This window comes from Calidris pugnax, unplaced genomic scaffold, assembly GCF_001431845.1.
Source record: "Calidris pugnax isolate Ruff unplaced genomic scaffold, ASM143184v1 scaffold63, whole genome shotgun sequence".
Lineage (NCBI taxonomy): Eukaryota > Metazoa > Chordata > Aves > Charadriiformes > Scolopacidae > Calidris > Calidris pugnax.
Genome location: NW_015090852.1, coordinates 5618759 through 5689531, shown reverse-complemented (window position 1 = coordinate 5689531; position 70773 = coordinate 5618759). Strand labels below are relative to the sequence as shown.

Below are 70773 nucleotides of genomic sequence, written 5' to 3'. Positions count from 1 at the left end.
AAAAAAGCACAGGACTGGCTGCTGAACAAGTGATCCCCAGCACAACTCCGCAAAACTTACCCTCTCCACACAGAGGGGCAGAGAGGTTTCTGGGGAACTGGAATTCCCCCCTAGATCCCCGTGGGGAGACGCAGAGCACGCTCCAGAGGCACGCTCTGCCCAGGGGGTGTGTGTTTCACCAGCCACCCGGGCTCTGGAGCCAGGTCTGGGGGGGTGAAGCAAGAGAATATTGCCCAACAGTTCTTACTGTACGCTCTGAGGAATGGAAAAAATAAAACCCACCAAAACACAACACAAAAACCACAGCACTCCCACATCAAGTAAAATCTCCAAATTATTTAATTCTTTAGGAAGAGAAAATGAATTTTCCAGGAGTCCATGTAACATTCCACGTATGAGAGAATCAGTCGAGCGCTGTGGGAAACTGACGGGAGATTGGCGAGGAGGACTGTAAATACACTCAAGTGACTCGCGTGTGGGGTGCTGGAAAGCATCTATCACACTAATTGTTGCTTAGTTTTCTGCGCTCAACAAGTAGAACATCTGCATTCAGATAACATAGGCCTGGGATGGACTCAGGGGCACTTTATCAAACACGCCTGGGATTCTTGCCCTGCTGCTGAAGAGATCAAAGCACAGCAGAAAACTCTGCCTGCCAGAATCCTTGAAATACAGGCCCAAGCAGCAAGTGGGAGCTCCCTCGCTCCCTCACTCCCTTGCTAACGAGGACTCTCTTGCCAATAAGGCCTCTCCCCCCGCGGTGCCTGCGTCCTCTGCTCGCCTGCCTCTGCCCGGGTGCTGCTTCAAAGGTTTCGGGATCCACGATGTATTTACAGTAAATTGTTCTTTGCCCTTAATCCGTGGTTTTGTGGTTGTTCCTTTGTCCTGCCTGCATGGGCTCACACAAGAGCACCTTCCCAGACCGGGCTCGTTCTCCTTCAGCCCCCCCCGCGCTCTCTGGGGATGCTCCTGTCCCACAGGCAGGTGTCTGACCGACGGAGTATCTGCAGCGCAGAAAAGAAACGTAAAGAAAACCAGGGAACAGAAACGCCGACGGAAAAGATTTTAAATCAGTTTGACACCACAGCAAAGGCACGGCTGAAACCCCAGCGCCTGGGAGGCAGCCCCAAGAGGGGGAGCTCCCCCCCACCCCCCGAAGTCGCTCCGGGCCCGCCAGGAGGGCCATCCCCGCTCCTAGCCCGCATCCCGGCGACGGGAGCGCTCCGGAGCGTCTTTACTGCCCCTCCGGCGCAATTTCAGAACAGTTTTTCCTCCGAAACTGTAGTTCGCCAACACCGCTGCCCCAACTGCTGACACCGACCCGCCCCCGGGGCCTGTCCCCGCCCCTGGGAGCCGCCCCCGAACTCTTCCCGGCTCTTTTTCCCCGCGGCAGCCCGCTGTGGGCTGCCTTCGTTTCCCACACCGCCGTTAGCGGAGCCCTCACCGGAGGGATGGAGCGGCGCGGTGCTTCATGGCACCGGCAGTGCGGCGGGCAGCTCCCGGTGCCGCCGAGGGGCGGGACGGGGGCCTGCGAGCGGGGTCGGACCGCCGTGAGGACTGCGGCGAAGTCCCGCCCCTTCCTCTTTGGCGGCCATGGCCCTGCAGAGGGCGCTGAGCCGGGCGGCGGCAGGGTTGGGGCTGCGCGGTCGGTGGGTGCGGGGCCCGGGTCGAGCCCAAGGGGATAGGGCCTGCTTTCTGTCTTCGTGCCGTTTGAACGCGCGTCCTCAGGGCAGCGGCCCTCCCGGGGGCAGCGCGGCCGGTGCTGGGGGTGGGGGAGAGGGGGGAGGCCCCGGCCCGGCTGGCAGCGGGAGGTGCAGGCCTCGGAGCGGAACGACACGGCTAAGCCCTGGGGCACCCCCTGCATTGATAAACAGGAGCGCGGCCCTTGCCGCCCGTTAGTATGTGTGTTGAATACAGCCCGGTGTCAGATTTGACACTTGGATGTGTGTTATCCCTGGGGAGGAGGGGGAGGAGGGGAGAACTCCCCGTATTTCTAGTGTAAAGTCAGCCTTTCTGGTCATTCTTATAGTTTGTGACATCCATCTCTTTATTTTCACCTTCTTGTATGACCTTAGGTATTGCAGCTGAAGTCAACTTACGCATAATGGAGAAGCCACGTGAAATATTTAAATAAAGCAGTACGAACGCAACCTTTAATTTGTGAACTGTGAAATGTGTTATTTGTTTGAAAGCTCAAATATCTGACTTCAATTTCTTTTTTTAGTTTTAGAATGGGGAATAGCGTGCCTACTTCTGTAGGATTGTCTAACGATGCTGCTGTGAATCAAATACAGGTAACGTTACTTATGCAATTCTTATATATTTTCAACATTTCTAAACGCCGTGGTTACTTAAAACCTGTTCTGACTTATAGAATGAAATTCTGTAAATAGTTCTGCTTGTTGAACCTGATTCTTACGTTTATTTAGGAATACTGGTAAGATTGTTTAACCTCAGCCCTGGAACCTGATTGTCCTAGGCTACATCCATTTTACATTTTTTTCAGATCTCTACTCAAATTCAGTAATGCTGTCAATATTGGGGATTAAACCTTGGAAAATGACTGATATCAAGTAAATTAATATTTAAAGACCAAGTTGTTTTTTAAAGTGAATTTACTGATCGTAAACGACAGCCTGAAATCACCTTGAATTTACAGTAAGGTAATAGAGGTGTTCCTATCTTCTCAGAATCCTTTCTGTCACTCTGCTTGCCACCAGCACATCCTCTTTGCCTCACAGACAGGGAAAGCTGTACTAAATAATTTGAGGAGATGCAGCTTGTTTGGCAGACCATGGGAGTCTGTGGCTAAAGGGCAAAAGAGGGTTCAGGGTTGGCACCACTGCCTGCCAGTCAGACCACATGCTCCACAATCATTCTGCTCAGTTTTGGAGTCAAGCTCAGGTCATACACAGCTTCGGTTCTTCTGGTAGAGACCATTAATGCCAGTTCTCCTCAATTTCTTTACTCCCATGAGATAATGATCTTAGCATTCCTGAGAGTTAGGTACTGTGAAGTTCTAACTGATTGCAGGTACGCTACTCAGTACTTCTCACTCAAAAGCTTAAGTGGAGCAGGAGAACTTTATCTTCTGTGCAGTTCTGCAAACTGCTGAAGTTGTGCCTCGCTGCCTGCTGCAGTTGGGTGCAGATGCTCTTTGGGATCTGGCCAAGTGCAACTGCACTTTTTGAGGTCCAGGGTCTGACTTGGTGGTCAGGTAGGAAGCAATTTTTTGTCTCATGTGAAAGTATGGGATGCATCCCTAAAGGAGGTGCTAGGCCACCATAGAGGTCTTCAGCACAAACGTGGGGTGGATATGTTTTGCACCCATTGTACAGCTGATGATGTCTTCTTGACAGATGCCTTGATAGAAGCCACTGTGTGATCTCTTGTTTTTAAAGAAGAGTAGTTCATTCCTCACCTTCAGATTGTTGTGACTTAGAAACTAAACTAGCTTTTCCCTTTACCTTAAAAACCTGAGAATAAAGTACAGTGTAAAGTACAGGCTCTTCAGAAGCAGCCAACCAGTGCAGCAGCATGGCTGGGAACTCCTCAGTTGTCCCTGTTAAAATACTTCAGAAAGCATTTTGCAGAGATTAATTTCCCAGTATTAGTTACCATAATAGCAGATTTTTAGCTTCTGTATTTGTTTTCCTGACTGTTTGATACTTTTAAAATACACTGACTTAAAGCATGCTGACTTGAATGTTCTTTTGAACATACAGGAGATAATTTCAGCGAACTGTGTGGTGATTTTCTCAAAAACAACATGCTACTACTGCAAGATGGCAAAAAAACTTTTTGATGATATGAATGTAAATTACACGGCTGTAGAACTGGACATGAATACAAATGGAAGTCAATTTCAAGACATTCTTCACCAGATGACAGGTGCCAGAACAGTAAGTATCTTTTCTTACAGGTAACAAGCGAAGTAAGAACTTACACTACACACGTTCCCCACAGGTTATGAACATACCAAGTTCTTCATTTTTTTTTTGAGATAAGTAAGCTTGGGATACAAGCTCCTAAATTAAAGACATGGTACTGCAGAGGGTTCTGTACTGTCTGTGTTTAACACTTACCTTGCAGTTTCGTAATTTTATTTCTCTCCTGTGACTCAATTATTGTAATAAATTAAAATCTCCCATACAGTGACTTTATCCCACTTTTGAAGGGTATGCAAACAAATTTTTCCCTCTCTGTAAATATTACGGAAATGTCTGATTTGTACAGTAATTTTAAATATGCATGTGTAAGAACATAACTATTGTGTGTGTACTGGAGTCCATGTGGGCTTCCTTAGATTTTTATCTTTTTTTCAAGCAATAACTAATGCAATTTTCTTTTTCTGGATAGCTCCCAAGAGTGTTTGTCAATGGGACTTTCGTTGGAGGTGCTACAGACACTAAGAAGCTTCATGAGGAAGGGAAACTGCTTCCGTTAGTTCATCAGTGTCAAGTGAAATGAAAATCCTGAACAGCCATAGTCTTTCTTTGTATAATCAGAATTTCAGACAAGTTAGAAGATCACAAAGATACGCTGCATCAGCTGGACTCAACATCTTCAAGCTGTGTATCGCTGATCATTCTCTGACACTGATTTTGTGGACTTGGCAAATGACTTGGTGTCCTTGTCTCAGCTCTGCCACCACCAAAATGGTGATAAAAAACATTATGTAACTTTTAAGCTTTAAGTGTGAGACAGTGATCTCATTTGATTGCTATTACATCCTGATACTGTGCTTTGGAGAAGTACAGGCTGTACAAGAAGAATCTTCTTGTTCTTTTGCTGCAAGTTAGTTTGCTTTCTAGCTTTGTTCCGACAATTACAATAAATGGTCAGTTTAATGTAATGGTTCCTTTAAATTTAATTTTTCTGTGAATGTCAAATTGTAATTATGAAGAAAGTATGAAACAAAATAAGTTTGTAGTGGTACTGCTGTCTGCATGTCTGTCCCTTACATTTCAGTGTCTGATCATCTAGCTGCCAAGCTGTGTGTCCAGTTGCTACAGAAAAAGGAATAAAGATTCTTGCAGCTTTAGAGTGGTAGGTAATTGCTTTCACCTTCACTCTGCACTAGGAAGTATCAGTCTATGCACTGTCTTTCAGGAATATCCTTCTAGGGGAACCAGACCACTCACTGTCACTAAACTCTGCAGCTACAAACCATGTCAGGACCAATCCAACGCTATTATAAAACTTAAGACCAAGTAAAATGGGTCTAATATGCATAGAGTTTATTTAGTACATAAATTCTACAGTCAGAATGCAGTTTACTAGCCATTTTAACTCGCAGTTAAATGTCTAAAAGAAATGTCTAGAATTCAATAGTTTCAGTACAATGTACATCCAAAGCCAGACCAGGCAATGCCAAGACTTGGTTACTTCAAGAAAGTTCACACGCAAGTAGAAAATAATATCCCATTCTTCAGTAAAAGGGACCATTACACAACTAAAGGTGCACAGTTTAGAATAAAAACATGTAATTAATGAATTTTTACTCACTTCTTGTGAATGAGGCTCCTGTTATTTCCACTGCTTTCAGCACTGTCTGTGCTTCAACTACTTTTTTCCCCTCATGGGAAAAAAGTATTGCATTTATCTTCAACTCCACGTGCCAGGACTGGGAGAGTGTCATGTGAATTTGAGAGCTTCATTTTTGTGATGCGGGTTTTAAATAAGTTTAAATTGCATCATTTTTAGAAAGTCTTTAGTATACAGTTTGCTGCACTGTGCATCTTTAATGTGTAATGAGCTAATTAAACACACTGACCTCGTTATATTTATATTATTGCCGTTTACAGTATTTTTCTAGTTTCGTCACTGCCTTATTAAAATTTTGTTTACAAGGGCACACATCAAGGTAAACACAAATGTGCAAAATTCATACTTAATAAAACAACTTATTTTGCACATACAGTGGTAATCAAGTATTCTTTTATCTCTGTAGAATTCTTCAGCCAGTTGTTTTCTCAGAAGATTAGTTTTACACCTGAAAGCTGGTAAATCCATCATGAAAAAATAACAATAATAGTATGCAAAAGAATTTTTCAAAGACCTTTTCATTTTGTTCCCTGTTAAAAAAAAAAAAAGTTCCAAAAACAGTAGTCTAAAATAACCCTTTGAGTTCTAAGTTTCAGAAATCCCAGGGCATTGTCACTTCAGGCAATATTGTATTTCAGCTGTTGAGAAGACATGCTGAGTGCCTGCAGATCCAAGCCAGCGCCCGATTATTAAAGAAGATATGCGTTAAGGCACTCAAAGGGTTAATTACATTTCTTTTTAACCATATTAAGGCTCCCCATCCAAATAGTTTCTCCTTAATTTTGTATCATTTCATAGAAAGTAGCAGCAAGACAGTGCCTTCTTTATTGGATGGCACAAAGCCATGTTATGTTTAAGTTATTTAAACATGATATGGCGGTTAAAGTGTGGTTCTACTCTAGAAAAAAAGAAACAAGAAAAGGAACTCAAAAATAGCCGTTAAAAATTTCCGTATTTTTTCTTAGCATTGTCTCCTGGACAAAGCTTTTTATCTTAAAATAATGTTTGCCCTGGGATCTGAACGTTAAATTATCCACTGAAAGATTCTGTACTTACACCTAAGACACAGCTGCTCACCCAGCCTCAACACCGTGCTCCTAGGAAGCACGAGAGGCTGGAAACAAATCCCAAGTTGTTTAAGCAGCCAGAGCTGTCCATGTGTCCACCTCTTCTTTTTACAGAATTATTTTTTAAAGAGTAGAACTGCACTTTTATAGGAGAATATAATAGAAAAGACATTTTATTTGTAACTAGTTTGTGCTTAACTCTAAGAAGCTGGTAACATTAGGAAAACAGCTATTTATATTCATTATTTGTTAATGAAGCATTTGTAAAAGTTTTCAACATACCACATATATATACGCAAATATATATATATTTAAACTTAAATTCAGAATGCAGGAATACCTAAAGAAACCACACTTTACAGTATCAAAATTATAAACCCAAATGTAAGCACACATACTTAAAGACACCACACCTCCTGCTGAAATTAGCTAATCTTAAATCTTAGCTCTCAGAGCAACACACATGTAACACGCTGCCCTAGTGTTTTGCTTGTCCCCCCATAACTCTTCCTCAGCAACGTTGTACACTGTCCTGTATCATGGCAAGATGAAACCTCCACCATTCCAGCAATGAAGTCATTAAAACAGCTTACTTACAGCGTATTTGTCCACTGTGAATCAATTCAAATAGCAAAGTAAACCCTATAAACTGATGAAACGCTTAAAAAAAAAGGATGAAAAGCGCACGCAAGACAAATGATTCTTTGCTTAGGTTCACTTCTACATCCTATTCTTCGAAGATTTCCTCTAACCAATACTGCAAAGAAGCTGCCCGTTTATCCAGAATATTAATTTGTTGCCCTAATTCTGTGTGTAACAGCAGCTTGATAATATTTAACAGAATGGAAAGCTCCGACTCACTGAACTAATTCTAGAAAAAAGCTTTGAATTTGAAAAGCCAATTTTAAGCTGTAACTTCACAAAAATAAAGCCATTCACAGGCAGATGTTGGATTTTTGTAAATAAACAAAGTATACTTTTGTCACTAATCTTTACACAAAGTTTTACAAAAAATCCAATAGATACAGCAAATTAAATGTTTTACAAGAGATTTATATAGTCAAAGGAATGAAAAAGTTTATCCAGGTTTTTAAAATTAAGATAAATACTATGACATCAGTTCTGGTATAAGTTACGTAGCGAAGCTGGCCTGCTCAACGACAGCAAGAAGGCAGAAGAAAAGAGGCAAGAAAAAAAGGAATGGACGAGAGCTCGTGTGTGAAAAGGGAGTCAAGAATAGGCCTGAGGCGCCAAGGAGGTGGCAAAGGAGGAAAAAGACAACATTAACAGAGAAAAGGAAGGGCAAAGCAAAAAGGTAATACAAGAAAGAAAACAAACAGAACCAATATTAACGCTCCTGGTATGGTGGCTAGGAGTTATTAAGCAGCACAGCATTTTGCAACGGAGAAAAATATTTTCCTAGTGTTCTCACAGACAAAGCCATTATTGAAGTACATTTCCAAAACTGCTGGTGTATTTTTTAAGCCAAGAATTTATACTTCGTTGAATAGCCTTTTAAAGCCAAACCCATTTATAGGCTCCAACTAAACAATGAAAAAGAACAACACAACCCCCTTAATGATTTATGTCTAACAAACAGGTTTAACAATGGTTTTAAGCAGCAAGACATTTCAGGGCCAGTGATTAGCGGCCCTCACGTCACGGGCACTGAGACCGGCCCTGCTGACTTTTGATCTACACCTACTTCTAAGCTTCTCTTTTTTTATACACAGAGGATTGTAGGTAAAGACCCCGTATTTTGCCTGTAATCTAGTTCTACAAGCATCCCAAACTCTCCTCCTCTGTGCTACAGGTCTAAAATTCCCAAAATGAAATTCTATTTCTTGGCAAAATTATTCCTGTATTTATGACACAATGCTGGCTTTATGCATTGCATGGTTTTTAAGAAATCTTGACTGCCTTCTGCCCTCTTCACATTCTTGATTGTGCCCCTTTTCCATGAAGAAACCTAACCTTTGATGTTCATTTGTTACAGCTCTTCATTACAGAAGAATGTTTTATCACTGTTGTGTTTCCGACCATTACATCCTTTTCTTCTTTCTTAAAGCTAAAGTGCCTGAACATTATAGTCTTAGACATAATACTCTAATATTTAAGAATTGTTAAGGGGGTGATGGTGAAATGGCAGTCAAACTGAAAGTCTATAAATTTTGTTAGATACCAGGAAACCTGCATTCACCCAATCTACAGTTGTACTCTGCATTTAGACTTTTTAAATCATTATTCATGTTTTGAATAAAACCGACTTTGAATAAAATTATCTTAAAAGTTGCCCCTGTTTAATTTTTACAGGTAAACTGCAGTGCACAATTATAGTCCCTTTTTTTTTTTTTTTGTTAGTCAAAGTGTTCCTCCAATGCAAACAACACTACTAACTTCAAAGAGTCAGTATCTCCTCCTTGGTGAAAGAGTAGGTTATTTATTGTATACTGAACTAATGCTTAAGCTTAGCAACATTACAGTAATTATTGCCTCTTTCCATGTCCAGATATCATTTTGGAAATTATCAGTTTAATAACTAAAGACTAAAATCAGGACAAATTTATGTTATGGCAAATGAGTCATGCTGTCCCCTAAAATTCAGTATACGGGCAGATAAAAAAGATCCAGTCTATGGAAAAAGGATATGCAGCATCATTCTTCTATGCCCCTTGCTGCAAGGTAGTAACAAAACCAGACAGAAAAAGGTAGACAAAGGTCAACACACTATAAAGTTTCAGCTGTCAGCTTTACTTCAGTTTCCCTTCTCTCTGAAAATCCGCACGCAAGACAAATGATTCTTTGCTTAGGTTCACTTCTACATCCTATTCTTCGAAGATTTCCTCTAACCAATACTGCAAAGAAGCTGCCCGTTTATCCAGAATATTAATTTGTTGCCCTAATTCTGTGTGTAACAGCAGCTTGATAATATTTAACAGAATGGAAAGCTCCGACTCACTGAACTAATTCTAGAAAAAAGCTTTGAATTTGAAAAGCCAATTTTAAGCTGTAACTTCACAAAAATAAAGCCATTCACAGGCAGATGTTGGATTTTTGTAAATAAACAAAGTATACTTTTGTCACTAATCTTTACACAAAGTTTTACAAAAAATCCAATAGATACAGCAAATTAAATGTTTTACAAGAGATTTATATAGTCAAAGGAATGAAAAAGTTTATCCAGGTTTTTAAAATTAAGATAAATACTATGACATCAGTTCTGGTATAAGTTACGTAGCGAAGCTGGCCTGCTCAACGACAGCAAGAAGGCAGAAGAAAAGAGGCAAGAAAAAAAGGAATGGACGAGAGCTCGTGTGTGAAAAGGGAGTCAAGAATAGGCCTGAGGCGCCAAGGAGGTGGCAAAGGAGGAAAAAGACAACATTAACAGAGAAAAGGAAGGGCAAAGCAAAAAGGTAATACAAGAAAGAAAACAAACAGAACCAATATTAATGCTCCTGGTATGGTGGCTATGAGTTATTAAGCAGCACAGCATTTTGCAACGGAGAAAAATATTTTCCTAGTGTTCTCACAGACAAAGCCATTATTGAAGTACATTTCCAAAACTGCTGGTGTATTTTTTAAGCCAAGAATTTATACTTCGTTGAATAGCCTTTTAAAGCCAAACCCATTTATAGGCTCCAACTAAACAATGAAAAAGAACAACACAACCCCCTTAATGATTTATGTCTAACAAACAGGTTTAACAATGGTTTTAAGCAGCAAGACATTTCAGGGCCAGTGATTAGCGGCCCTCACGTCACGGGCACTGAGACCGGCCCTGCTGACTTTTGATCTACACCTACTTCTAAGCTTCTCTTTTTTTATACACAGAGGATTGTAGGTAAAGACCCCGTATTTTGCCTGTAATCTAGTTCTACAAGCATCCCAAACTCTCCTCCTCTGTGCTACAGGTCTAAAATTCCCAAAATGAAATTCTATTTCTTGGCAAAATTATTCCTGTATTTATGACACAATGCTGGCTTTATGCATTGCATGGTTTTTAAGAAATCTTGACTGCCTTCTGCCCTCTTCACATTCTTGATTGTGCCCCTTCCGTGAAGAAACCTAACCTTTGATGTTCATTTGTTACAGCTCCTCTTTACAGAAGAATGTTTTACCACTGTTGTGTTTCTGACCATTACATCCTTTTCTTCTTTCTTAAAGCTAAAGTGCCTGAACATTATAGTCTTAGACATAATACTCTAATACTTAAGAATTGTTAAGGGGGTGATGGTGAAATGGCAGTCAAACTGAAAGTCTATAAATTTTGTTAGATACCAGGAAACCTGCATTCACCCAATCTACAGTTGTACTCTGCATTTAGACTTTTTAAATCATTATTCATGTTTTGAATAAAACCGACTTTGAATAAAATTATCTTAAAAGTTGCCCCTGTTTAATTTTTACAGGTAAACTGCAGTGCACAATTATAGTCCCTTTTTTTTTTTTTTTGTTAGTCAAAGTGTTCCTCCAATGCAAACAACACTACTAACTTCAAAGAGTCAGTATCTCCTCCTTGGTGAAAGAGTAGGTTATTTATTGTATACTGAACTAATGCTTAAGCTTAGCAACATTACAGTAATTATTGCCCCTTTTCATGTATGGCCAGATATCGTTTTGGAAATTATCAGTTTAATAACTAAAGACTAAAATCAGGACAAATTTATGTTATGGCAAATGAGTCATGCTGTCCCCTAAAATTCAGTATACGGGCAGATAAAAAAGATCCAGTCTATGGAAAAAGGATATGCAGCATCATTCTTCTATGCCCCTTGCTGCAAGGTAGTAACAAAACCAGACAGAAAAAGGTAGACAAAGGTCAACACACTATAAAGTTTCAGCTGTCAGCTTTACTTCAGTTTCCCTTCTCTCTGAAAATCTTAAAGGAGGAACAGATGACAACATGATGTCATTGGTGCATCAGATAACCCAACCATTTAGAATATTCTATTTCTAACAAGATTTTTTAGGTCAGAGATATGGTACATATTTAGGAGCATATTATGTACTCCAGCATGGATGACTACCTTTAAGATGGTGCATTGCGATCCAGTGGCAATAGATACAGGGAGCTACATTCCCTCTAAGTTCTACTGAAAAGTTCATCTTCATTTACGCTCTAGTTTAAGGAACTGTATTTTAAACTGGACTCTTTCAAAGATGCAACACTACTATGACTGTTCATTCAATCTGTTAGTAACTAGTCTAATTTTCACTTGCAGTAAATTTATGCAATTAACTGCACAACATAACTTGAAATATCTGCTTAAATTTTCATTTTATATTTAGTCCAAAATATTTCCTATTACTTCACAAATACTACTCCAAATAAGAAAAAGTACTTGCAAAAGATACTTATCTATCAGTTATTTTCACCATCTCTAGCTTAGAAGGAAACACCTAATTAGATGTTTGACTATTGTGTAATTTAAAACACGTTACTACCAAAACCAACCCCAAAACATCAGTGCATTTACTTGAAAAAATTATTAACATGTATTGAGAAAATGCTTCTCATATTAATGGTGTTTTTTTAGAAAGGAAACTACAAGGGGTAAGAAATGGCTAATTTTCTTTTTCAAACTCAAAGTGCTATGTCTCAGCTTTTGTAGGAACACTTGTTTTTTCTAGATGTCACCTGACAAGCTGGTGGCAGTCCTGTATTCTTCAAGCATTCTATCAGAGCCGTATCATAAGAGCAGTGATAAATCAGAAGTAACTACATTCATGTCCACTGAAAGGTAACATTCCTACCAGCAGTCCTTTAAGCATGGTTTTATGTCATGGATTTATTCATTAAGGTAGAGTATAAGTATGTAGCAGAATACCCTCAGTAACACGTAACCTCACATTTTAGCACCAAAAGAGATCTCCATCCTACAGAATGTGAGATTAGAATTTATAATCAATATGTACGAGGCATAATGAAAAGTGTTACAAGTATCAAAAGTATAATATTAACTTGAATTTTACATTTAAAAGCTTGGTGTTTAGGCAGAAAAATATGGTCTTACATGTCATTTATCGCAACTGGGTTATTTTTATAAATCATAATTATTTTCAAATTAACATCAAATTCACTGTTTCAAACAGCCAGAATTAGCATAAAAGAGGCTGACATAGATATGTCTTATGGGAAGTTTTAAAAGCATCACTAAAAAACCTTATCTCATCTTCTAAGATGATCTACTAAAGAGATCTTTTAACTTCCCCCCTATACACACATATATAAAAACACACAGAGAATTAAATACATATACACATGAATTGCTATCAATTCCTGTTCCAAAGTGATAAGATATTCACTAGCTTTCTTCTTATTTACTCACATTCTTGCTATCAGACTAAAAAAAAAAAAAAAAAAAAAAATCAAGGCTTTTTTTAATACATATAGTTCTATCGGTGTGTGAAACACAGACTCATATTAAATAGAGTTTATTATAAAAAATACAGTAAATATAACTCAAGGCAACAGGAAAATCTCACTGTGCGTTGTGTCTAATTGTTATTTATTGGCATGGGGTCCACAGCAGGCTGTACAGTTTTAAGAATTGCCTTCACAAAAATATCTTCTTTTAATTTGTGCAAATCACATTTTCAACTCTACATTGTGAAAAATGCAGAGCTTAAGATGATACCAGAAGACTTGACAGTATATTATGCCAGGGAGAAAAAAAAAAAAAAAAAAAAAAAAAAATCCAGTTTCAATCACTTCCTAAACAAGATTTTGAGAACATGCAGGAGGCAACTGTACATGTCATAAAAGTTTTTAAGAATTGGTCACTATAAACTGGAGGTAGTTTTGAAAAATGTTAGCTTGAATTAATCTACGAAATCAGAAGTAACGTTAACCTACAAAAAGATTTTAAAAAATGAAATACTCTCCTGTTAGGAAGATTGTTTCTGTATCATTGTATACATTCCTTTGAAGAAATTGCAGTGTTTTGTTTCTAGTTGTTGCCATCAGCTTGCAAAAGCAGGCCAAGACACATGCACTTGTTGATCTTCCTTACTGAAAGTGTGCTGATGCTTCCTGGAGTTAGAACATGGACTGAATGTGGCTTCCCAGCTATTTCCAGGGTCTTTTTCTACTAAAAATAATTCTTAGAACTTCCTGTAAGTGTATTAATTCTAAAATAGAGCTTCTGAAACTGCATTGCACAGAAACTGCCTCTCAATTTATCTAAAGAGAATTACACTTTACTCCTGAAAACCCAAACGATAATCCAGATACAAAAAGATTAGCATGAGCTTTTCCACTTTCAATTTTATCAGTATAAAATTTTACTGGGTAACTTTTATACTGCATCACAGTCACATGGTCTCATACGTGCCAGAAAATACTTCTTTTGTAGATCTGAAGTGCAACAATGGAAACTGTTGAACGTTAGTAACTTGTTTAAAATGCAAAGATTAAAAAAAGCCCAAAGAAAAAGCCCTCTCAACGAAGTTGCTGTTAAACTAACGTTATTAAAAATACTAAACCCACTTTTGTTTCCTGCCCCATCCTAAGAGTAATTAATCCATTTATTCTTGCAAGCAAGCATTCCACAGCAATGGGGTGGGGGGAAAATTAAAAATCTCTCAGTATTTATGATCTATTATACATGAAATTAAATTATGTGTTGTGTAACCCTGTAGCTATTTTTAGCAAACTTCCCATGTTATTTTAAATTGTGTGCAACAGGAAAAAAGAGAAAAGAGATTTCTCATCTGCTTTTCTTGTTTTCCCTTCACAAAAAGGTAACATTCTGATATGTATATAATGTGCCATATTCTAATAAAGTATATTTGGCTGGGAATCCCCAGGGTGAAGTCTGTTGCCAGCAATGGACCCACTGGGAAGAGCAGATGCCCACAAAATTAAATCAAATCCAAAGTGAAGTTTCGAATAACATCCAAAGCTCCTGTATCAAAGCCACATATATCCAACATGCCTCTGTCATCTGGATCTGCAATCGTAAAACCATTTGACGTCATTCCACAAACAATCAGTTTCGCAGGAATACCCATTTTCTAGAGGAAGGAAATAAAAAAATAATCAGAACACACATATATACAGTAATTTAAACATACCAGAGGGCCAAATCTCGCTATCTTGCTTACATAAATACTGTCTGAATAGCCATAGTGATAGAATCTAGATATGCCATAACAAGAATAGCAGACTGCCTGTCAACATTTTACTTAACCTGCAGTAGATATATTTAAATAAATGGAAATAATTACAATGAGGTATATTAGCACGACTTTCCTGCAATACTAAAAATCATAGATTATTTCAAATGCAAATATAACAACTGCTATTCTGCGGTTCACTCTGAGAAAATTTTCAATAATTACCAAATCATCTAATAGGAGTCAAAGAGTGTGATTTTGTCTAAGGCAAGAATTTCCAAATATTGGTTGAACAAACAGAGGAACTGTGGCTTGGACAATTCTGCTAAATGAGCTGAATTTGTAGGTTAGTAACCTATAAGGTAAAGCAAAGCAAGTGGCATGAAGAGAATAGGAACTCTTTGTTCAAAGAACAAATGTAGGAATGGGATCTAATCTCAAGTAAGAAAACTAAAACACGGTGGCCAAGTTAAAGATTTTTGATATTAATTTCAACTGGGTGGATATGATAAGAAGATTAATGTCCGTACATGCATGCTTGCCATTTTTTGTAGTTTAGTGCCTTGAAAGCACAGAAAATTGTCGGCTGATTAAATAAAAGTTTCTGATAGCTATGGGCTTGGAGAAGGTATTTTTCTAAGTTCTATTTTAAAATTATGAAGCTGCACAGCTTAGAGTAGCCCCTTTAAAACATAATGAGCTTTCTTCACCTTCACCTCATCCTCTTGACGCCTCCCTACAGGCTTATTTTCATTACTTCATTTAAACATTGTGGTATCTACTGCAGCCATCAAAGTTAAATTTAATTCTGTAAGCCAGATTTCATTCTGTAAGAACTATAAAAAGACTTATTCAATCAATTATATATCAGTTTTTAACAATACATAACTATTTACTGAAAAAAACCAAAACTCGTTCAGTCTCTAAAACACCTTTAGAACTGGTACTTCTTTTATCCTGTATTCATCAGTTACAAACAGTCAGAAGCATGTTTACCTCTCTGTACTCTCTAAGAGCTGCTGCAGGATGAGTATTTCCAGCAAAGGTCTCATTGTCGGTAAACACAATGAAGACATCAGCAGCTGTCTGAGTTTTCTGAGCCCATATCATTGGAAGGGAACAATCAGTGGTACCCATTGGAATCTTAAGAAACAAAATAATAAATGGAACACATTAATACAAAAAATCAGTAAACCATGGAAAAATTACTTTTTATGTAAGCTTCAAGTTTTATCACACACAGAGGCTTCTTTGTTAAACAACAGTTCACTTATTCATTTTATTGCTCAGGTTTTGCTTGGGTTTTTTCACATTCTTTTTGCACTAACTTGATGTGACCTAACACTGCCATTCTAAATTGCAATGGTAATACCTGGCATCTGAAATAATGACATTTGCTGGACTTTCTCTAAATAAAAGCGAGAAAAATATCCAGTGTTTTATTACACAGATAGAGGCTAAACCCAAAACTAGACTTGATTACAAAGAACATAAATTGTAACCATTGTAACTGCTGAGACTTCTAAACTCTGACTTTAGCAACAGCTACTTCCTATTTTTTTTTAAATTTTTGTATTTGTTTGTTTTTACATACTTCATACATTTTCACTAATACTTGAGGTAACGTCATATCGGTCGTCACTGGGCAAGGGACCATTTCATGCGAAAAGGCAACAATATGGGAATCCTTCTCAGTACGTGCGACAACCTGAGAAAGACAAAAATAATTTAGTTATATTATTCATAGTTTTTAATGTCTGAATCAAGGCATTCCCTACCAAACACACAACATGACATATGCTTTTGTATTTGGCTCCTCATACGCAGTAATGCTTCACTCCACACTTTAAATATTCTGTAATATTGCTGCAAATAAGCATTACAAAAAACAGAGCTAAATAACTGCTCTAACTATTGCAACTAAAGATACTTCCATATTTCTTCTCTCCCCTCTGACATAAAACACTAAATATTTTCCAACTCACACAAAAGTTTGACTCCTCTATAAGATAAATACACAAGAAGTTTTAGAATATCAAATTGAGGTGGAAGTGATTGTGATACCAGGGCCATATTGATAACTCAATACACATAAGAATTATCCCAAAATTGCTTAATCTAATCTGTATTACTCTATGAATGCTTCTGAAAAAAAAAATAATTCATAAATCAAATGTATTTGTTTTATACTGGAAACGAACTTCTTCAAATTATTTTTTTGGATTTGGGTGCCAGTAGCTTTAAGCATCCAGTCAACTACTAAGACACAAGATCACATCTTCTGTACCCAAAAAATATTGTATGTAAATTTCCTTCTGATATCTAATCAACTATAAAGCACCTCTGTATCAAAAGAGCAGCTCAAGCTGCGAATAGTTATAAATAATGTGTGGGAAGTGTCCCTGCCCATGACAGGGGAGTTGGAACTAGATTATCTTTAAGGTCCCTTCAACCTAAACCATTCTATGATTACACAAAAGAAGTTGAACGCCTCACCATACACATTGCTGCTGCAACTGTAGAAGCATTGAGCACGCTCCCCAAAACTTTTTGTGTCATTGATGCACTGACATCAACTGCAACTAAGAAGCGTTTTCCTGTTGGTTCAACTGTCTAAAAGGAAAAAAGAAAAAAATAATAAGTTTTCATTAATATATTAATTTCTTCTTCCTCCTTCTGCTTTCAATCCTAGATGTGGGGATTTTTTTTATTCTTTCCGGGATTACATTAGGACAATAATGTTGCAACAAGCTTCATATATCATGAAGTTTTAATTCTTTGTTTAACAAAATCCCAATTCCTAATATTTTTGTTATAAAGTTTCAAAATTGTTATCCACCCAACAAACTTTTCTTGACCATTTTATAAGCTTTCAGAAAAGAGAGAATTCTTAAAGAGCTATATTACCTTGAAAGTTTTGTAAAACGAGGCATCTAAAGCTTCTAAAATGTCTTCATCAGGACGCCACCAAAGCTTCCCTCTGCTTCCATGTCCAGCTTTGTAGGTTTCTAATGCAACCAAAATATGGAATGGATGTATTCTGCCCTACAGGCAAAAGAAGTCAATAGTAAGTTTTTGAAAATCTGAACTCCTTAAAAAAAAAAAAAAGTAATAAACTAAAACTAAAAATCAAATCCTACAACAAAAATCTCTGGGTTAGTATATTGTTACTTTAAATTTGAAGAGTTTGTGCAGTCTTTACACAGCTGTTGAACAAACTAATCCTTGTCAGTTACTGGTAATGGACCTCATTCCTTTCCCAGAATCCTCCAATGAATCCCAAATGTTATGCCATCACCAGAACTTTAATGAAATTTCACAGCTCTATCTATGATTGTCCAATGCTGTTTTCTATCACAGTCTTAGAGTAAGAGGAAGTCCCTGTCCTGCTGAAGGGAAAGGAATTGAGCTAGGGAAAGAACAAACTTAGAATCATAGAATGGTTCCAGTTAGAAGGGACCTTAAAGATCATGAAGTTCCAACCCCCCTGCCATGGGCAGGAACAACTTAAAAGTTTTGTATCAGATACAGTAAAATTGGACAAACAAACTACTTTCAGAATACAGCATTTATTTTCCTCCTACTATAAGAAAACAGTCCAAACATTTTCTTCTTTTTTTGCTTTCCCTACATAAACCAAACCAGTGTCTGCCACACACTAAGTATTCTAAACCACATCTTTGCTTTACTTTACTGATTTATCAACATTTTGTTATCTTTCTCCTCAAGGGAAAACATTTTTTAATTTTTTGCCTCACTACCAGCAGCAAACCTTAGCAAATCTGATTGCCTGTCTGTTTTCTTTCTTCCATCAAGGTGTTGTGCCACCATCTTTGCTCTCCCTTCTCCAGTGCCTAAGCAGCAATGTATGGTTAAAACACAAAGCAGACAAAGGGAAGAGCAGTGGGATGGGAAAAAAAAAAAGGATGGGTTGCTCTTCCCAATTCAACTATGGTCTTGAAGAAATTAAGCACCCTGATTTTTACCTCCCCAAACTCACAAAACTATCAGAAAAAGCCACTTGTCTTCTCCATCTCCCGTTAAATTCCTGAAAAAATTTGTTCTCCCTTTGGAAGAAATTTTTGTTCTCCTTCTTTTCCCCTCTTATTTTCTCATCTCTTTGACGGATAGTAAAGCAATCTGAAAGGAGAAAGCCTCCTTTTCTGTCTTCTTTTTCCTCTCAGCTGCTATGCTAGCTTCTTCACTCACTTCCTAAGATCCTACAGAGTGACTTCCAGTCACTTTTCAAGCTTGTATTGCTGATTTTACATTACAAGACTCAGAAGCAACAGATGAACCCAACAGACAAAGGTTGCCCCAGCCCTAATTTAAGAAAAGATCCTAGCTGTCAATCTACTTAATTTGTACAAAAGTTTCAGAAAAAGAGAGGGGGAGGGGGGAAATCAAATGAGAAATGATATATACAAGCTTTAAAATAAAGGTGCAGGTATTCAACTCGTTTTTTTAAAAGAATAAACTATACATTTCCTCCAAAGAACATCCCTTTTATTTTGTAAGGAGGTTGCCTGAAGAAATACAGTTTAGGAAGAGATTAGAAACCACAAATGCTGTCACTGATTATGACAACATTCTTACCTTTTTTAGCAGTTTCTCATTTCTTAGTCTTTCACATACTATTGCCACTTCTGAACCTCGTGGTTCAAGCACTGAATTTGCTGTCAGTTTTCCTAAATTTCTCAACAATACAGAAATAGACATGTCCTTCAGCAATGCCTTCCAAACCTATGATCAAAGAAAGAGAAGGGAAAAAAAAGATAAGATTCCCAAACTACAAGAACTGACATCTGTACGTTAAATAAGTGTATTTTAAAATAAAGGTAGTGGTTATATGAAAATCTTCATGCTTTTAAATTAGGTACTTGCATAAATAACTTGAAAAACAGCATAAGGGCTATTTATGGAAATCTAAACTTAAGACTCTGAAAAGTGTTACCCTAAGGAGAATACAAAGCTAATGAAGTTCACTCACCTCTTTAGATTTCAGATGGTTTGTCAGGAGATGCTCTCTAACTAGACCATATTCCTCTATCAGATGAATAACTTCCAACTCATCTTTTGTGCGTTTCACTTTCTCCACAGCCTCCAGGTACTTCAAGAGTTTTTCAGTCTCAGCAGAAACTGCTTTGTCTTTATAAGCCTCTTGGACATCTTTCCACCCTTTGGTGATATATTTAGTGACTATAGCAATTCCTATTGCAAAGAGAAATATTTTCCAAGCAGGATTACTGTCTTTTCACTGGCATGCATCATTCTAGCAAGCAAAGGAGTTAACAGGTATCATTCTCAGACCAGCCAAGCAGCTATGAGAAAGGTCAGCCACACACAACTTAGAGCACTAGCTTAATTACTGTATTGTTCTCCTTAGAAGCAAGGAGCCTATTGTATTTGAAACCAACAGATCTTTCCAAGTAACGAGAAAGTGTTACATCATCATTTGTTAACAAATAGGAAAAAAATGAGGGAATTGTATTATTTTCTCTTCTCTTGACATAAGGAAGAAAAAGAAGGAATAAACCCTGTTCACCTTGAAGATAAACAGGTCAGTTTCTGATACGACCACTCATATTTTTAAGGTGCAATTTGCAGGATAGCATCACTAAGAAATCATCAGTCTACAATGGTATTTGGGTTTCCAAAATAGTTCCACAGTAAATATAAAAAGCTTAAAACCACAGTATTTTTCAGGTAAATAAAACTTTATTACCTTCACTGGCAGGTTTTAGGTGGGACAACCTCAGAAGATCTTTATGAGACCAACCACTTCTTTGTTTATATTTTGTAACTGCTAAAGCAACAGCCATGCCATTCTTTCCATTGTACCAATCTGCAACAGCTTTCCTCAGCGCGCGGCCCCACATGCCGCATTTCATGCCCTCCTTCAGATCTTTTTTAAACTGGATGAAAGTAAAGAGATGGGTCGGTATGCAACACACCTCAGGGACAGCTTTAAATGCCGCTTGTTTTGTTTTTGCATCAGAACACTGCGAGCAAATCGCAAGAGCAAAAAGCAGGGGCTCCTGTTTTGCAGCTCTGCCTTCTTGACTAAACGTCTTTATTTCTTGAACAACTTCACAACCTCTACCCTCTTCAATCAGTCTTATTAAAGCTTCTGCATTCTCAAAGCCCAGCTTCTGCTCCTTGATGTAGTAAGTACCACCTTCTGAACCAAAACACAAGAAACGTTGCAGTCGATTCATGTCGGTGACGTGCCACACGTAACCACTTTCAGAGTTCGGCACCTGCTTTTCATTCGGAAGCAGCACTTGGTTTTCCTCGTCCTCCATTGTTTACGCTTCCAAGAGGTCTGCTGAAGGAATAACAAAGTATATTAAGAACTATTGTTAAAACCTGATGACTCCTTTATCACTTCTTAGCAAAGTAGGTATGTCTTATCTATACACTTGTAATTTTTCCTTCATAAATTTGGTAAGACTATACTCTAAGTACGCAATAATACGCATCAGTTAGGGGAAAAGAGACAAAAAAAAAACCCTCTTGAGTTACAACAGTGACAAAGTTATTTTCTTAAAATCAACTTAGCAACTACTTAACCCAAATAAGTGGCACACAGAAAACACAGCTGGTGTTATGCCCTTTTCCCACCAATATATTGTACTACTTTCTTGGGTAGACTTTTGAATCACATACTAAATTGCTCAAAACTCGGATCTTGCCCTACTCTATTTTGCCGAAGAATTGGTAACACTGACTAAGTGAAGAAACATGATACTACAATAAAGAACTAAAATACAGAAAAACTGTTTTCTGTACATCATGAAGACTTTGTGAGAGTTTAAATAGTGAGGCTTAGACAATAACTTTTTAACAACCGACAGTAGCTCAAGAAAAAATTATCTTTATTACAGGCTCAAATGGTCTCCTGTTTCAAGTGAGATCCACAAAAACACAAAGACATAACAACAAATTCTGTACTGCTTGACATTTGAGGTTAAGAAGATTTTTTGCCCAAAAATTCACCATCTTTCAGGTCTTTATATGTATACACTCTTGAGTTGCAAGAGAATTCAGCTGTAATATTTGCAGGCAACAACACTGCTCCTACTTAGAGGACATCTAGCATGGTAAAATTCAAGCCATCACATTTAAACAGAAATAAATGCAGGTGAAATGAAATCAGCAGGGTAAGGAGAAGAAAATTCATCATCATCGCTATCTCTAAAACATTAATATGACAGTAATAAATTCAGTTTTCTCAGTTCTCACCAAACAATAAAGAGAGACTACATAGCACCAAGAGGTCCTATTTCAAAAAAAAAGCACCAATAACCCACTGCATCAAACCACATATATATCTTAAAATATGCACACACTAAAGTCTGAGCACACACAAATGTCATTTCAAAGAAATCCACTTAACAATTTTTAAGTACTGCCGATATCTACTTTTGACAGGCTTGGTGGGATACTGAAGATAAAAGCCATTTTGCTTCATTTACCAGGATAAGCTAGCACAAATAAATGTGACTAATATAGACAGAATTTTTTCCCCAGTTTAGGTAAGTAACACACTGATTTACAAACAATTTCCCTACTTTGACACAGAATTGTCCTTTCTCTGCAAGCAACTAGAAATGCACCCTTGCCTATCTGCAGTGATGTGCTGTCTGCATCCAGAATTAAATGATAAATAATCGTCAGTGCTCCTGTCATATTCTATATGCTGCTAAAATCATAAAAATAGAAGCCACATGATGATACCTGGTTTAAAAATGCAGGCAGGTTTCAGTTTAAAATTAACTAAGAAATATCTTTCATGGTATTATTCAGAACACCAGTGCTCAGCTATTTTTCTCAGCGCTTAAATATTCTAAGCATGTTTCCTGCCAAACCAATTTAAATACACATCACGGTTGAGGTGACTTTTTCACTGACATCTGAAACATGCAAATACACTGAAAATAACAAGGGTGGTGGTATTCGCAATGCATGAACACCCTATCAGTGTTCAGTGTAACTTAGCTAGTTTCATTAAACAGTAGGTAACATTTAATAATAAACATACAAAACACAAACAAAAAATTGTGAAATCACAGTGTCCATTAGTTTATTTATCAGATAAAAAATGGCATGTCGAAACATACTGAAAACCACCATAATCCCAAAGCAAAAATAAGAATGGGAAGCATAAGGGACCATGCATAAGTAACAAGATCTCTATGTATATGAAATCTTGAGAATAATTTCATGTTGCGTCTTTCATACCCCTGCTATAGTAAATTTTACTACATTAAAATGAGACTAATGGGAAAACTCTTCTCAGTCACCTATAGATCACCAAGACTTAAACTGAAATGGAAGCACTATGTCTGTGGTTAAACAAAACACTTACGATCTCACTTTGCTGATAATATTAAGAAATATCAGCACTAGTTTGAACAGTTTATAGTTTTTACCTGTATTTTTCCATCTGATATGCCCATTTTATCTTAATTCTTACTTGATGAGTCTCATTCGTCTTCACACACTCATTTTATAGTTATAAATACTAAGTAGCTACCATTGTCATCACCACCCTGAGAACAGCAACAAAACCTAATTATAACATTTCTAAAATTACATCTAATACTTATCTGGTTTGAAATCTAGATTTATTTATAAAATACTGTAACACAAGATCTGTATTTCCATCACAGCTATCATCCTGAGAGGCAAACAGTTCACTACTTTGCTGTCACGTGCACATGCCGTGCGATGTTAACTATATTGTATTAAAGAAGTTTAAGAGCTAACAATCAGAAAAAAAAATTCTCCTTCTGCACTTCTCTATTAAACTGTATATCAAACCTAACTTACGCTTGTTAACAGTGGATATTTTTTATGTTTACGTGTTTTGTACGGACTCGTAGCACTGAAGAGGTGTGTGGTAGCATCCACAGGATTTTGGCTATGGCTTCTGACACATATTTTAAAAGATAGTTGCAAATGTACACTTCTAGTTTTTCTGAAGCTTAGCTCTTTAATTTGCCTTCTTAGGAATATACTATGAGCTACAAAAAAAAAGATGAAGTTATGATTTTCACTTTTTGTGAAGCTTCACTTTCACTCAGCCCTCAAAGTCATCCTCTCAAATGGAACACAGTATTTCACACTGGAATGAAGCGCCTGCAGTACTTATCCCATCAATACCTACGTCAAGTCTTCTGAAATCTTTAATAAAGTTATTAATGCCTCCTACTAAGCACGCTAGGATACAAAACGGACTTATCTCAAACGGCTTATTGCTGTCGCAGGGATTTAAAAAGAGCTTCAAACCAACATAATCTTTTGGATGCTAATACAAATTGTAAATTCCCTACAATAAATTTATATTTTAAAAATTACCCTTGAAACCTTTAATTCCTCATCCAAACCACTAATTTCACTACTAAACAGTCACACTAGAAGTATAAATTTAAACATTGCCAGGTTCAACTGGAAAAGCACTTATTCAGTGTTGAACTATTTAAATGACGTTGGGCATTTCTAACTCCTGTTTTATATTTCAACCTCACAAGTTCCCAAAGCTATTCCCTCCCTCTAACCAGTCCTTCTCCTCTGCCCAGACCTCAAGTTTGTTTACTGCTTTAACCCCCGTACAACACAGACAACTTTCACTCTTGCAGATGGATAAATGCAAATACGTGCCTAATGTATGCTCTACCATAACCCTGCTCTTAATTTGCTGAGCTCAAGCAATGAACCTGAATTTCAAACACTCATGGATTTATCAATGATACTCTGGCTCCATAAGCATTTCCAATTTCTGAGCTACGTGAATGCAAACAGCAACGTGAAAAGCCTCGGAAGTCACAGATTAAATACTTTATCATGAAAACCACTGAACTACAATAAATGGTTGCTCACCATTATTAATGAAAGAGAGAAAAACACTCAGGGAATTTTTTTATATATTCCAAACACCATATAAATTAATTTCTAAGTAAAATATGGCTCTGACTGGTCTACCACGGCCTATACAGCATTTACATCTTGATTGACAAGTCAGTATATTTATGTTGCTGTACCATAACATGATTGAGTTTATAAATTAACCTCTGTTATTTTCTATGATTTTTACAGTTCACCACTAGTTTTCCTAAGAAATAAAAGGTCTCACAGTACAAGTTGCAGGTACATAGGGGGGGAAAAAGAATAAAGAACAGACCTTTAACACAACTACAGGTTGTAACTTCAGATCTTAAATTTAACTGCTATGTTAACAAAGATCAATCAAACCTGGCAGTGAAAACAAATGGAATTAAATTTTGACCAGCCCAGATCTTTCATGAAAAAAAAAGCCACTGGCATTTTAAAGACAGCACTTCAATTTTTTTTTCATATACTTCAAAACCATGTATGCTTCATTCTATAAGAAACTGCTTTCTCCCACTCTCGTCTCAAAAATTCTGTATAGGCATTAAACTGAAGATTATAAAGAATGTCTCCTAGTTTATTGACCTGAGAGAGCATAAGCATCACACTCAGCTACGGCTGTAAAAAAATCCAGCTGCACTACAGCAGCACTACAGCAGAGCTCTGACCATGGTCTTTAAAGTCCCTTCCAATCTAAACCAGTCTATGATTCTACTGCAGAAAACAAGCATCTCTATGTAACAAGAATGCTAGGAGGATGTTTCCCAAATGACAAAGGGCACGATCAGCAGCATGACGACAGCACAGGAGATAATAACAGAATACATGAAACACGTACTTACTCAAAAAAATTCTCCTGTAGAATTTGCTTAAAAGTCTATTTGCTTAAATAATTTATTGACTGGAGGGAAAAGGTAGCTTAGCTGACATTGAACGAAATCATGAAGAAAAAGCATCTCAAGTTGATACTGAACAACCTGTGAGTTTGGCTGCCAGTTTCTATACGGCTGATAAACACAAGCGACGGCGGGGCAGACCAGCAACCCCAACCCGAGGCGCCCTGTAATCCCCTCACGGGGTTTCCAAAGCCCAGGTGCCGAGCGGGAGGTGGCCATTGCCCGAGACGGCCTCTCCGCATTCCTCCCACATCCACCCACACCGCCCCGGCCGCGGCTGAGGCGGAGGAGGGGGAGCCCACACCCCCGCCGGGCCGCGACTCTACCCGCCCGGGGCCCGCCCGCTCCTCCCGCCCTCAGCGCTCCGCCGGGGAGGCGCGACTTGCCTGCGAGGCCGCAGCCTGGGAGGGGCCGTAGGGCAGGGCCTGCCCGGCCCAGCGCGGCCTGCGACGCCCAGCAGTGGCGCGGTTACCGGGCCACCGGGCGATGGGGAAGAGAGGGCAGCCGGGGACGGCGGATGATGGCGGAGCCGGCTCTGGGCGCGGGAGGGGGACAGGCAGGGCGGGTCTCCCGCTTCGGCCGCCGGAGGCTCCGCGTTCTCCCGCAGCCCGGCCCCGCCCCGCCGGCGCCCTGACAGCATCCCCGGGACCCGGATGGGGCCGCGCCCACCGCCCCCCGCGGCCGCGCCCCAGTGCCCGGATGGAGCCGCGCCGCCGGGCCACAGCCCCGTCCCGCCGCGGCGCAGAGAATTTCCCCCCCGGGTTCCACCGCCCGCTCCGCCACCACAGGAGCAGAGCCGCAGGGCGGAGGCGCGGCTCCTCGGCCACCGGGGCGGTGCCGCAGCCGGCAGCGGGCGGCTGCCCCGGATCCAGTCCCTGCCGCCGCTTCCTGCTCCCGCCCCGCCTCACCATAGAGATGACAGGGGCGGCGTGGGCCGCGGGGCCTGCCGGGAAGGGAGCGGCGTGCCTCGGCCTCGCAGCTTAAGTGGCCCGGTCGGCGGCGGCGCCGAGCCTGAGGGAAGGGGAGAGAGGGAGAGAGTGAGCGCGAGCGAGTAAGCAGCGCCGGCCGCCGTCATCATGTCGGCAGGGAGCAGCGCCGGCGAGTGGTGCCTCATGGAGAGCGACCCGGGCGTCTTCACGGAGCTTATCAAGGGCTTCGGTGAGGGAGAAGCAGAAGTGGGGCCGGGGTCGCGTCGCCGGGCAGGTGGTGGGGCTCTGAGGCCGTAGCCCCGCGGGAGCGAGAGTAGCCCCACCGCTGCGTCCAGCAGGACCTGCCCGGCTCCCTTGCCGAAGGGCGCGGGGGCCCTGGGGGGCTGAGCTCGGCCGCAGCGTGTCTGCGGGCCGGGCGGGCGGGAAAGGGGACGCGGGGCACGGCGGAGGCTGGGCTCGGCGCCGGCGTAGCGAGCGGGAGCGTCGCAAAGGTGGTCCCGCGGAAGCTCTCGGCGTGGCGGTGAACGGCCGCGAGTGGGAACGAGCGCGTCTCCGGTGACCTCTGCGCGGCCGTCCCGGCCCGCGGGCCTTGCCCGCAGCGCCCGGCTCCTCCCGCGCTCTGGCGCCGTCCTGCCCCGGCAGCCTACGGGTCTCACGCCTACCCGCCGACGGCAGCCGCCGGTCTCCCTCCCGGCCGAGGGGGGCTGTGAGGGCCCCGAGCCGCCGCTTCGGGCTGCCCCCGCCGCGGCCCAGCCGTTCCCGCCTTCAGAGGGGCGGGCCGTGCCGGGCAGCCCGTCCTGTCACCCGGGGCGCACGTAGACTGCTGCCGGAGAGCTGGGTGAGCACACGCTGCCGCGGGGAGAAGGACTGCGTGTGCCCAGGGCCATCAGAGAGGCGTGCGGGTCGAGAGCCAGCAGACAGGGTCAGGGAGCCCCCGGGAGAGAGGGGACGAGATGGGAACCGGCTGTGACCCAGCTGAGCTGTGGCGCTTGGCAGTAGGCAGGGTAGCCTGCGAGAGGCTGCTGTGGGCTTTAGTACATCGAATTTTATGTGGAATTGCGTTTAATATCCTTAGCAATACTGTTTTTGTATGGCTATGACAACAGATAAGTCTACTCAGGTTTTTGGCCAAAGAAGCAAAGTGGTTTTATACTAAATTACATTGATTTATCATTTGTCACATCTTTCTCTCTCAAGTGGAGTCCAGACATGCTTCTCCTCTTGTGTTTCTATTTAACGAATAAATGAGTCTTCCATGTACTAGGTATTTGAACTTTTGTGGCTCTGGAAACATCTTACTTGAGTATTTATTTACAGTATTTTCAGTCTACTATCATGGGTAATTTTGTCTTTCTTTAGTCGCATGTTTTAAGTTTTTGACTAGCTGATAATGTCTTTAAAAAACATATTATTTTCTGTTGAGCAAAGGACGTGAGATGAACGAAGACATGTTAATCTCTTCTGCTTCTTTTTTAAATGCAGCTGTGTTATAAAGACAACATCATCATACACAGGAGAAATTCTTGAAATTCTCTTCACCTGTCATGTTTGTTTGTTCTGTGTTTTTTAATGGAGGTGCGTTAAAGCATGTAAATAGACTTTTTCATCACCTGGACATACTAATTGTAAATGTTACCATAGTTGTTTCATGTGTCTGTCTTTACTGTCTGTGTCTCTTTTAAATGGGGTGGTTGAAGAAACTTGTATTTTTCCTTGTTTCAGGTTGTAGAGGAGCACAAGTTGAAGAAATATGGAGTTTGGAACCAGAGAACTTTGAAAAGTTGAAGTAAGGCACTTCTCTCATTCCTCTGTGGTTTTTATTTATATTTGTATGAAGTCATTTTGTTTACATTTCTTTATGAAATAATGTGTACTAACCTCAGTGGATTTTTTGGTGGTTTGGTTGATTGGTTTTTCACTGTTTTTTTTCTTCAGTTTCTGTAGAAGTTCATTAGGATTTTGATTTAATTGAATACCTGCTTTTCTGGTTTCAGAAAAAGAAAACAAGATCAGCTAGAATGTGAAAATACATTTCCAATTATTTTGTCATTGGCTTGCATTATATCCTTCGACAAACTTCTGTTCCTTGCTTTATCTCCCTTCTTCCTCGCATAACATGATGATGTATCTGTTGCCTTAAATTAATTTAGTATACTTAGGTACTTTTGTAACTTGTTTTTCCTGCAGAACCACTTCCACGTGTATGTCAAGGCAAATAGTCGTCTTATTATATCAACCATTGTCAGTTATATGGAACAGTTCTGCCCTTATTAGGCAATATTAATTCTTCTGTCATGTTGTCCATGATGCACTGAGTGTTACCCATGTTCACGTGCAAGATTTTAGGAGGACAGTGTCATCTAACCCAGGTCACACTCTGTTCCTGTGCAGATATCCTATGCTTGTATAATTAATCTTTCAGAAGATGTAGCTTTAGAATTTTTGTCTGACCGAAGATAGTGACAAGTGGTGCCTGAATGGCAGAAATGTTAATTGAGAAGTGGTTTATTTGCTTCATCAAAATATTACCCGTTTTGTTCATAAAGTGACAGCCTTGTTTCCTTGTACAGACAGGTGTATATCTTTCTAGTCATGAGTGGTGGCCAGCCGCCTTCTCACACATACGTGCAGTATTTTAACTTAAACACTAAGAGTTAAAGAATATAATAGCACATAACATTTTTTTCAATTCCCTCTGTGAACCCACTGTTTAAAAAGGCACCTCAGATTTCTGGTCAGAGCTTAGGAAAAGTACCTCGTGCAGTATGGTAGTATGTTGACCTTTTGTAGAAAAAACTTGTGACGATGACCTTAAAATCAGTTTGATACGATGAATAAATTTTTGCTTAATTGTAGTTGTAGATTTTGTACAAATTGTTTCCTTTACTAATACATTTTTGGTTTATGGGAATACTAAATACAGTGTAACTTGCACTAAAAGCTGTTTACTATGCGAGTCTGAAGAGCAAGACACAACTTCAATGGAAGGGAAAACTGGATTTGTCATACTTCTCAGAGAGATAACTCGAAGCATGAAGTTTCACAAGAGCTTCTCTTATCTTTGAGTATTTCATTTATGCCTAAGAGGATTACCAAAACTCTAGTTCCAGCTCTTGTATATGATTGACAAATGTTTTGATAGCTATTTGTCACTAACAAACTAAAAGGAGTGTTGTGCAACTGTAAGAGTTACAGTAACCAGGAGAACTGGTCCTGACAGGGAAATTACTGACTAAATGCTAATTCAGTTTGGGATGGTTTAGCATATACAGAAAGAAGCCTGAAGTATGTTCTGCATAATTAAAAGAGGGCATCTGAAAATTTCAGTGCAGGTTCCTTAAGTTTAGAAATAAATAATTAAGAGAATTACTGTACCAGCATACAGTTAAATTATAATAGAGGTTTCTGGCTTTGATTTTTTTTTTCTTTTTTCCTATCAATTTTATTTTTTAGGCCAGTGCATGGGCTGATTTTCCTCTTCAAGTGGCAGCCTGGAGAGGAACCAGCAGGTTCTGTTGTTCAGGATTCCAGACTGGATACAATATTTTTTGCTAAACAGGTATGACAAGTTCAGTATTTTTCTTAGATATATAATGAAACATGGCTTTTTGTTAATATATGCACAAAAATTAATATTTTGCAAGGTGAAATAACTTCAACAAATCCTGTGAGACTAGGGACTATGTACTAATCAGATCGATCTGTCAAGTCAGACAAAAATATCAATGGTTATGGAAGAGTTAAGCTCTTATTTATTTGTCAACCCACTCCTATAAGAGTAAGTAACTCTTCTGTGCAATAAAGAATTATTTGGTAAATGTTCTCAGCAGAATGAGCATATTATTTTTTTGAAACCACTTTCAACAAATTCTAGGAAGAAATGTTTATTTTGGTCTAGTTTTTATTTCTTGTTTCTTGTATTTGATTTCTTGTATTTGCTGCAAATCCTCTGCATCAAGAGCAGCATAGCTCTAGGATAATACTTTCCTGCAAGAGTTTGCAGACCATTTTGGCATGGAAGTTTAAATATTTAAATCAGTAAGGTGAGTTTAAATTAAAAATTACAGGAAAAATTGTTTTTGTTTATGTAATCCATTGTGTTATTAAATAACAAGTAGTACTGAAATTCAGTGTTAGCTTTTACAGGCTGCTGTGTGTATTTTTTGCAAGCAAGAAAAAGTTACCAGACTGAAAGTAGGAGGACTTAAAAAAAAAAAAATAGGAGCAATAAATATTTTTAGTTCTTTTTAAAGACCTGCTTCTCAAACGATGATAAATGTAACAGTCCGAACAAGAAATGTAACCCTATGTGTGTTAATTGCAAAGCATTCATATCAAAGAGCAAATTATTAGGCTTTCTATGAAGAGTGATGCAGACTGGATGTTGTTTTGGGGCTGGTGTTTTTTTTGTTTGTTTGTTTATAGTGGGTTTTTTGGTTGTTGGGGGTTTTTTTGTGTGTTATTTTTTCTTCCACAAATGCAGAAGTGTTTTGTATGTAAATTTCAGGACATAAAGAAGTCTCCACACACTTTAGAAATATGGAAAGCAATGGAAACATTTGGTGTATCTATAGCTCTCCTGGCCATTCTGTGTGTGTGTGTGCTTTTGTTGTGCAGATAATAAACTTTAATTTGTTTCTTTTATAATCACCTTCTGGTTTCATGCTATTGTGGATTACTTTATTCTGGGATCTTTTTTAATACTGTTTTCTTCGTTCTTCCACGGCTGCAGCTCTTGAGTCCTGCCAAGCAGTATCCACCATTCTTATGATCAGCAGTAGTTTGCCAAAGATCTTTGTAGGTTGATGGGTCTGGTAGACACTGATTTAGGTTGTGATTTCTACCCAATCAAACATACTGTTAGCAATCAGTAGGCTGTGGCTACAGAAAGCCTTGATGCGAAGAACCTCAGGGAAAATCCTTGATATAACTCTCAAAGGGTAGTTGTGTGGCAGGAGGAAATTACTCTGATGTGAACCCAGAGAGGGTTTTTTAAGATGAGGGCAGCTTTACCCTCATTCAAGGGATTTGGTCTTTCTTGTTTCCTGTGAGTAGATGAAATTCTCCCAGAATTACCATTCTTGTGGATGCTGAAAAGTTTCAAAGCATTTGTCTGCTTGCTCTACTTCTTTTTCTTTTTTTCCCCTTTCCACTTCCCTTTTTGTGGCATGACACTGCATTTAAAAGCAAGTAGCTAAAAGCAACTTTGTTGAGCTTTAAGTTGGAATTGCAGAATGTACATCAGAAAATTTGGATAGTGTTAGACTTGCTGACAGAAACAGAATTAAAGGCTAACAATAAAAAGTCGTCTTTATTTTGTAGCTTTCTTTGAAGCATTCATATTTTACTGTGTTCTTAAGCCTGAAATCCCTTCGTGAAGGTGTAGGAACTTTCTAATCTTCGCCCTCCTTCACGTGATGTCTTTAAGGAGGATGTGCTGGAGTGACTCTAAGAATGCATTAGTTCAGCATGGAAAACAATTTCTAGAAGTGTTAACTATTTTAAAATAGTAATACCTAGTTATGCCACTTGATGGCATGAAATAGATGTTTTCTAAAGTCATAGAATGGTTAGAGTTGGAAGGGACCTTAAAGAATATCTAGTTCCAGTGCCCCTGCTGTGAGCAGGGACACCTCCCACCAGACCAGGTTGCTCAAAGCCCCATCCAGTCTGGCCTTGAACACTTCCAGGGATGGGGCATTCACAGCTTCCTTGGTTTCATAAGTAATTTGCATAGAGTTTAAATTAGAATATCTTTTTCATATTTTAGTATTGTCTGTTAACCAAGTACAGTGGCTTAGCAAAATCAAAACATTTTTTGTAGACATATATCAGATAAATGAAACTGATTTTGATATTTTTGGGGGGATTTGTAATACCAGTTTAGGTCTGATGACTTTCACATTGGAGGTAGTTAGCCTTAGTTAGAGATCCAACTTGACAAGCTACTTTTTTAGGACTAGTAGTGTTTTCTCAAGGAAATGGCTGGTATGAGGATGAGAGCAGGAGGTCTTGGTCCTCCCAGTCTGTCTCCTTTTCACTTCATGGTTCTGTTCCTCTCTTGTGATGGCTCAACAGTTCATTGAACTTCCCTGAGCCAGGGCAGCTCATCAGCCAGCAGTTTTCTGTAGATTCTCTGTGCATATTTTCTGGGCTGGTCTCCTGCAACATTACGAGATGTATTTGTTCAGTGAGTCTGTACAGGCCAAAGCTGGTAAAAGGTGAGTGAGAACAGGAGTTTCTTTATAGTATAACTGAAGTTATTGCATTTCTTGAAATCACAGTCTGTGAGTCCTGAGTCACCCAGGAGTACAAGGGAAGAGAAGCATTAATATTAAATATTTCTCTAGCAACTCCTCTCAGGTATCATGCAACTGGGCTCATGGGTCTTTTTTATTTTCTTTACGCATGTTTTAAGTCCAATTTCATGGTGGCTTTGAGGGTGGGGTTTTATATTTCAAGAATCTTCAGATGTCAGGACTTTTTTTATTTCTTAATTACAAAAGCAATGAGCAAAATAACCATATGTTCACTTGTAGGCTGGAACCCCAGAACAAATATTTTTGTTTTCTGGGTTAGCAAAATTTTTATGACATTTAAGATTATTGGTCTGTTGATCTGTATCTTCAAAACTGACATGACACTGGAGCCCTAAAAATCTCTAGAAGCCTTTGCCTCGCTTTCCTTTCCCCTAGGCTTTCTACTTTTAAATGTTACCATCTAAAGAGATCTGCTACAATCCATTTTATTGCAGAGAAGTAGCCCTGCTCATGCAGGATTCAGTAATTGTTAATAAGTAACAACAATTTACTATGGGAAATAAATGATGCTATTACAACATGGCTCCATTTCTGTTCAATTTTAAATAAATGTTCCATCTTAAACATTGTTTCATTTGGGAGGTGGGGTGGAACCTTAGTGAGATGTAAAATCTGCAGTTGTCAAACTGTCTAGCAAAACAAGTTTAAAAATGCATTAGGAAGCACAGTTTTGGTAAGAAGCTTGTGCTTGTGCTCATCTTACTTATATCCACTTTCATAGTGATGTTGTAGTTGAATTCCAGATGACAACTAGATCTTGTTCAAATTTAAATCACAAGTATGTTGGGGGGGGTGTTGAATTTTAAAGTCTGTCTAATATGCATGCATATTAAAGGATTATTTTTTTTTAATGGTCACTCATGTTAAATTTGGCCTCCCTGTTATGCCTAGGTATGATTTGGTCCTCTATTTGAGGCCACAGAACTCTGGATGATCTTACATACCCTTTGAGCTAGGATACCTAGGCACAATGAGGTGAGTTAAGGATACAATTTCAGCCTTAACTCTGAATTTCCTGATTTCTGTGTTGCTTAAGTAGGCACTTGCTGTTATTTTTACACACAGTGGCTACAGGATTGTACCACTCAATGTATTCAGCTGCCTTCAGCACTGTTCTGAATAGCTGTATTCTGGGCTGATCACTGCGGAAGTGGAAGTGTTGTGACAAAAAAGAGCACCATTGTCGCAGACTTCTGTACTACATTTTTTTAGTTTAATAAGATCTTCAGGTTTTATTACTGAAGTATTGGTGTCATGCCTTTGTTTTGTGCCATGTATTTATTTATGCCGTATTGTGATGATAAAACATTACAATTGTGTTATTAAAACATTGACTTCATTAATTGGGAATAAAAATCTACATACCTTCAGAAGGAGGATCTTCTAAATCGTGCTGTTAATAACAAAACTTTGGTCTTTATTTATCTTTTTCCCTTGATGGAAGCATATTATATGTATTATTTTAACATTTCCAATACTTACGTTGATTTCAAAGTAAAAAATTTTGACTTTTTCGGGTTTGGTAGCATTAAGAGAAACCAGATATCTGTGTTAAAGCTAAACATGGGATAACAGATAACTTGTAAGAAGTAAAATGAACTTGCAACACACCTAATCAAAGTCAGAGATTTTCAGAAATTGAATATAACTATAGGAAGATTATATCTTAATAAAAATAAATAATATTAGATAGGGTATTTAAAGAAGAATAAGTTTTGGAACTTTGTCCTCAAGCTGAATTTGTCACATTGAGGCCAACTGTTTTGTAACATTGATGTGCTTAATAAGTGAACCCCAGTGATTTGCTGGTTATACTACCAATTGCAGCACAGAGTTGTCCACAGGTAAACCATCAGGTAGAGGGTACAAGTCAAGAACTTAGTGCTTCAGCCTTAAATTGATCTAGAAACTCAGATTGGATCCTTAGGGAAATATGTGTGCTTATGAAGTTATGCATCTTAATTGAAGAATGTGTCAGAGTGGCCTATTCATATGGTTCCTTTATTTTAAGCTAAGCTTCACTTGGTGATATAGTAATCTCATTTTTTTTTAAGATCATCTCATGTGCATATATGTATCTGTATATTTATTTTTTCTTTAAAATATTATTAAATACCCCTTGTAGCTTTGGTAGCAAAATCTTTGAAATAGGGGTATCTGCTTTAAGTTGGAGTCCTGAATATTGATCAATCAAATATCTCACTGACTTTCTGGCCAGAAATATACAGGCAAATGTTGGGATTTATGAACAAATACAGATAATCCTCCTAAATTTTTTCAAGTCAAAATAAAAATCGGGGACAACCTGCATATATTGTCATGCTATCCAAATGCAGAAAATGTTTTCTGCCAAGGCCGAGTCACATTAAGTAAGAGGTACATTGGAAATTAGGACAGGTGGGTATCCTGACCAATTTCTCTCTCAGAGGATTTGCTAGCTTGTGTGTATAGCAGTGCTGGGCTGGCTGGGTGCATGGATAGGGTGCTGTGCCCAAGTGACAAATAAACCTTGCACTTGTCTGCATATGGTGCTGCAGTCACCACCACCTCACTCTGTGTGCTCTTCACCCTGCCCACGAGCTACTTCTAGCCAGGTGGTTCTCATCACCTAGATCCAGTGTCTATTTATGTGTATCACCTGCACTTGCTTCTGTTCCTCTGCTACAGGACTGTTCTTGCTGCCTTTTCCCTACCTCCTTTCTGAAGCGTCTGTAGTTCTATTATGTATTTGCATTTCAATAGCTAGGGGCCACTGGTCTAAGACCTGCAGCTGTTCCATATCATTTTATAGCAGTAAGACAAGATTGTTTATCTTGGTCCTTATATATTTTAGCATAGTCCTTTCATACTGTAGTGGTAATACAAAAATATATTTATGTTAAAAGGCATCTCATTTAATGAGACCACAAATCCCCTGCGGAGTTTAATTTTTCCTGCTGTAGCTCCTGTATCCAGCTGGTCCAACACAGTTTCTATGTTGATCTTGCCTCTAGATGCAAAACATCTCTTAATTTCCCTTCCCTTTTTTGAAGCCATCATTGATTTAGCGGTCTGCCAGAGCAACTGTTTGTTCCATCTTGATTTTTCAGTAAAAATAGTTACCACTTAGTGCTGTGTCTCCCTATAATGTCCTGTGTTAGTTATCATTTAACAAGTGCAGTTTGCTGTAGAGACTCTCCCTTCATTGTAATAGCACTGTTCTTCACCACAGGTGTCTCCTATCAGCTTCTTCACCTTCTTTCTCCTATCACCTTAATTGCAATGTTTGTAACCACTGCTTCAGGTTAGCCTGTTCTAATCCACTTAGGATCTTCCTGCTTTCATCCTAGTACTACTTTTACAACTGTCTGATACCATTCTCTAGTCATATCTCAGAGAATATTTAGTTCTTGGTCCCTTTTTCTATGTTATAGCATTAATTCTCTTGAATTATGTCATTCTAATACTCTGTGGTTTTTAGTTTTTCTGCTGCTGTTCATTATTTCACTGCCCTCAATGAATTTTCCTTCTGTATCCTTTATTTTGTAATTGTGTTAACTCTAGCCTTTAGCTTGAGTGCCTACAGTTTGTTTGAGTTTCAGTTGCTGCAATCTGTTCTGTGTGTGTAGCTGACTCCCTAGATTATTGTTTAAGACAACTAGATTGTATTTTTCTTAAATTGAGAAATGCTTTATTATTTCTTTATTATTTGTGCTATATAGACATAATCTGAACTGAGAATGCCTGAAGTATGGAAAATTAATATATGATGTGCCTTATAGTATGAACATATTAGGTTTTCCTTTGTTAGGGACTAGCTGTGATTGTAAAACAGGTCAGTGGGTTTTTCCCTTTTTTTTTTTTTGTACTATTCTCCTTTCTTGTTGGAAGTGGTTTCACATTCATGACCCTAAACTAATTTTCATTTCTTTTAATACAAAATCAACATCCTCTCTCCCAGTCCTAAGGTTTAAGTAGCATTTTCAATTGCAATATAGTCTCAGACTGAAAATGCATTCTTTTTCCTAGCCTATAGCTCACTAGGAAAGAAAACTGCTAATGGGAAGTCTTTCTTGTATTATGGCCTTACGTCATTTGATTACTGTGCTTTGAATTAAATCTCAGATTATATTTCATAATCCTTGTAGTCTCTCCTTCTTTAAATACTGTATTTTAGTTTGAGTATTACAAAGCAACATTAAAGACGTGGCTGTAATATGAAAGGGTTTGTTTATATTTTCTAAAAATGGAATATTTAATGTTTAAGTCTAAGGAACAATGTTACACAAACTAGTAACTTAACTGTTAGGTTGAAAAGGATAAGTGTATTGTAAATCAAGAGGCAAGTGAAAAATGTAAAATTTCGTATGGCTTATTATTCAGCAAACCATCTTATAAAGAAACCTTTACATCTTGGAACACCTCTGAACTTTATTAGTTTATCCCTAGGATATTTGAAAATTTTTGTCCAACACAACCTGTTTATAAAAATTCTAGGTTCCATAATGTGCTTTATTGCTCCAAATTAATATTTTTTGATGTCCTAATCTTGGTAGGAATTCTGAATATTTGAAGGACATTCTCTTTGGGAGAGTTGTCTTTTTTTTTTTTAAGACCCTACATGTAATAACATAATTTGGGCACCTTGTTTTGAGTAGTACTTTGTTTTTCCGCTGAGATCAGACAGTTCCTGTATTTTTTCTATGTTCTTTATTAATAAATTTAGGGAGGTTGTGGGGCAGTAGGATGGTGGAGTTTGGAAGTAGAAGTGTGAAATATAAGTTTTTATCAATGACAGCCATCCAGCATTCATTTTATTAGTCTCCTACAGCAAAGGCTTTTCTGTAGCTGCTCGGACTAGATTTGCTGCCTGTTTTAGAGTGAAGGTCTAGTGTGAATCAGTGTAGAAAGTGCGTGTTTGTAATGGAAGATGTTGCTAAGTTTATATTAAATCTTTATCACCATTACTGAACAAATTCTCAATGCTTTTTTTTCCTAGGTAATTAATAATGCTTGTGCTACTCAAGCCATAGTAAGTGTACTATTAAATTGTGCTCATCAAGATATCCATCTAGGAGAGACTTTGTCAGAATTTAAAGAATTTTCACAAAGTTTTGATGCTGCGGTGAGTGCCCACTATTTTCTGTATTTTAAGTATTATATTGTTATATCTACATTGGCTTACAATTTCATTTTGTTACTTACTTTCAGATGAAAGGTTTGGCACTAAGCAACTCGGAAGTGATTCGGCAAGTTCACAACAGTTTTGCCAGGTAACACATGTTTTAAATCGAGGCACAATTTGAGCAAATTCTTTTTCATCTCAAAATTTTTTAATCTTTTTTTTTTTTTTGCAGACAACAGATGTTTGAATTTGATGCAAAGTCTTCAGCAAAAGAAGAAGATGCATTTCACTTTGTAAGCTATGTTCCTGTTAACGGACGGCTATATGAACTAGATGGCTTAAGGGAAGGACCAATTGATTTAGGTAATATTTTATATTTTTTCTGAATACCCTTTATTTTAACAGTAGCTTACTGCAAAAAATTGGTTGATATTATCAAAGAAAGTTATTTGTTAAAAGAAAGGTTATTTTGAAAATTTTTTTAGTGTGCTATTCAGGCTCATACTTCTCTGTGGTCTTTTATTTTTCCGTTGTTGGTCTGAAAACACAGTTTTCTTTGTGCTTCCTCAACATTTCTGATTATCTCTCCCTTCATTCAATAATCAAATGAAAAGGCCTTGCAATCCAGTGGGCTTCTAATACCTTGATAGTTTTGTTGCAAGAGGGAAGTTTACATAACCCACTTCTTATGGATGTTTGCTCTGCTTACCCGAGGAAATACGTTGTTGATCTGAGCTGTCTCTAGCAAAACCTGATCAAACTATGTAATATTTTTTACTTTCCTTACTTATAGCGTGTAATTCGTTTTGCCAATATTTTTCCCCACGTCTTCCTTTTTGTGGTATTATCACCCAAGACAATTCCTATGCCATGTTTTTAAAGCTATGTTTTTCCCCAGGTTGATTATAAACTACTCATTTCTTTTATCGTTTGTTTCTTCTGTGGGACCATGTATACAGCTGACTCCATACACTTTTTGTATGCTATGTGGCAGGTGTTTACATACTGTCCTCTTTCGTCTTAGATAGCAAGTATTTTCTCAATGATTTAAAAGAGAATAGCTACTTCTAGCATAGTTTTATTCTCTGAAAGACTTATTCCTGGTTTGTGTCCTGTAATCTTTCTTAACTTGCGGTATGTGGGCCATCTTGTGTCTTGAAAAGCTCTACAGTGCCTGTCATGTGTCTGAACTTTCTTGAGTCTGTTCTCCATCTCAGTACGTTCCATTTCCATAGTGTTTTCCCAGTTTTTTTGATAGTTATATTTATTTTTAGGCTGAGTAATGGCTTGCTACTAAATCTCATCTTTAGTCTGGCTAGAGAGACTATACAGTCTGCAGACCTGCCAGTGGCATAACTTGATTTTAAGATAAACCAAAAAAAAATAACCGAAGGTGTAAGTTGATAATGCCTCTTTAACAATTTCAAGACCTTAAAGCAAATGAAGAGACTCATGACCTTTTGACCATAAAAGTTATCTAACATATATTCTTTTCTATTTTTCTGTCTGACTTTTTAACATTGTATTGCATCTATGTAGTATTAACACTTTATCTTGTCTAAACAGAACAGCTGTAACTATCAATAATTTTTTTCTTTTGCTGTCTACTTTTTAGTTGTCATAAAAATCTTGCATAACTTATTCCTCCTCCTCCCCAGCCATTGTTTCTCGTTATCAACAAAATAAGCTAGATGCTTTTGCCCTTAAAACTTACATTTGCTCTATTGCTTTGGTCAATATATTATCTAAATATTGTTTTTTAAAAATGTCTTCTACCACCTGAAAAATCACATGAGTAATTTGAGACTGCATTTTCCAAGGAAAAACTAGTTACATACTCTGAAGTTGCTGCATAAGCCTGAATTATACAAGTCTTGAATTTGCAATAAATTTTACAAAGATTTATGTTTTTCTTTGTGTTTTTTCATAGGTGCATGCAATCAAGATGACTGGATAAGCGCTGTACGGCCTGTCATAGAGAAGCGTATACAAAAGTAAATGGTCATGATGCTTTTAAAATATAGCACCTTCTATATGTTTAAAAAATCCTTATTTTTAATTTCCTTCGATTAAAGGCTTTCAACTGAATTTCTAAGGAATGACGTTTATGCATCATTTTTATGTGCATATCACTGTGTGACTTCAGAACCTATTGCCCAACATGACCCAAATGTGATGATAAATAAATCTCAAATACGCTGTGCTCCTGTATGATTAATCAGAGTAGGTATCTGTGTAGTGAAGCCAGATCCTACTAGTGCTCTGAAAAAGGAAGAGCAAGGTTATTAACTCTATTAGACAGCTGTGGGTCTTTGTGAGCGAAAAATAAGAGTGCCATTACCATGGATAAAGTTTGGGGGGGCATTTATAGTTAAAAGTACCAGAAAATAACTATGTCTATACAGCTGGTATTTACAGAGAACAAGTTTTCCTTAGGTACGTAGCTTGCTTTAGATATTTAAGGTAGAAAACCATACTGCAGAAGTTTTTCTGCTTCTTAGCTCTGACCCCAAACTGCAGCCCCAGACATGTTAGAAATTCCTTTGATTTTATGCCATTTTAGAAAATAAATTTCAAAGTCTTTTACTTGAAGACTTTTTTTCATAAGCAAAACATTGCTACCAAATTGCATTTGGAGAATTGAAACTCTCAAATGCCCACTAGTCTAATTGTTGAATGTACTTTTCCTGTTTGAAGAAATCTCCAACATTTTCTATCAAGTAACAGTAACAAGAAAGTGCAAACTATTGCGTGCAGTAGTCTTGTGCAAGTTTTGTTGTCAACTATATCATATTTTGTTTTCTTTTTTGGACCGTTTCAATATTTGTTTTTTGTTACCACAGGCAGGATTAGTAGTATCTTGGGAGAGGAGGTTCTTGGGAGTTACATATTGAATAGTGCTTATCTGAAGTCTCATTTTATTTTGTGGCAAGATTGAATCTGTAGCAGAACTTATTGTAATAGATCCATTTGGATTTCTTTTCCACAAAATGCATTCCTTTATAATGGAAAGGAGGTTTTTGAGTTGTCTTGTTAATGATGAATTTTGAAAGTGATTTGTTTTGTTTTTTTTCCTGGTTTAGATACAGCGAAGGTGAGATAAGGTTTAACTTGATGGCTATTGTATCTGACAGAAAGATGATCTATGAGCAGAGGATCGCAGAATTACAGCAGCAACTGGCAGAGGTAGGTCATGGTATTTTAGTTACTGGAGTTACTTCTCTGATAATAGTTCCATGTCTTTGCTCTATTACTCTCCTTGCTCCAAATGGAGGATCACTGAAAAAAGGAGGGAACAATTACTCTGTATCTGTTACCTGCCCAGCACAGTGCAGGGCTGTGTGGATGCGCTCAGGCAGCTCTGGGTAGTTCTGAGTGAGCTAATTTGAGCACTCGGTGCAGCATGACCCTATCCTTGTGGCTCTGTCTCGACTAATTTGCTGGGGTAGTGGAACTATTCCTAGTACCTGAGCTAATCTTCTTGGGAGTAACTGCAGAAATTCTTTAAATGTTCCTCTAACTGTAAGTGAAACCGAATCCTTCTGTGAGAGAAATACTCTTAAGACAAGACTTATTTTAATTAAAAAAAAAAGGAAAATGCAGTAACATCATCCATTGAATTTTATCTCTTTTGTGGAAGGAGGAGCCTATGGACACAGATCAAAGTAGTAATATGTTAAGTTCTATACAATCAGAAGTTGCAAAATATCAGATGTTAATTGAAGAAGAGAACCAAAAATTAAAAAGATATAAGGTATGTAACCTTTGCTTTTCTGATGAAACTATTGGAAAAATTGTAAGAAAAAGCCAGCTTTTATACCTATGGGAGGCTGTTGCAATTAATCTGAAGGAACTGGATGGGTACTAGAAAGACAGTGCTATGTAAATTCATGTTGCATTCCTGAATTTACAGGTTAATTACCAGTTTGCTTCCTTTTAGTGTAAGGTTTGCAAGTCTGCCTAAAAGTCCACATTTTTTTATGTTCAGGTATCTACTTGGGGTCTGTGGAGGTAATACCTCTCAGTTGAAAAGAGAATCAATCTCTTGCCTTTCCAAAGGATTGAACCACTGTAGAAGCTGTTTAGTATAACAAAAATACTTATGCTTTTGCATTACAGAAATGTTTAAGTCTTCAGCCTAGGCTGAGGTCACAGCTACACAAGGGACTGTAAAAATACATAGGCTGAACTGCAGTTTAAGTCGAGGAAAAGGAAAAAGTGAATAGTTTAGATAACAGTACTTGTCAGTGTTATAGCAGTGGCTAAACCATGTAACTTATTTAATCATTGAGGGGTTTTCGGCTAGTGTGACAGAAGACCATAATGAGAATTTGTGCCTTAAGCAGTAACTTTGTCCGGCATATCCTTTCTCACTGCATATTCAGAATTTTCCTGCTTCAACTTTATTTTTAGCTGGCTGAAATTTATAAAAGAACTCCAGCTATTGGGGGAGGGGGCAATGACGGGGATGGGAAAAATCCCTGTTTGGCCATATAATAATTCATTTAATGCTTTTAATTTATTTTTAGATTGAAAATATTAGAAGAAAACATAACTACCTGCCTTTCATCATGGAATTATTAAAGACTCTAGCAGAGCACCAACAGTTAATACCATTAGTAGAAAAAGTGAGTATTTCCTAGCTGACTTACAGGAAACGGTGTATTCCTGTAATTCTTCATACCCCTTAAGTATTTCCTAGCTGACTTACAGGAAACGGTATATTCCTGTAATTCTTCATACCCCTTAAAATTTAAAATGCAGTCAAATATCTTGGAAGCATAGATGGCATGAGTTTTTAATTTAAACTGCTACATTCAGATACACTGCAAGTTTACCTGACAGTCCCTCGCAGTTCTCAAGAGACACAATTCCGACGGAGATTGGCGATTGTGGGACCAACAAACTTTGCACTATTAGCATATCCTTTCTCACTGCATATTCAGAATTTTCCTGCTTCAACTTTATTTTTAGCTGGCTGAAATTTATAAAAGAACTCCAGCTCTTGTGGGAGGGGGCAATGACGGGGATGGGAAAAATCCCTGTTTGGCCATATAATAATTCATTTAATGCTTTTAATTTATTTTTAGATTGAAAATATTAGAAGAAAACATAACTACCTGCCTTTCATCATGGAATTATTAAAGACTCTAGCAGAGCACCAACAGTTAATACCATTAGTAGAAAAAGTGAGTATTTCCTAGCTGACTTACAGGAAACGGTGTATTCCTGTAATTCTTCATACCCCTTACTTAAAATTTAAAATGCAGTCAAATATCTTGGAAGCATAGATGGCATGAGTTTTTAATTTAAACTGCTACATTCAGATACACTGCAAGTTTACCTGACAGTCCCTCGCAGTTCTCAAGAGACACAATTCCGACGGAGATTGGCGATTGTGGGACCAACAAACTTTGCACTATTATGTGGAGACAAACTGTATCTCCCCTTTGACAACAAAAACAAATTTTTCTAGTGGTGATATAGGAAAAAGCAATTCAGTATCAGCTAAACGATCTGGAAAGCTGCCTGGCAGAAAAGGACCTGGGGCTGTTGGTCTACAGCCGGCTGAATATGAGCCAGCAGTGTGCCTGGGAGGGCAAGAAAGCCAACAGCATCCTGGCCTGTATCAGGAACAGTGTGGCCAGTAGGATGAGGGAAGTGATGGTCCTCCTGTACTCGACACTGGTGAGGCTGTACCTCGAATACTGTGATCAGTTCCAGACACCTAACTACAAGAAAGATATTGAGTGTGTCCAGAGAATGGCAGTGAAACTGGTGAGGCATCTGGGGTTGTTCAGCCTGGGGAAAAGGAGCCTGGGGGGAGACCTTATCACTCTCTGCAACTACCTGGAAGGGGGTTGTAGAGAGATGGGGGTCAGTCTCTTCTCCCAAGTAACAAGTGACAGGAGAAGAAGAAATGGCCTCAAGTTGTGCCGGGGGAGGTTTAGACTGGATATTAGGTAGGAAAAAATTATTCACTGAAAGCATTATCAAGCATTGGAAGAGGCTGCCCAGGGAAGTGGCTGAGTTGCCATCCCTGGAGGTATTTAAAAAGTGTAGACGTGGTGCTTGGGGACATGGTTTAGTGGTAACTTGACAGTGTTAGTTTAACAGTTGGACTCGATCTTAAAGATCTTTTCCAACCTAAACAATTCTATGATTACTTAAATGTATACATACACAGACAAATTTGTAGAAGATTTATCCTGGACTCAATACTCAGTTTTGCTGATTTATCTCGCTGTTAACACTAGATGGCAACCTTTGCACAGCGGTTCTGCTAATCTAAGTAGTTTGACATTTGTTCTTTTCACTTTCTTTGTTCTTATACTGATTTACTGGCTCATTGTTTTCCACTTTTTTAGGTGTCTAGCTATTAACATTGATTTAAGGCTTGTTAAAGGCTTATTAAAGTATGTCTGTCACTTTGCCAAGGTTCTAAAACTGGATGGCTAGTCAAGTACTTGAATTGTAATAAGATCAGTGCTGGTTTGTATATCTACTCATGTGCTATAGACAGTATCCCTAATTTTGAACTTGTGCAGAAAAAGGATCTCCATGTTGTTATAATGAAAAACTAGCTGGATATTTAATGAGTACATTCCTTAGCTTAATTTACTGAGGAAAGTATGTTTGCAAGCCAGTAGTTTACAAGGCAGTATCTTCTGGGTTTAGTTTTCAATCTTTTCCTTCTTGAGTAACTTGTTGAGTTTTGATCTAGTTAACATTTTAACATCAAGTTGCTTTTATAAGTAAATGGCTAGTGGACCTGAGTGGCTGGTGATAACAGATCCTAATTCTAAATCACTCAATTAGGTCCCATTCTATTCAGTAATAGGTGGTAACAAGCAGTAGTCTGATTCAGAATGAGCAAACATTTTGACAGAAGGAAGGCTGGTACTGCATCTGAATTGTGCCTTCAATGGCAGGGAGGATGAAACTAGAGATCTTTAAGGTCCCTTCCAACCCAAACCATTCTGTGATTCTATGATTCTTCTTACCTAATCCTTTTTCACTAAATTCCTAAGGAAAAAAAGGCTAGTTTTCTGTCACTTTGAACTATCTATCAATTGATAAAAGCTATATGAGAATCTGTTTGCAAATACCTTGGTAGGAACTCTTGTGGGGTTTTTTTCCACTCTGCTCTTTTGAAAGATCTAATAAACTAAGATCGTGGTTGCTTCAGAGTTTAATTTGTGATAATCAGTATATCTGAATGTAGTGTTTTCATGTGCCATAAAATGTTTTCGTTAGGAAGAGTTATTTCTGTGTTAAGTAAAATGAATATGGAAGTATGAAAAATGAAGGTTCAATGATATTCTTTATATATATATATTTAAATTATATTTTTAAAATATATTTTCACCTCTTCTTTTCCAGTACGGAGAAGTTACCTAATGTTACAGTTTTTGCATTACATATTTAAACCTGTATATATCCTCAAAAGGCTTTATATATGAACCTAGTAAAATAATAGTAGGGTACTTTTGAAGAGTCTAAATTTACATTTAAAATGTCTCTTTCTACAGCAAATTTTGTTGATTGTTCAAAAATGTAATGAGTAGTCATTCAGAGCTCCAAAAAGATCTTTGTCTTATCAGAGCTTAATGTCACCTCCCTTTGTTTTCTAGGCGAAAGAAAAACAGAATGCCAAGAAAGTTCAGGAGGCCAAGTGAAGATGACTTTGCAAAATACATACAATTATGTGCTTCTGAAACTATTTTCATGACAACGAATAAAACTTTTCATAAACTTTAAATTTTGTCCAGCGCACGTTTGACAATTGTAACAGTTCGTCTTGTACTGTATGCACGGGTCTGATTTTCCTCCTTCACCTGCATCTTGTGCATGTAGTACTGCTAAATAATGTTTAGGTTCTCTTGGTCAAATTCAGTATTTAACAGTCTATCTGATTTCTGAAAGCTTGGAAAGTGAACCTAAAAATGTGCAAGGAAAATATATCCATTTTGTCCCACTTGAATATATGATAATGATACAAATGCCAGAGTTTCAGTATAAGCATGAGCTTTCTTTGCTCATCCCTACTAACAATTGTAATGCTATCCAGTTGTTCAGTGACATGCCCTGTATCTTTGTTTTTATGAAGTATGTGTCTAATTTTTCTACAAAATTGAGAAGTATAAATTTAGCTGTAGAAACATGTGCGAAGACCAATGTATAATCTCAAAAGATCGGCATTGCTTTAGTAGAAAAGATAATAAATATTCCCATTTTTATTTTGGCAAAATTTCTTCTGTGGTATTTTCTTATTGGCTAAGATGATTAGGATATGTATTGGAGATCATCAGCCTTGCAATTTTGAGTCTAGGAGTTTTAAATTTGGATTAGAAAGAAGGGGCATTGTTGTTTGGGGGAGTTGGTATTCTTGAATATAAGATTCGTCTGTCTTTTTAAGTGTTAGCTTGATGATGGCTGCTGCACCCTGACATTCTTGGAGGATTTTGTCCGTAATAGATGTCAACTTAAATTCTACTGAAGTCTTTCCATTCTCCTTTTATTTGCACACTTGGACAAGAGAAGGAATTTTGCTAAAGCAGCAAATTATTTTTACATTTGTCAACAAATTTTAATAGCAATTTTTTTAGAAAAATTTTAGACAAATTTGAATAACTTTTATTGCAAGCAGACTTTCTAGATCTGAGAAATAAAAAAGGAAAGGTAAAATTTTAACAAAATTTGTTAATCAGATGTGAGTGAAAAAAAATAATGGTGAAAGTTTTGTGTTCTGATTTACTTCAAGGGCTGCTGCTTTCTGCTGGTATAAACATATGGTGTGGCATAGCTGTCAGAATTGAAATTTGGGTATAATGAGAATAAACAATCAGTTCAGTCTCTATGAAGAATCCTGCCATGTGGCTGCTGTTTCCTGTTGCCCAGAAGAGGTCACTGTGTCTCCTCCCATCTGCTAAACGTTTACTATAGAATCCAAATGTCAACCTTCAGTGTGATCTCACACTGTTGTTCTCTGGCTGCCAGTCTTAGAATCCTGCTGTAACCTGATTTCTTCATTCACTGGGTAATGTGTATATTTTGTACATTAATTATTTTAAAATACAAATTTGGTATACAGATAAAAATGTAAAATACAAGCTTGCATGTTCAACGGTGTTTTGATCTATGAGTGAAGAGTTGCCCAAAGACACATTAAAATGCAGTAGTCTGGGGTTTGGCTAAGAGGGTGAGAAGAAAGAAGTGAGACATACCACTGGGCTCATTGTTTGCTTCAGAGAAAAATATTTCTTTTCCCCAATGTATTACTGCAAATGAAATTTATTTTGGTCACAGAAAAGTCAGATAGAATGAACTTGCACCAGAAGAGTTTGTTACCTCTGAGAAAAGTATTAGAGGAAAGATTGGATCCAGATGGTTGTGGTACTGGTGATGCAGACTTCTGCTCTGTGAAAGATTTGTGATGGAGATTTTGAAAAATAGAAATTGGGAGCCGTATGCAAGGCCAATGTTTTTGTATCTTTAGAAAAGGTGTTTCTACTTGTTTACATCTGTTCATGAAAATGACCCGTTAACTGCCATTTCTTCCATTTGAATTGCAACATCTAAAACTTTAATGGAAATAATTCTTTACTGACTGTTTCATTTAGTAGTGCAAATGAGCTGATCTGGGCTTTCTTGAAAGTTCATGACATTGCTTTAAATAAATGGGTATTGCAGGGAAAATGGTTGTGCTATCTGTAAATACGCATATCAGCTTCTTAAATGTCAGATCGAATAGCAGATTTATTCTCATAAAGCTGTAGAGGTGGAAAATGGAGGATATGGAGTCTGTGGGTACTTCTGTATGATTTATGCAATGTAATCAATAAAAACAGGGTCACTCAAGAAAGTAAATGCTTAATGACTTGAGTTGACTTGTTGTGATAGAGAAATTTTTATTTATCCATGAAAAGATAGAGGAAAATGATCTCCCCCTCACCCCGACATACAGATACAAAGAGATAACTGTAGAAAAAAAAAAAAAATCACTTGGAGATGGTAAATGTATTCTATTGTATTCACTTGTAGAAAATTCTTTTGAATGTCTTTTCTGGAGTGTTTTCTGAAATTGACTTTAACTTTCAAGGAATCTTTAATAATATTTTGAATTTGTCAGTCATGTTTCTAAGCTGCATTTTAAGACAGTGTTCATAAATCCTCTCTCTGTTTCCTCAAAACTGATCCTGTAGGAAGTTATCCTTCTTTTCCCTCCCACAACTTATACCACGTGTGTGTTACCTTGTTACCTTGCAAGGTCATTGATCAGTTAAAAATGAATTTATCCTTGAGTTTCCAGGATTAAAGTGCTAGAAATCCTTATCTTTGCAAAACTTTTGGTCCCGGTGACTTTGTTAAATCTGCAGCGTTGGTAATACTCTTAGAAGTGAATAAACAACAGGTAACATAAAATGTTTTTAATTTATTTTAATTGCAATAGTGGTATGTGTTCCAAAGGACAGTGGGGTTATGAAAGCTACAAAAACGGAAGTTGAAAGTAGAAAAATGCACACTATGTAGACACCCTTTCCTTAGAATTTACTTCAACTCTATGGGAATAAGACAAGTATTTCTTTATCCCTAAGATTTGTAAAAGTATTTTTCTCTTAATATCTTCTCTTGGCTTTGGCAGTTTTTCGTAGCAGTAAGTAAAATGGGTGATTATCAGCACGGGAAGGAGCTGTTTGAAGTGTTCTTGCCTCGTAAGAAGTTTTGTACAACTGGCACCGTGTTAAGTTCAAGTTGGTGTTTTACCTGCAGACACTAATGAAATCTTTAAGCATAATTGCGTTTGTCATTGTTAAGGAAAGCTGTAAAAGTATGTTATCTTGCATTTGTTACAGGCTAAGGGAAAAATATACATGAAAAATTATGTTAGGTGACATTAGATCATGAACCTGAGCCTTAAGAGCATTTGCCATGGTTTGTGTAGTATGGTCCAGAGAAACTGCAGATCTCTATTTATTTCTAGATGACTGGCTGAGAAGAAGCAGTTCTCAGCAGCACTGGGTGTGAGCTTTGAGGTATTCTCTATTGTTCCCTGACCAAGTAATTATCACAAAACTTCAAACTACCAAATCGTCTATTGCTCTCAGGTTATACTCGCCAGAAAACAAAAATCCTGTCTCTTTAGCCAGTGATACAGCACTTACCAGTGTGATGAATAGCAATATTTACCTGTCCAAGACATGGCATGTGTTAGCATATGTCATGTTTGTCAGACTTCAGGTGTGATCTTACAGCATGGACTGAGCTCTTTATGTCTTTTATCACATCATATAAGGAAATCACAGTTTCATGTTAACTCTTACATGGTTTCCGTGATTAGACCTGATGAATGTAAAGAAGTGAAGTAATTCTTACACAACCCTCAAACTACTCCTGTGATGGCTGAAATATTTTCAGTTGATTATCCTGTAGCTTCTTTAAAAGTTGGCTTAGTGCTGGGTTTGAAGGGAAACATTCTAGGCATTTCCAAAGCCTTGTGTGGAACCTTTCAGGTTTCTTCTTAAACTCAGTCCTGTTGCGTATTTCTGCTGGTAAGTGGCTGATCAACCTCTTTGTGAGTTAAAGCATGTTTTAGTACAGCAGTGGTAGCATCCTCTCTTACTGGATTTGTAAGGCAGCATTCCAGCTTCCGATGAATACCAAACACAGAATGTTTCAGTCGTCTTCAGAGTTAGAAGTACTTCTTCAATCCTGTTTTGAGAGCTGAAATTCTTCATTCCAATACTCAATGAAAATAGCGCTTGCTTAATCAGCTTGAATAGCTTGAAGGCAAGGAGGTCCATGGAAGAGTTAGAGTTGATGCTGGAGCACATACTGTCAGACTGTTTTTTTTAAATCTTGTATGTGAAGAAGTCCCTTCAAAATGAGTGGGTATAAGTAGGATGGCTAAGCCACATCACACTGGCAACACAGTTACCCCTCGAGTAAAATAAATATACCCAACACAGAGTACTTGGTAGAACCTTGATCAACTTCTTTATTTGTTTTCCACCTCAAAAGCATAATAGGAAAGGTCAGTGAAGAAGTGTCAAGTTCATACCCTGTGTTCACTAAATACATTTGTGAAAGAATCCTGGTGTTCCTGCAAAAGCATTTTAAGACGACTTGCTACTCTAAGAGGCTGTATTAATTGTAAATTCTCACAGAGTGCTCAGAAAAGCTCGGGTAATTATAGCAACAAAAGTTTTATTAATATTGGAAGTATGTTACAGACACTAGGAGGAGCAAAAAAAAAAAGTAGTTGATGTTAAAAAAAAAAAAACTAAAAACACAGAAGTCATTCAGAATTAGATTGTTAAAGATCTATGAGTTTGATCACTTTGTGCCTTGCTAGTGAAACTGCTCTTAAAGTTTGTGTGTTTCTGAGGTGGGAACTGAGTGGGATTACAAAATACAGACTTTTCTCTGAGGTCCCTGAGCATTTTCATGAAATAAAATGTAAATTGAAATCCATTCTTAGAGAAACAGCTGTGGAGGAAATAGTTATGTTTATGTGTTAGTTATCTTTTTTTTTTTTTGGTAAACACCTGATAGGGACATTTAAATCAGTGATCTGTATGCAGTGGGGTTTGGGTTGGTTTTTTTTTCATTTACTGTATTTTTATTCCTTAAGATCAAAAATGGAAACGTTGCTCATAGTAAGTTTTGCTAAGATTCTCAATCTTTTGTGTTCTAGAAATCTCTTCTTTAGTGAAAGTGGTGATAGTACAGAGCTGTTCCCACAGAGTTACAAGCTTAAGTGAAACTGAGGTTGATGTCTCTGTTATATGTAATATCCTCAAAGGCTGCAAAAAAAAGTTTAGCCATGGAGCCTTTTTGTCTGATCTGGATAATCTCGCTTCCCTTTACTAATAAGATCTAATAGAGTTTAGTATATTGAAGGCACTTTGCAAGTCTAGTTAAATGTTTTGCCATGATAAGCAAGTATTTTCCATATTTTGTGCAGTTTGTTTATGCTTTAGTTACATCAATTGGAGATTATGTTAATATTTGACTTCTATTTTTAACTATACGCATTGCTAATTGCTAGGGTTACTTCTGGCAATAACTAAGCAATCATCTGCAACTTTATCAGTATCTGATATTTACAGTTCGGTGAGAGAAAAATAAAATGTGCTTTTAAGCAAATATTTTTATTAATTTCTGACTGGCAGTCTGGTACCAAGATAATTGCTGTATCCCAATTTAAACAAGATAACATGAAATAACTAAGAAATTTCTCATAAAAATAATTTGTCTTGAACACCCAGAAGCGCCTCTTATTTGAGATACACACTTGTGCACACACTTGCAGAAAGTATGTCAATTTCAGCAAATGCTGAAAAATTGTTTTCATAGTAACAAGTCAGATTTCCTTGTCCTTAATAGATGATATTGTACTACGTAAGACCAGTTTGTGATGCAGTGTTCCTTCTCAAGTCTATTCAAATATTATTAAGCTATTGTGCTTTTAAAGTTCATGGAAAAGCAAAGAGTAAGTCTTGAGGTAATAAAATGCGTGCATAATTCTGCTGATAGTATTTGAAATAACCTTCTGAACACTCCAGACACATGTGACTTGACTCATTGTGGTTACCGTGTGGTGCGTTTCAAAAAATAAAGCAGTATCCTGACTTCCGAATTTTGTTTCTCAATAGAAAAATTGTTTTCCAAGAGTGGAAGAGAGTATTATGGGCTTTTTCTTGTCGCACGTCTGTCTTTTATTTTTCCAGTAATGCTTTGGTCATTACCCAATCACTTAGAAATCTACAAAGCGTTTCAGGAAGTTTTGTGCTCAGTGTTTACTTTGAAGTCTAAATCTGGTAGCACTCAGAGGTGATCTAAACATGACTACAGATTCCTAGATTACTGTTGAAAATGCAGTTTGGTTTTAAGGGGAAAAAGAAGAGATTTAAAAGTGAAGCTTCCTCAGCAAATTAAATTTTATTTTTCTTCTGTTTCATCTTTTAAATGTCACCCTGACCTCCAGCTCTATATCCCCACTCACTTAATATGACAGCAGGGATTTGCTGTCTAAATTGATGAAGCATCATCCAGTACATGTTTTATGAACTGTATATATCTGAAAGGTGCAACAAGCCAAACGGACTGTGACTTTAATCCTGGAAATGCTCTAGTAATGGAGGGAAAAGAGAAATGTAGGTTGTTATGATAGCCCTGGGGATGATGAAAGCATTTATGTTTATATATATATCATCTTTTAATTTGGAGCTGCAGTGAGGGGAAAATGTGGTATTTTTACAGTGACTCCTGTCTTTATCCAAACCATTGGTTTCTCAGTTCAGGAAATATTTCTACTGTCAGAAGTTACCAGCATTAGGTGATCAGTTTCCCTATGACTTTTTTTTTTCCTTTCATGTAAGCTCATTTCCAACTATCATCTGGTAAAAAGTAAAAGGAGAGTGAGGGATGTACTGAGTTTTCTGTCTCACCGCCTTATCTGCTTGATTACATGAAGGAAAAAAATCATTAGAATTAAATATTGGTGCATGGAAGTGAGACAGACATTCCTGTCCCACTCAACAGGAACTGGTAGAGACTGTTACTTAACGTTGTCTACATGCTAGGGGGAAAACTTCTTGCCTGCCTGACAGATGATAAAGAGCGAGCTTGTCTTAGGGAAGTTTTCACACTATGCTGAGAAACAGAGAGATAAGGACAGTAGGATTATGCGATCCCAGATACCTGAGACTCATTACCCAGAACTCATCTGTGTGTCTCTGTAAGGTATTACATGTGCCGTGGAAAAAACACTGGGGAAAAGGACGTCTGTGCAGCTTCATCTCTGACGCATCATCCAGTTTTGTGAGCCTATAAAAGCTGACAAACCAAACAACTGAACACACTGACTTCGCAGAGTAGAACCTGGACAAGCGTATTCACAACTCCAGAAAAAAAGATGGGTTTTGCTTACTGACTTAGTCCTCTATAGTGCTAGTCTTCAGCTGGTGGGTAGTGTAGTGGTTACCTAAGGATGTTGTAAAATGCCTGAAAATTTTCATTATACTCTGAAGAAAAGATCTCTCCCACTACCTGCGCACCTTGAAGGGTCAAGGACTTATTGTTAAGATCTTGAAACTGTCTGTGCCGTTATAATCCATACTTTGCAAGAACTTATTTTGCAATTAATACAGGACTGACTTTGGTTCCCTTTAAGACAATTTGGATTCTGTTCAGTGATATTAAGGCTTTTTGAAGTTCACCAGTCATACCTTGAAGCATGAAATTGCTTATTAGTTCGAAGAGAAAATAAATGAGAATACGTGTGCATTCAGGGAGGAGAACAGGAGCTTAGATACCCTCATGAAATCAGAGAAATTCCTGTTTCTGGAAAGATTAATTATTCTTACAGAAATTATCTCCCCTTTGTGGAAACAGCTGGTACACCAAATGCTGGTACAGCAGATTTCCAGCATGGACTTGGAAGTGCTGGAGTAGTCTCGCTGAGGAGTAGTCTTGCTAGATCTCATAATCTCCAGCATTATAACTTGGTATTTTGTCCAAAGAATCTTGAAGAAATGTCTCTCACTCTCCCTGCCTCAGAGTTTGCCTTGGAAAAAAAAAAGGAAGAAACATCAAAAAGTTTTATAGCATTTCTTGGCTCTGGCAAAGGAGAGTGAGGGAGATCTAGAATAAGGTGGTAAAACCAAGTTGGGAATAATACTGGGAAAGCCTAAGAGAGACTAGATACAGAAATTGTTAATTTTCTTTGTTTTCTTTTCCCAGAAGAAGGGGAAAAACTTGAATGAAAGGTATTTCCTTCGGTGATCAGGAGATGATTAGTAATTACGTGGCAATCTAAATGTAAAGTTGCAAGTGAAGTCTTTGGATGTAGGGTGTTTTGGGGCAAAGGAGGCTTGTTGCTCTTTAGAGTTGCTAGGGTGACCCTTCAGTTCCAGATATGGCATGTTAAAATAATCATGTAGGCTTTTCACTTGTGTATATACATTTATATGAGATCTTATGTCTGAATTTCCTGAAATATTTTTGAGGCAAATATTTGGCTTAGACAATCTTTTTGTTGATGGTAAACAGAAGATTTATGCAATAAATTTGACTGATTTGTCTAAAAGTTACAAATGTTAATACCCAGTGATAGTAATTTTTCAGTACAGGAAAATATAGTATAGGAATCCTGAGTGTGTCTTTTGGATGTAGTTAGACCTGTTCACATTCCACTATGCTGTTTCTTTGAGTAGCTTTTCAATATATACAGCCTCTTTGTAATACTTTATTTTGCATTTTTCCACAATGCTGAGTATCTTATAACATGGATTTGAGCCTGGGGAATGTTGAACCTGACCTTTAGCTTTGACCCTTAAAAATTCATTCTTTAGTTTTATGTCAAATGGTTCCCTACTTGAAGTATGCTGTTACGTGAATAACTTGGAGTTCGTTTGAGGAAGTTAATTCTGTTGGCGTTTGCTGCAATTGTTTCTGTTAAGTTCATGATGTTAGGTAATGAAGAATCTAAACCTCTTAGTATGTTTGAAACATGCGAGTGTCAGACACAACAATAAGGACATCAGTGAATTCCATAAGCAGCAAGAAATTTAGCCTGAGGAAGTAGCAATAGCTGCTGCTGCAGTATGATTCATTTTCCGCTAAAGCTGATTCACTTCGTGTGAATCATACGAAATCATTGATTAAACATACAGTGATCTTCCTCCCATTGCAAAAAGCAAAGAGATGTCCAATAAAAATTACCAGGAGATCTTGTTCTGCCTGAAGAATCTGTTCAGTAGTTGTTTAACTGAAGGTATTCCAGTTGTTCGTGAAAGTTCCCATAAGAATGTCATTATAAATTCCTGGTCAGAATGAATGTTTAATGCTTCACATACCAGAGATGTCATCCACAAGTTTGATCAATTAAAGCAAGGAAAAGTACTAAAACAAGTAATTGAGAGCAGTTTAAAAGAAAGATATGATTGTAACTGAATTTCAATTTACTTGTAGTGTGACAAATTCTTCCTTTTCCCTCAAAAGTTTTATGATTGTAGGAAGTATTGTGGATAAGGAACGTATTTACAAATGCAAATTTTTTAACCAAAGTTATTTGAAAATTATATCTTATAACTGAGAAGAAAAAAGTTAAAGGAACAAAGTTTGAGTGTAGAATTTTAGTCTTTAACTTAAGAAGGATATATTTTCCCTTTGAGATAGTTTCATTACATAAACTTAAATTAATGCATTTGGCTTGCATTAATTTAGGTGTATGCAGTGAACAACAAACACGGAAAATATGACAAATGAAGAGGGGAAAATACTGTGTCTATGTTCCATGCTTAAAGGATACAGCTTAAAGGATACAGCCCTTCTTCCCACCCCATCCCGTATTTTTGCTTTAATGGTAGGCTTGACATTTTGAAGATTCCTGAACACCTTGCACTTAATGCATGATCCAGAATAAATGGATCGTGCTGTTTTGGCTTGAGAAAACACATTGCCAGAGCCCAAGTGCATCCCCACTTTCCTTCCCCCTCCCATTGCTACGTTTAAGGTCCCTGCATTACAGCCATGCCCAGCTGTGTACCCCATTAATCCAGACCTTTGCTCTGACCTGCAGACTTGACATTCTGGCTTGGCTTCAGACCTGCCTTTTTGCCACAGACTTCCCTGGTGATCACTGCTTGTGCCTGACCATGCTTACTGTCTGCAGATCTGATCCTGACCATTACCTGCTGGTTCAGCTTCTTGGCTTGACCTCGGACCTTCCTCTTATTCTCTTGGAAGACCTGGACTGTTCCTGAGCTGTCTCCCATCACTGGACTTTCTCTGCTTGCTTTGGCCAGGTATGGTGGGACTGCACTGCTGTTGGTGAGGGCACTGCCCTGCCTGCCTCCCTGGTAGCCCAGCTCATCCTTCCAGGTAGACCAGTCTGCCCTTGCTGCTCCCTGACTATCTACTGCTCTGTACTGTGCACAACAGCCTCCTGCATTGAACTGGATCAAATGAAAACATACTGAGTTCCATCAAAATCACAGCTATGTCCAGAACTTGGTTTTTAAATCAAATTTAAAAAAATAAAATAAAATCTGTGCTTATCAAATAAGGTGACAAAGACTCCTCAGGTATTTGTGGGGTTTATGTGTATAATTATATTAGCATTGCTTTCTGACAGCACTGTCATCTGATTCTCAGCTTAATATTTTAATTCCTGCTTCTGTTAGCTGTTTTTCATAGCAATCACAGTCGTTCTAGCCCTCTGGACCTTAATGTGCCTCTAGAATTCGATTTATTTTTTTTCTTCTTCCTTCACTTGGTGTCACACTTCTCATGCTTCAAGTCAATCAGATTCAGTGACTCGAGAGAGACTGTTCAGTGCTCCTACTGTACTGCAGATGTTGCTTTTTTCTGGCTTCTGCCTTCCTCCCAGCTAGCAATCCCAAGATGCAGTCACATTTTAATGTGAAAGCAATCTTCAGTAACTCTTATGAAGGAACTGTCCCCATGACAAAACATTCGACTTAAATTTTTAATAACTTAATCTTAGTAGTATGTTACATAGATGTCCCTTCTTTGTGTATCTCCTTTACCTCCTCAAACCCCTTCAATATATGGGAAAGTCTAATTTCATGTTTTTCTTTCTTGCTTTGTCAGTTCCTAAATGAGTTTCGAACTGCCAGTGATGTTTTGTGTTGTTTATAAAATATTACATAAACATGTAATTTTATAGTAAAACAGAAATACAAAACAGAAAGCCAGAAGGGAATCTCTGGTTGATCATTTCAGAAATATTTTTTTATTTATTCAATATAGGACACTGGTAATCTATGCCTGGCTTTGGAAGCCTGACCCCTAACAGTGTTTGTGTGAGGGAAACGGGGGTGGGGGGGGAGAAGAAACTTGTTGTTTTCCCTGGAAATGATGCAGCAGTGTCCAAATCCTATGCAGCTGGAATTTCGGTTCAATGCTTTGAAGTGGGATGAGGCACTTCCAGTAGATTGTTATCCTTTCTATATTTCATGACTCACTCAAAGCTGCATGCTGTGCCATCTGCTAACAGTTTGAAGCCACCAAAAACCTATGAAGAGTATTGTCTTAACAATAAGTCTGACTAACGGTGCCTAGAGCTTGACATAGACTCAGGATACCAAAAATGGTAAAAGCTGTGGCCGCCCGAGAGGAAGCCAGGTGTAATTCAAAGGGTTGAGTGCACCACAGAAATGGATGCTCTCTTGTCTTGAGGGAAAGTTAGCAATGCTTGTATACAACATGACACTGGAATTGAAACTACTTGGGGAGTTTATGGAAAACTGAAGACAAAGAGCTGGAAAATAGAGCTCAATACAAACCAAGAGTACTCGGACTGGAAAAACAAGAAAAGTGGCCTTTTCTATCACACAGACAACTGTTTGGCATCTTCTGCACAAGTGGAAGGGACTTAAAAAGAAATAATGAGGAGGGCAAGAATTTATGTAACGCTAGAGCTACTTGTTTTTCATGTTAGATGGAGCTGTATTGTGGTAATGTTCATACAGTATTTGCATCAGGATAATTGCATCATACTTTCTGCCATAGTTCTCTCCAAAACAAATGAGCACAACTAGATATACAAGAGATAAGCAAGTTAGATAATACCATCAAAGAAAATGTCCCGAGACTTTTCTTCTCAGAAATCTGTGCCAGGGACTGGAGAGTCTGTAATAAAGATGGGAGAAACACTTCAAAATATGCTTTGGTTGGATGCAGGAGCAAGACAAGTGAAGAGGACTCTGTTTCTTTGTGTTGTGAGGAAGTAAGAATTGTTCATTGTTCATTCTCACATCAATTTTCATTAACACTGATGTCTCAGAAATTATTATTTTTCATTGAGCAGGTGTAGATGTTTTTTTTTTTTAAATGACCCGTGTTAATTCATTATGGTTTATGTGTCTCAATTAGTTCTAGACTTAGATCTCATACATACATAACATAAGGAAGTTCTTAATTATCCTTCTTTTTCTTGTGATGATGTCATGATCAACAGTGGAGCTTGTGAGCATCACAACTCTTTTTGCTGTCACAATGTATTTGAAAATATTTTTAGTGTAAGAATATTTTTTTTCCAGCATTTGACTGATTCGCAGTGCTGCAAATATTTGTGTGCACATGAAGAATCTTAATAAAGTCAGATTTCTTACATAAATAATTCATATAGACATGAAGGAAGACTCATGCCTGCATATATAATTTATGTAGTTGATTAGCTCACTGTCTTTGAGTATTGAAATACTTGAAATACTTGCTGTATTTCTAAACAGTTTTCAAATATGAGATCCTAGTGTCTAACTGCAGCAGGTAAGAAATAACTCCAATGTTTTCTTTCACACTGTAAGTAAACCTAAGTTCAGAACAGCTCTGAATGATGATTTAAAAATCAGATGTTTAATTTAACTGGGCTTTAGTCCATTATTTATAAGAGGGTTTATGCTTTACTGTTCTTGTATATTTACAAACTTGGTAAGCCCTTAGTTTTTGAGGTCATCATTTCTTCCTGCTAAACCATGTATTCAATTATTAAAGTAAAAAGTCTTGTATGTACTGTTCCTGTTCTTCTTTTCTACCAAAACTTATCTTAATTCTTTTTTATTCTTTTAATTCCTTAGTATATCAATTTCATAAGTTCATGATAGAAGGATATTGAAGAAAAAGAAGTTGAGTAATATTTTAGATTCAAAGGCTACTTTGAAATTACAAAATTTCAAGACAAACATCTTTTTTTTAAGTGACAGTTTGGTCTCTTTGTCTAGTGCTCTCAATGGACTTTGGAAATATTGGAAGTATTAAGGCATATTTTTACTTTTAAATGTGTGACGTACCCCATACAAGATTAGTACCTGCAGATTTAATGAAGCATGAACACAATTTAGGTTTGTATTTGCATTTGGTGTGCTGTTAAAACTACCTCAGGATTTACCAAATAGTCCAATTCTTCTCGTATCATCTCAAGGATTTAGTGTGTAAAACCAAGTCAAGGTTGGACATGCCTTTCTTTGGGAGCTACAATGAGTGTTGATAGATGACAGCTAGTTTTACTGATTGATTCTTTCTATCTTTTAGGCCACATCATAGGCTTACTGATGTCTGACATGTCCAGAAAGGCTTGTGACATTGATGGAGGAAGAAATAGTCAGCTGGGGTATCTTATTTTCCAAAGATAACACATTTCAGGAACTTGGGAGGATGAGCTTGCTGCAGAGATGACTATCCTTTCTGCCTAAGCCAGACAGGGGGAGCAGCAAGTCTGGATATTCTCCTGTAGCGGGGCCACTTCTGTTTTACAGGTGCCTTCAGAATACCCTGTTCTTGATGCATATTTTTGTTCTAAACTCTGAGAGAACAGAGCTGATAGCATAGGATCCTCTACAGCTGTTTGTTCTCCATGTTTTCAGGCTGTATTTACATAGTCTTAGTTTGCTACAGGATGGCTGTGATTTGTTATGGTTAATTGGAGTAAAAAATGTGAGAAGAATATCCAGCAGAGACTGATGTAGGAAGCTCTTTGCTACTTACCAGAGTGGACAGTGTTTCTGGGTTTTCATTGTATTCTTATTTTCTGACTTTATCTAGGATTAAGGTACATCTGCCTTTCCTGTTATGCTACAGACAGTGGCCTTGAGAAAAGGAGAGGATTTCTGCTTTCTTCCTTGGGGAATGCCTTAACCACAAGGGGGTTATGGAGCAGGTAAGCACTATCGCTGCTCTTTTCCTCTGCACATCTTCAAAAGAAAAGCGTGAATCCTGTTCTTCCTTGCAAAGGGGAGTTGTGAGAACGTGTTCATCAGATGTGCACTGGACTCTCTGCACACAACCTCACCCTCACGTTCTCCTGAGCTTAGTGTCCTGTCCTGGCAGAGGAGGGAGAGGGAGGATTTACAATGGCATTACGTTGGGTGGTTGTTGGCCACTTGAAGGAGTCTTCATCTTCCTGGCCGTTTTGGATGTTAAGTTCCCCCTCAGTGTTGTAGCGGTGAACAGCACTTTGCTGGAGTTTAGAGGCCATCTGACTAAAAGATACAGACTTAAATCCTCAGCTTCTTTAATGGAGTTGGATGCCAAGGGCTTCTGTGAAAATCATTGCCCTCAGCCGGCTAGCATATCATCTTTGGCAACATGTATTTTACCTGAGGCGTTACTTTTGGAGCTGTATCTCTATATGAACAGCAGTGAGGAGAATCAATGTGCACAGCATGTCAACAAATGATTGGATGTGTGTAATGTAGGGGCTACGCTCAATTACTGCTCAGTCTTTTCTGGCTTCTTGGCTTGATATTTTAATACCCAGTTGCTATAAAGCACTGCTGTAGCATGTGAAATTTGCCTATTCTGCACAGACTCCTTTAGCAGGAGGTCCAAGTAGGCTAGATGAGGCTGAACAATGTTTATAATTGGTTTATAATTTACAGAGTCTAACATGATTTGGCTTTCAGCATGCAAAGAAAAACTAGTTTTTTAATACAATTCAAGCAAATCATAATAAGCGAGTCGCTGGCAATAGTCCTGGTGTAGAGAAGGCTTAAGTTTTATCTTGACTGACTAAGAGTGTATATTAAATTATCACAAGCTCCTAGAAGTTAATATTAACTCGATTAGATGGAAATCACCATTATACTATATTTTGGAAATTCATTAAATAAGGAAGTTTCCGCTTATGTTCAGTTGCGTCAATTCTCTTATGATCCATTTTGTTTGCGTCTTTATCTTTCTTCAAGTACTTGGCAGTTACTAATTGTTAAAGAGGGCAGTCGTGCCTATAGTTCAAACACTGTCTAAATTGTTAGCAGGACTGAAAAGACTTGTAGCACCATCCCATTTTGCCTCAAGACTTGCAACTAATGACTTTCTGAAGTTTTTTGGTTTTTGTAATGCAATTTTATCTGTATGTTTGGTGTTTTGTTTTTTTTTTGAAAACAATCTTGGTTGTGATTATTAAAAAAAAAAAAAGAACAAAAGGCTTGCCTGTAGTCTCCTAGCAAGGTAAGACATCTACTGTTGCAGAAATATGTTCTTGCTTGTCAGCTACTGCATTAAGTTTCTTTGCATCCATCCTGAGTTTGGCTGTGGAGATGGAGAGCTACAAAGGTTTGAAATACCATTCATAGACTTCACACTAACATGTACTCTAGAGTTGTTGGCTGATAGGAGACAGTTTAGCTGTGAGAGCCTGAAGCATGGCTGTCATTGCTGAAATGGAGGTTCTTGCTCACTTAATCCTTAGTGCATCTTGCCAAAAAGCTGTTATGAAAACTTCTGATAATTATTTTTTTTTAAAGCAGAAAAATTTTATCAGAGTCATGAATATATACGACATTTTGATTTGGAAGTATTACTTAACCCCTTTCTGAAAAGAAGATTGTGAAAAAGACTGCTTTTTAAAGTTTAATTCGAATAGGTACATACAAAAGGAATCATTAGACTCTAGCCGAGGGTGCAGTGGAGCCTTTGAAAGGTTCCAGCTATGCTATAATAGATATGGTAAAAAAGCTATAGTATAAAGCCAAAAAAGAAAAAAAAAGTTAACAATAGGATGCAAGAATCTCAGATGGCAGTAGCTAGCTTATTGCTTCTGCAATCAGTGACGTAAAATCAGTTTGCAGCAGTACTAGTTACCAAATATTTTGTAATTGCAGAAGTAAAATCTAATGAGTCTCCTGAAGGCAAAATATTTTAGTGTTTGTTGTCGGGTTTTGTTTCCTCCTCTGCTGTTTTGGGTTAACAAATTCAGACAGAAGAGCAGAAGCAGTTTTACAATGAATGGGATTATTGTGTATTTCTACATGTATATGTGGGTGTTTTTTTTTTGACCACTTTCGACTGTTACATGTGCTTTCATGTCAATATTAATTTGTATAAATTGAACCTCAGTTGCATAGAGATAATGGCAGAACTGCAGAGATGCTCCCTTTTCTTTTTCTATTCATAGTTTTGAACTTAAAAATATACTGGAAGTTAAACCTTCATCTTCTAATTATGGTATAAAGATGTCAGAAAGAAGAAGCAAATTAAAACCCAAGATATCTCCTTGTGCCTCTTCCTTTTATCCCAAACCTTGTCTAAAAAACTGAAGGTACTACTCACATTTTTGCCGTTATCTTATTTCAAAGGGACGCTCAGGATTTGTCATATTATTTCCCTAGAAACCTAGGCCATGTCTGATTTTTTTTTTTTTTCTTTTTTATATGCTGGCTTTCTTCAATTCCTGAGGGTCTTTTCTATTTATACAGTACATGTTAGATAAAGAAACTATATACTTATAATAGGCATACCTCCCATTCTGTTACAACTTGATTACTTTTTAAGTACTGCTAGAGCAGGACTTCAAAAGCAGTCAGTGTCTTATTCTTCTTCCAATGAGTCGTTGTTAGAAATAGCATCTAACTCCAAAATATCCATCCTCAGCCTGCCCTTTCAGAGCCGTCCATAACAGGACATGGTTTTGTCAGTTCCTTATTTTAAAAGGAAATGTCTGCTGTTAAATCTTTTGCGTGAGACTCACCGCACAGTGACCCGAAGCAAATGTTTGTCTCGTATTTCATAACATGGGCTGGCCAGTGGGAGAAAGCAAACTTGAGCAAATGGAGAAGATGTACGTGTCTTGCAAAAGCAACTGTAACTCATTTTTATCAGGGTCCAATCTTTTTCCTTCTGTCAGAAGGATGCAAACCCATAGAAATAGGGCCTACACAGGTTCTGACGCAGATATATTACCTACAACGTGGGTATCAGAACTTCTGTCCCTTGCTCCAAAATTTACTGCATGTCACAGAACTGACTAAATTGGCTGAATTCAACAACTCCTGAAAACAATTGGGTAGAGCATCTTTCTATGCTTGAGGACAGGAAGCGTTTTTATGAATTGCCACCTTTGCCTTTCAGGTGGCTGCAGTATTGCACCCGGGGCTGCCCCTGGGGCTTCTCTGGGAAATGTAGGTCTTGCTGTTGGCAGAGGGGGCGTGTTGGCTCCTCAGCAGCAAACCAAGTGAGAACGGGTCCTGGCATAAATAAAAACAGCAGCCCTGGTTGTACAGGGGCTGAATTTAACGAGCCATGCTTTGTCTTTGACGTCGGTTTCTGGCTTCCCCTTGTTGCATCAGACCCACAGTCTTTCAAATCCAGATCTCCAGGCTGGGTTTTGCGGCGTGGGGCTCCCCTGGCCCCTGCTGACTGCAGGGAGGTGAGCAGTTTCTCAGTTTTCTTGGACTGTCTGATCAGCTTTTCAGCGCGCTTTCTGACACAGCTCGAATGTACTGTGTTGTGGGTGTCTCTGCTTCTATCCTGAGACTTCTCTCAGGAAATAGCTAGGCTAATTTTAGAAGCAAAAACAGTTGAAAGAGGCCCATGGCAAACGCAGCCAGAGTATCTCCCGTCTAATCAGTTATGAAATCTGATTGATGCTAAAGCTTTTTTTTAGCAGAATGTTTATTAATCTTGGAGGGGGTGGGGAGAAAAACAACACATGAGATCTTTTATGAGGCAGACATAAATGAACAGAAGCTCTTTAAAAATGAGCTTGTGGGAACGGGGAGATTGATGCAATACATCACAGGGACAGAAAGGCCAGACGACAGCTTTCCGAGTACATTTTGGCATAAAATCAGATAGAGAGAAAAGAAACTATGGTACTTTTTGCCTGACATGACCTGAGGAAAAATACTGGCTGTTGTGCAGCTCTTGCATGCTTATCTCGGGCATATCATGTTCTGTAGTGATTAAAATACAATTTCTGGTGACAGCAGGAACCCAAATGCCCTTCTGAATTGTGTGCAAAGTGCGACAGTTGTTCCTTCAGCCCAGGTCATATTTCAGCATATGTTTTAGCAACAGCTTTTTATTGCATTTGATTCCTGTATTGTTGCTCTGAATGAAAATATAGGAAACACAAAATCTTGTAACAATATTTTGTTTATAAGGGGAAAGGTAACCTGTTGTCAGGGTCTATGAATGTTGTATGGGTTCACACAGTGCCAGGAAGGCAGGGAAGACAAAAATGAAATGACTCCTCTATTTTAACATCTTTCATCTAAATTCTCTTACTTCTTTTTATTTTTTTAAAGTTGTGTTGCAGGATTAACAGCTGCAGAAGAATACTGTTCTCTTGCTTTTTGCACCATGAGTAGAAGAACTAGTGTTGTTTTCGTAGCGGGACTACTCTTGCAGGCTCCTGTCTTCTCAGGTGTTCTACAAGAGCATGTGAGATGAAGACAGTACTAAAGAAGGTCGTACAAGATTCTTCAATTGTGTTCTGTCATGTGTCTCATCCATTTTATGGTGTCTGCTCCTGAATAAGTCTTTACCTTGTTCCAATTCACCCGCTTGTGTGGGGGTCTTTTTGAGCATATTGAGGATGAAAATGTTACTGGGATACACATGAGAAACAGACTTTAACCTAAATAGAATAGGTTTAAAACTTAAAGGTTTGAGCCTGGGCTTAAACACTAATGAATTTTTGGCTGCATATTATAGCCCAAGTTACAAGGTGCCACATTATTTGGAACTGTACATACGTTCCTCCTCTGATTGCTACATGTGAAACAAGCAATTTCCTCTCATTTTCAGTAAGATGATGCTTCCTGGTCTTCCTTGTAATCAGCGTCAGAAAAAGGGTATTTTTTACTAAAAAGAACGAGCTGTCATAAACCCAGTGTCATTCTAGAACACTTTGTTACAACTGATTGTGCCTCAAATGTCATCTTTGCGAAGACTTTTTTTATCTCTTTAGCCTGGGACAAAATGAATGCTGATGAGTTATTTCTTGTGTGATTGAAGTTCCCAGAGCACAACTGATAACAGCAGTAACAGTCATGTAGCGTCCAACTTGTTATAACTCTCTGCTGTAGAGCTCTTGCCACAAACTTTAGTGGGAACAGATGAGTTTGTGCTGAAAGCTCTTGACAAATCCTACACAGAGCATTTTTCCAGAGCTGTAGGACTTACTCAAGGATAAATGTAAAGACCAAGCATGAGGCATGGGAGTGAGAGCCTGAAGGCAAGGAAGCTGTTCCACTATTCATGTTCAAAAACAATCAGATATTAGACCTCAGCGAACTTAATGTCAGAATTATTTTTGGAAATTGGGATCCTTCATTGTAACCACATATTTTGCCAAGATATGATGTGTGGCCCCAATTCAAAGAAACTGTAAATACTACAATTTGCCCAAATTATTGTTCCCTTGCTATGCCTAAACTTCAAAGAAAAACAGTTTCTTAATAGTTTGTATGATGCTATAAATATTTTTTTTATTGCATACTGAGAAAAGAATAGCATTTCATGAGTCATACTTATTGTGGGGTCTGTGGACAAAGCTTTCAAGGCCTGATGTGTTCCCACAATGTGCAAAGGCTTTAAGGTTCAACAGTCTTGCTGCTTCCAACAATAAATCAAAGACAGATTCTTAAAATACTTTGACATGAATAGCTGAACCTACTTCAAGAAACACCTTGGTAACTAAATTGCTATCAGATCTGAGCACAGGAAGAGAACTATATACAAAGCCGCATTAAGGGTCAGATGAAGAAAAACGTGCAGAAATTTCTCGGGTTTACTTGGTGTCATCAGTCAGTGTGATGGAGCTACTGTGTTTACTGAATGCTTTAATGCACAAGTGCCAGGAGTGTTTTGAGGTGTAGGGGAGCTGAGTTGGGGTATTTTTTACCAAATTATTGACTTGAAATGAAGCCTGCTTAAAAGAAGTAATACTTTATTGCAAGTGGCACAAATCCTGTTCTGTTATACCTCCCTAATCCTGCTGAAGTCTGTGGCAACTAAGAGAAGGATTTTGCCCTCATTATTATAATTTAAAGCTTTAAGCCAAATGACAAAAACAGAATTTGAAAGGGCAGTGTTTTTCCAGGTGTCCAACTTCTTGCCCACGTAAACATCATCTTCAAATTAGTACCTTCGAGTAACCTGAAACAGCACTTCCAGTGTTGCAGGCATTTTGCTGTCCAATGTGAGCATCAAAAGATGTGAAGTTCAATGAATGCATCTAAATGGTTAACCAGGTTTTGTCTGAACAACGGCTGAATTAAAAACCATGTTCTGTCACTTGACACAGTTTTATCTTCCATACCTATTTGACAGAAAAGTGATCAGAGCTGCAGTGAGGATGGGATTGCTGATGGCTGCTGGAAGTGATTGAGCAAGGTTCTTTGAAGAAATTAAAATATTTTGTCTAGAAACATCTACCCGTTTTGCAATGGATCTGAGGAGACCATATGATACACTGAACCATGCTGAATGATCTGACTGACCAAATCTATTCCATAACACTGTCAAGAAGCCCAGGAAATACATATGGGAATAATTTCCATTATGTGCAAGAGCAAATATAACTGACCTTGTAAAACATTTCTGCAGACAGTCACGTCTATGAACTTTGCATCTGCAGAGATTGTGTTCAGATTGCCTCAAATATTTTCCTCAAACACAGAATGCTGAAATGAAACTCTCAGTTTAACTGTTCTTCATCCTTTTGAGAATGAGGTTCTCTTGAAAAGCTTGGGTTTCTTGATTTTCCCCCTTCTTGGGAGCAGCAGTCTCTTTGCCTCGCTCTACTTCCATTTTCTGTTTTGCTAACATGCAATAATCTCTCATTACTTTCAATTTGCAGACTAGAGAGAAAGACGCTATATTACCATAGAGTTTTGGGTTTTTTTTAATTTGGTTTTGAATCATATTTTTACAGGATAGGGTGAAAATACTATAAAAATAGTAAGTTATCCTATATGACATATTCAATAAGGAAATATAAGATTTAAGATTTTTAGGTGAGAGCACTGAGACGAGGGATCATGGTGTCAGTCTTCCAGTGATTACCAAAACACGGTAAACACTACGTGAGAATGACAAAGGACAGTAAATGACATTTGTCAGATTGCAAATTATATACTACTCCAAGGACACCTCGATTTACATGACAATATGATATATTTTATTTTTTTTAGAAATCCTGCACATGGTTGAAGGTAAGCAACATTTGCATTGATTCAATTATTGTAGAATTTCCCTGTTGAGTTATCATATTGTGCCGGGCTGTGGGGGAGCATGTTGGGGTCAGCACAGGGTCCAGTGGTTTGCAAGCAGCTGCCAGCCCTGGGCATTCTGCTGTCACCCACTGTGCCAGGAGGGAGCTCGGTGCCTGCAGAGGGAGCAGCTCTTGCACCCTCTCCCTCTCTGCTCGCCCGCTTACAGAATCTGCAACATTTTTCATGGAACTTCTTGAATTAGCTTCCTGTTACATTCTTTTTACTGTCCCCAAGCATGATTTTGCTCTACGTACTTGATGAATGTCAAATAAACTATAGGGAAATACTTGACTGCACTGGAAATTTGCTTTTAGCGTTGGTGGTTTTTTGTTTAACTGTACTGTCAGTTCTGTGAAACAGCAAGATACTCAAGCACGGACCTCTCCGATGTTGAGCTTGTTTACAAATAGTGAGTGACTGCTTCCTTGGCATCTTCCATATTTATAGGGGGTTTTCAGTATGTCATGGAGTACTAATAGCATTTCCATACAAGGGATCATTAATTTTCTGCAATGAAGAAATCAAAAGCTTTTTATTGTTGTGGGGTAGAAGATAGTAGCAGCAACTAAAAACAATGCTAGAACATGTAAACAAAGGTTGACTTTGTATTTCTTTCACAGGCATTCACCGAAACCCAACCATTTCAGGTTCAGCCTGAAAAAACAGGTTGAAATAGCTGAAAAGTAGACATGGAGATGCTACCTAAGGGCAAGATGAAGTAATGAGTAAGTCAGTTTTCTGTATCTGTCCTTCCCTAAGAAAGCAATTTAGCTCTTTGGGAACCACTGTGAAAATTCAGATTAACCTCAGAAGGAGATGAATGTAAATATTAGCATGCCTTTAGTAAGTAACACCAACCTGATCCCTGTGGATCAGCTGTCTCTGTATTTTCCCTAGCTAGTCTCCCAGTTTCTCCAATGCAAATGTAGCTTCACTAAGAATTATTAGGTAGAGGAAGCTGGGTCTCATGTCTACACAACTGTTCTGTGAGTCTAACTCTATTCTGTTTGACAAGTTAGGAGAGCGGGTCTCCACAGCTTTGCAAACTTCTGTGTTTTCAGTCTTGTTACCAAAATTCTTCCCAGTAGTCTCAGTTGGACAGACATACCTTGCTGATCTTAATGTAACCAACTTAAACCAAACAAATCCCCTCTTGGATATTTTTAGAAGTTTCTTTTTGTCCTTACCGTCTTCTGAGATGTTCTTTCAGTATCTCACTGTTGTACCAGTCAGATACTTTTCTCCTGCCTCCAAATCCAGCCTGTTCCCAGGCCACAGATGTTCTTTTGGTCTTAACTTGAAGAAATATGTGCGGAAAGTGCTCACTGTTCCTTCTCAATATTTCTTCCAATGGTTGCCAGCACTCTTTATTGAAAACATGCATCTTATTTCTAATTTAAATGTACCTAACTTTTGTTTCTTGTTTGGCTTTTTATAGTAAACAAGGAAGCCTTTCCCTCAAAGGGCTGATTTTGGCCTCTTTATTTATGTGCAGCTGGTAACTTGTGTTCCTATGCTTTATACCAAATCCTTAGATTTGTGCAGAAAACCTGACTACAGTTAATGTTTCTTTCCTGTGTGGTACAATCTTCTGTGATCCATGAAGGGAAAATAAGGACTTTTTTTTATTTATTTATCTATTAAATTCATGCCAATGCTATTGAAATACATACAGTGGTAGGACATATTGAAATCTTGTATTGTCAAATTTAAAACTAGTAGATGTTAAATGACAACTTCTTAATGCTATTTCCTAAATGAGGCTGAAGGACTAATGATGATCTCTTCGCTGAAGTTCTCCACTACGTTGTAAGGTATTTATTGATTAACTTGTTTATTGGAGACTATTTGTCAGTGGATACTTTAAGACAGGGTTGCTGGGACTATCAGCTCCACTGACTTACAATAGCTTTAGCACTTTTGAAGTTATGACTTCGGAAATGGAAGCTCTGGGTTCTCTTAAAGTTTAATAATTAAATCCAATATATATTTCTGGGCAACAAAACAGAGACTGTTTGGTTTTCACTGAAATGTCACTGATTTGTCCAAAAATACAATTTCTTTTGTTTCTTTTAGTCACATAATACACCAGCTGATGATAAAGAAATTAGGAAAAAAAAAGCCTCTGTAGTTCTCAGATTTCATATTATTTACATTTGATCAGTGTGACAGTTAATCCTGTAGCACAGCAGAAAGGATCATATTACAAAATCTTGCCTCAGATGAAATGTTGTTTCTAACTAGACTTCTCATCATGAGATCTAATAGACCTTTCAGTTGGTTGAGGTATTTTTATTTCATGCCTGGAGGAGAGAAGAGGGAAGAGGAGAAGCAAAGGAGAACTAAGACAAGAATTTGTCAGTATATTTAAATAGATCCGTCATAGAAATCACGTGTGCATCAAATGCATCTGGTCCTGGTCTGTTAGTTTGAAGATCAGGGTAAAATATTGAATCACTGAGGTCAGAAAAGAGCAAAGGCAAGGGAAGCCAAATCCATTGTCAGCAAGTATGTTTCCAAATATAGTATAGTTTAATTGTCTTTCCTTGTTAGGCCTGTTTTCTAGGATTTAAAAATAGCTGTGAACACTCTTTAATCAAGAGTTGCAAAGGATGATCTGGCAGTGACCTGTGTTGAGCATCCTGCAGGTCTGTGCTCTCTGGGTGGTCACAGTGGGGACAGACTTATGAGTTTTCCTGAATGCCTCCTGGACAGCTGGGAGGCCGCCGCTCTTTTTGGCATATAAATGAATACCAGTTGTGGCTGTGACAAAACTTAAATTTGGGCCATGCCCTTTGCCTTCGGACAACTATCTCCAGTGAAAAACAAGGAGGCGGGATTTATCTCGCCCACTTTTAGACGTGTAGGTGCTGTTACTGAGCCGCTTGCCCAGCACTGCACTAAGTGCAGGGAAATAGGCTCATCTGGACTGTCATTCGCCTGCTCTATTTTAAACATCTTTCCATTTAAAGCAGAGTAAACAACTTTGAAATGTCTATTTCTCTTCACTAATCTTAAAAGACAGCTAGGTAGCGAGCCCAAACATAGAAATTTTTATTTAGGAGCATGAAGTTCAGCAAAACCCCCTCCCTCTCAAAAGAGGATGTTGGTAGAGCCTCCTTTCTGCTTATTTTATTCATCAGAGCCCAGGTAAGGATGCTAATTTTGCAGCATTTAGTCAAAATCCAAAAGAGGCCTTTATGTCCTCTGGGGACCTGCTGGAGGAGCTGCTGTAGTGGCAGGTAAATCAAATTCTTTCACCCCAATCATGTCTTGGGGGTCCTGCACTCAGTGGGGACAGAAAGCCAGAGTGCAAACTGCCATCTACTCCCTTTTCCTCTTCTCTCCCCTTATGCCTAGCATAAGGGAAATTAACACAATATATACCCTGCTTTATTAAAACATTTCAAACTGATGTGTACCAAACTCTCATGTTGATCCAAAAGGTATATGTCCTGTCCTCCACTGCTCTGTGGGAAAAGAAGGATTTTGGGGACGAAACTGCCTACTGATTCACAAGAATTTTTAAGAGTTGCTAGCTGGTCCAGAAGAGTTCTGCCTGCCCCTTTAATTTACTGTATTCACGTATGTGATTCTTTTTCAGTGCTTTTCCTATTTATACTATACTTCAACTTTTCTAAAAAGTTAAATGAACTACTGTTTCTCAAACTGTTTAAAAATAATTTCTTGCTACAGGCATTAGTTTATTTTATGCAATTGGGCCAAATCTTAATCGAATGTATGTCTGTATCATTCCACTAATTTCAGTGAGAAAGAACTCATTGGAACTGGCAACGGAACTGGAACTATGCTAATTAAAAGCAGCTGATGGTATGACCCCAAAACAGCAGAAATATCATTATACATG

General features: G+C 38.1%; 3 protein-coding genes across 7 annotated transcripts; 2 read left to right on the top strand and 1 right to left on the bottom strand.

The window, feature by feature from the left end:
- The first annotated feature begins 1559 nt into the window (after positions 1-1559).
- On the top strand, positions 1560-5044 carry GLRX2 (glutaredoxin 2). 3 transcript variants are annotated; one of them, XM_014943398.1, is made up of 5 exons: positions 1594-1649; positions 2076-2138; positions 2225-2294; positions 3726-3902; positions 4360-5044. In XM_014943398.1, the coding sequence occupies exons 3-5, from the start codon at positions 2232-2234 to the stop codon at positions 4468-4470; spliced, it is 351 nt and encodes a 116-aa protein (XP_014798884.1). In that variant the 5' UTR covers positions 1594-1649; positions 2076-2138; positions 2225-2231; the 3' UTR covers positions 4471-5044. The 3 variants fall into 3 exon arrangements, with proteins under 3 accessions (XP_014798882.1, XP_014798884.1, XP_014798883.1); XM_014943396.1 differs by lacking the exon at positions 2076-2138 and having other exon boundaries at positions 1560-1649; XM_014943397.1 differs by lacking the exon at positions 1594-1649 and having other exon boundaries at positions 1774-2138.
- An 8270-nt stretch (positions 5045-13314) lies between these two features.
- On the bottom strand, positions 13315-26526 carry TROVE2 (TROVE domain family member 2). Of its 3 annotated transcripts, none has more exons than XM_014943394.1 (9): positions 26431-26526; positions 20458-21057; positions 19723-19943; positions 19329-19475; positions 17640-17777; positions 17229-17345; positions 16327-16440; positions 15729-15875; positions 13315-14630 (listed from the first exon to the last, which is right to left on the bottom strand). In XM_014943394.1, the coding sequence occupies exons 2-9, from the start codon at positions 21035-21037 to the stop codon at positions 14478-14480; spliced, it is 1617 nt and encodes a 538-aa protein (XP_014798880.1). In that variant the 5' UTR covers positions 21038-21057; positions 26431-26526; the 3' UTR covers positions 13315-14477. The 3 variants fall into 3 exon arrangements, 2 of the variants coding, with proteins under 2 accessions (XP_014798880.1, XP_014798879.1); XM_014943393.1 differs by lacking the exon at positions 26431-26526 and adding an exon at positions 25909-26073 and having other exon boundaries at positions 20458-21060; XR_001412223.1 differs by lacking the exon at positions 26431-26526 and adding an exon at positions 25909-26076 and having other exon boundaries at positions 14499-14630; positions 16334-16440; positions 20458-21060.
- UCHL5 (ubiquitin C-terminal hydrolase L5) lies at positions 26460-46126 on the top strand. The gene is made up of 11 exons (XM_014943395.1): positions 26460-26680; positions 28174-28237; positions 29905-30010; positions 37750-37875; positions 37962-38023; positions 38108-38238; positions 39806-39869; positions 40959-41061; positions 41516-41629; positions 42405-42503; positions 45510-46126. The coding sequence occupies exons 1-11, from the start codon at positions 26599-26601 to the stop codon at positions 45552-45554; spliced, it is 996 nt and encodes a 331-aa protein (XP_014798881.1). The 5' UTR covers positions 26460-26598; the 3' UTR covers positions 45555-46126.
- The last annotated feature ends 24647 nt before the right edge of the window (positions 46127-70773 follow it).

Coding starts and splice junctions, on each gene's coding strand:
- TROVE2 (XM_014943394.1), bottom strand. CDS start 21,037: ATGGAGGACGAGGAAAACCAAGTGCTGCTTCCGAATGAAAAGCAGGTG. Junction 19,476..19,722: donor ACCATCTGAAATCTAAAGAG/GTGAGTGAACTT, acceptor CTTTGATCATAG/GTTTGGAAGGCATTGCTGAA. Junction 14,631..15,728: donor CTCTTAGAGAGTACAGAGAG/GTAAACATGCTT, acceptor TCCTTCCTCTAG/AAAATGGGTATTCCTGCGAA.
- GLRX2 (XM_014943396.1), top strand. CDS start 1,594: ATGGCCCTGCAGAGGGCGCTGAGCCGGGCGGCGGCAGGGTTGGGGCTG. Junction 1,650..2,224: donor GGGTTGGGGCTGCGCGGTCG/GTGGGTGCGGGG, acceptor TTCTTTTTTTAG/TTTTAGAATGGGGAATAGCG. Junction 2,295..3,725: donor CTGCTGTGAATCAAATACAG/GTAACGTTACTT, acceptor TTGAACATACAG/GAGATAATTTCAGCGAACTG.
- UCHL5 (XM_014943395.1), top strand. CDS start 26,599: ATGTCGGCAGGGAGCAGCGCCGGCGAGTGGTGCCTCATGGAGAGCGAC. Junction 38,239..39,805: donor GGAAGGACCAATTGATTTAG/GTAATATTTTAT, acceptor GTTTTTTCATAG/GTGCATGCAATCAAGATGAC. Junction 42,504..45,509: donor TAATACCATTAGTAGAAAAA/GTGAGTATTTCC, acceptor TTTGTTTTCTAG/GCGAAAGAAAAACAGAATGC.